Raw genomic sequence first — 72,089 nt, forward strand, 5'->3', positions numbered from 1 at the left:
CCTGACGGCACCTTTCTTTGACGAGGAGGTGCGAGCTACGGTGTTCCAAATGGAACATAACAAAACTCCAGGCCCCTGATGGTTTCCCCGTGGAGTTCTATCAGAACTTCTGGGATGTCATCAAGACTGACCTAATGGAGTTGTTCAATTTTTTCATGCCGGCCAACTAGACCTATCTAGGCTTAATTTTGGCGGGATTGTTTTGTTGCCAAAGACTAAGGAGGCTGAACAGATTCAATAGTTCAGACTGATCTGCCTCCTTAATGTCAACTTCAAAATCTTCACCAAAGTTGCGACTAATAGGCTCAACGCGGTCGCCGATCATGTTGTTCAGCCATCCCAAACAGCTTTCATGCAAGGACGAAATATACTTGATGGAGTAGTAATCCTTCACGAGACCGTCCACGAGATGCACCGAAAGAACATGAGTGGAGTAGTATTTAAAATCGACTTTGAAAAGGCATACGACAAAGTCAAATGGTCATTTCTCCAACAGACCCTAAGAATGAAAGGTTTCTCAGATAAATGGCGTGAATGGGTCCAAAATTTCGTTACTGGAGGTAGTGTGTCTATAAAAGTCAATGATGATGTAGGTCATTACTTCCAGATGAAAAAGGGATTACGGCAGGGTGACCCAATGTCTCCAATGTTATTTCACATTGTTGCTGGCATGTTGGCTACTTTGATCAAACGCGCCAAACAGGACGGTCAAATTGCAGTAGTGCCACATCTTCTGGATGGCGAACTCTCTATCTTGCAATATGCCGACGATATAATTCCTTTAATGAAACATGACCTAGATGAGGCTAAAATATGAAACTATTGCTTTCAGCTTTTGAGCAAATGTCAGGTCTGAAAATTAACTTTCATAAAAGTGAATTGTTCTGTTTCGGAGAAGCCAAGGAGGCGGCTGCACAATATGCTGACTTTTTCGGTTGTGCAGAAGGCCAATTCCCGATTAAATATTTGAGAATTCCGATTCATTATCGGTGTCTCACTAATGCAGAGTGGAAACATGTTGAAGAGCGATTGGAGAAACGGTTGAGCGGTTGGAAAGGCAAGTTGCTCACCGTTGGAGGGCGACTAGTTTTGATCAATTTTGTTCTCATAAATATGGTTCTCTACGTGCTCTCATTTTTCCAAATTCCCAAAGGGGTTCTGCAAAGACGAGATTACTTCAGATCCAGATTCTTTTGGCAAGGAGACAGTGAAAATAAAAAGTATAGGCTAACCAAATGGAATGTCGTTTGTCGACCAAAAGACCAGGGAGGTTTAGGTGTTCAGGACCTTCAGGTTAAAGAATGATGCCTTGCTCAATAAATGGATGTTCAAGCTACTTACCGAGGATGGTGTTTGGCAAACCCTATTGCGCAATAAGTATCTAGGCCAAAAAGCATTGTCCGAGGCATATTGGAAACATGATGACTCACATTTTTGGTCTGGTCTGATGGCGGTAAAGAAACATCTATTCTGCTTTGGATCATTCGCGATAAAGGACGGCTCCGAGATACGTTTCTGGGAGGACAGGTGGCTAGGAAACACCACTCTTCAGGAACAGTATCCAGCCTTGTACCGAATTGTACGCGATAAAAATTATACTCTTGCGCACGTGCTTAGCTCCTCCCCGCCGAATGTATCATTTAGGAGGGATTTGATTGGCCTCCGCCTTGCGTCATGGCAACATCTTCTATCTCGTTTGGATTCGGTTAACTTGACACAAAGGAGGGATGTGTTTCGCTGGAATCTCACTACATCTGGATCCTACACAATTGACTCTATGTACCATGCACTCTCGCACTCAGAGGTTCCATTGGAGAATAATAAACTAATATGGAAATCAAAGATGCCACTAAAAATAAGATTTTCATGTGGTGTCTTCGGAGAGGAGTTGCGCTAACAAAAGACAACCTCGCTCGACGCAACTGACAAGAAAGTAAGAAGTGTAGCTTTTGTACTCATGACGAGACAATTAAACACCTCTTCTTTCAGTGCAAGTTCGCGCGTTCTATATGGTCAGTCATCCAAATAGCGTCCAATTTGTATCCGCCAACAAGTGTTGCCAATATATATGGTCATTGGCTTGATGGAATACCAAATACATTTAGTACGCTAATACAGGTGGGAGCGTCTGCCTTATTATGGTCGTTTTGGCTACGTAGAAAAGATTATGTTTTTAATGGCAAAACCTCTTCTTTTATACAGGTTATTTACCGTTGTACGCACTGGCTTCGTATGTGGTCTATGCTACAGCGAGCGGAGTATCAATCGCTGTTCAAGGCGGTGTGCATGTGGTTGGAGCGGGTGGCCAGGGAGGTTTTTACCCAACATAGATGGCAACATAGTCTCCAGATCGGCCCACCTCCTCCGTCGACACTGGCAAAGTTTTGGACTCATGTGGCTTTACTGTTGCCAACTTGTCGTTTTTTTAATATATATATTTGCTAGACTCTTCGTTAAGACTATGTGCATCTTAGCTATGCAAAGGTCGGGTTCGCTCATTATGCTGTATCCACTTGATACTACATTATGAGTTAATAAAAGCGTCCTTTATCAAAAATACAGTACTCATTTCCCCCACACAAAAAAACAGTACTCATTTGGACAAACATTTCGACTGTACATAGTAGGAAAGCTTCTGCATCAAGTATTGTCATAATTGACAGTTTTTCCTATAAATTTGGTCTAAGTTTGCACCTTTTGACATCGCACAAAATTTTTACGCCTTATTTCGACCAGTGAGGGAGTAGTTGTGTACGTACCCCTTGACCAGGCCGGAAGGCGTCAGTCATGCTTAGCGTGTAGTGTAGTATACCACTCGGCTTCCCTGAGATTCTCCGGCGGCAGTGAGGCGGCGGGATGCCTTGCCGGGCATCAGCTGCTTGCTTCTCGGCAGGACGAGGTCGTCAACGGTAAGCTCCGTCGTGGTCGAGCTAATGATCTTCCTCGCCGTTATAGAACCCGTACTTCCACTGTCAGAACTCTACAAAACAAACCGACGGTTCCAAACACCAATTATATATGGGAAGTACAAACATTCCGAATTTGGTTAAAGAAATTGCAAACTTGTCACTAGCAATATATATTATGTACTTCCCTGCAAAATAAAGTGTATATATTACGCACTTCATATATAATAATTCTCTCAGTTTTGCTAAAGCACATCTAGATGTGCCATAAATATTGCACATGTAAGTCCTATGTTATTGATCTTACGCAATGATTCGTGTGGGTTTTTTCTTTTTTTTTCTTTTTTTTTACCCAGGCGGGGGTAGGCTGGTGGAGATAGACTAGAAAATGGCATCAGTTCCTGACCGGGAGGAGCAGCTGATAGCGCCATTGATTACCACATACTCCCTCCGTTTCTAAATATTTGTCTTTCTAGAAATTTCAAGTTGTCATCACATACGGATGTATATAGACATATTTTAGAGTGTAGAGAGTGTAGATTCACTCATTTTGCTTCGTATGTAGTCACCATTTGAAACCTCTAGAAAGACAAATATTTAGGAACGGAGGGAGTACCAGCGAGCTGTTTCCTGCATATACATTGCGTTGCATGCACAACGAGTGCTCACAAGGTGAAGCAAGGTCAATAAAACAAAGAGAAAAATTTGTTTTTCGTTCCTCAACTCTTGATGAAGTCTAAATTTAGTCTCTTAACTTCGAAACCAGACAAGTTGCATCCTAAACTTTTAAATCCGGACAAGTTTGGTCCTCCGAATAATCCAAGGCAGTATTTGGCGATGATGTGGCCTGGTTTTGATTTAATTGGATTGGATTAGCAAAGGGGCCCACGGTTCAGTGACTATCTAACAGGAGGGTTAAAACTTGCACTAATCCTAATGCTACGGGGCTGGGCCTAGACTAATCCTGTTGTGTCAGCCTCGCCAGATTTAGCCGCCGGTGACTAAAAACTGCAGCAGAGACACGCTGGGAGGCCACGGGAGCATGTGAGGAGGGTCTGGGAGGCTGCCCCTTGCTCTCTCGTGGCTAAGTGAGGCTACACCCAACCATATGGTCGCCAGAGCGACGGTGGCGAGCTCGTGCATTGGAGCAGCACGACGGCGCTGTGCGGGGAGGTAGCTACTGAGCTCGGGGAGGCACAGAAGGAGAGATAAAAGGACCGGGGAGGTAGCTACTGAGCTATGGGAATGGCATGGAGAAGGTGGGGCGCTCCAATGGCGGCGAATCAACGGCTGTGGTCCTTGGTCGGAGCCGAGTAAGATAGGGTTGAATACCTCAATTAGGGGCAGTTAGGTTCGATTACTGGCGCATAATTGCATCTATGGTGGAGGAGGAGCACCCAGACATGGTGGCTTGTCGGGGATAGGCCGATCGCCATGCGAACGACAGATGATGTGCTCTGGCTCGGCTTCGGGAGAGTAGGAACAGACCCGTGTGCGCGCATGGAACCATGTGCGCGGCTGCGTGAAGGTGCACGGGAGCAGCAGGTCACACGCGCGGCCTGGCCAGCCGGCGAGGCGCAGGGGTGGCGGAGGGGTGCTAAGCTCGGCGATGGCTTTGTGCTGCCAACGAGCTGTGACGGAGAGGGGAAGAGAGAGATGAGAGAAGAGATTTTTTTTAGTTGTGTAATTTGTCAAAACCATGCCATGTCATCACCGATACTGCTTTGAATGATTCGAAGGACGAAACCTGTCCGGTTTCAAAAGTTTAGGATGCAATTTGTCTGGTATCAGAGTTGAGGTACTAAATCTAGACTCCGCCAAAAATTGATGGACGAAAAGTATACTTTTTTCTAAAACAAAATAAGGTAGCTAAGAATGGGGAAATAAGCTATAGCTTCCAGTTGAAACAGAGCTAAACCTTAGTCGAGTTGCCACAGTTTTTTTTTTTTTTTGATAAGGAACGCCTTGCATTCCCAAATTACACTGGACCGACCAAATCGGTGGCCATAGCACGGGTTACATCAACAGGTGGCTCTGGATGCCACACAAGCTGGCTCCCTAGCTAAGCTTTCGAACCTACAGCAGCAAGCAAATGAGCCGGGAGATTACATGCCCTAGGACAGAACAAGACTTTGTGATCAATAAAGCCCAACTGCAGGAGGTACTTGGCTTCACGGAAGAGCACACCAAGAGCACTACGGTCCTGAGTTGTGGCATTCATGGCAAGCTCGAGAGTCTGGCAATCAGTCTCATAGTGCACACGTCCCATCCCAAATGATTCAGCAGTCTGGATGGCCTTCAATAGCGCTTCAGCCTCCCCATGGAGCGCGCTACTCAGGTTCAGAAGCTTGCCTTCCGTTGCCGAAATAAACTCTCCAGAGTTGTCCCGAGCTACTAGACCCCATCCACCCTCTCCTTTGTCAGGCTGGAACGCCGCATCTACGTTAATCTTAATGATATTCGGCGGGGGAGCGATCCATCTGGGAGATGGGATTGGGGTTGGGTCTTGTTTCTCCTTGCCGACCAAGAACTCCATCCACTCCTTCATCAGATATCCCACTCGAGCACTAAATCCCTCTGCGTCGAGGCGTCTCTTCTGATGGTTTGCATTATTACGCTCCGACCATCAGGACCATAGCAGGCAGATTGTACGCAACTTAATTTCCTCGGGAAGCTTGAAAACTGCCGCTAGCACTTCAGAAGGGGTGTCGCATAGTAGGAGCTGTTGCCTGGTGTACTCAAGACCACAGTAACGCCACCTGATCTTGACCTCCTTACAGCGCAGGAATAGATGACCCCCATCTTCTGCCTGACGGTGGCATAGTGGACACAGGACATCTAGCTCAACGCCAAGTCTTTCGAGTTGCCACAGTTTGGGTTTAGGGGATCTGCTAGTTGGCTGTTTTTGGCTCAAATATCACTTTTGCTCCTCAAATCTGAGGGATCTGCTACATACGCCCGTACTTGTCTTTGGAGAGAAAGATGGATCTGCAGTACATGAAAACAGGCAAAGAATCCAAGGCATATTATATCCATCTTGGAGGTGGGAGCAGAGGAGCAATGAGAGGGTCATAAACACCATGCCACTATTACACCACCAACAACATATTGTTAGCACTGGTGGAAAAAAGGCCTTTGGTCGCGGTTCGCAACTGCCATTAGTCGCGGTTGCGCAACCGCGACCAAATAGGCGCGACTAAAGCCCCCCACCTTTAGTCGCGGCTGCTTAAGAACCGCGACTAACGGCCCGTCCACGTGGGCGCCAGGCGGCCGTCGGGGCGGAGGACCTTTAGTCGCGGTTCTTCTGGCCAACCGCGACTAAAGGCCGCCACAGGTTTAGGGTTTTAGCCCCCCCCCCCTAAACCTGTTTTCTGTTTAATTTGTATTGTTTTATTTCTTTTGTGCTTTATTTTAATTTTGAAGGAGTTTCATATATTCTACGGTACTACATACATGCATATGAATGTACAATTTCAAATAAATTTGAAATTAGAACCAAAAAGAATTCAAGAGGAATATACAATATATATTCAATATCATCGGATGACCATATACAATTTTGAACAAGTTTCCATACATGATTTAATGCATATAAAGTTCTACGTCCTTGTAATAGTGTTCTCCTTTAGGATGGAGGACTTCCCTGCTGAACCATCCAGCTAGTTCCTCTTGAAGTGGTCGGAAGCGAGCTTCTGGACTAAGCATCCACCGGAGGTTATTCCTCTGAGCATTGGTATCACTCGGAACCCGCTCAGAGGTGTATCTCCGGATCATCTCACAGACATAGTATCCACATAGATTGGTCTCCGGTGGCTGAATATCCCCAGCATTCTTAGCCTTTAACATTTTGAATTCTAGCTCTTTTTTGAATTCACCGACCTTTGTATCTACGAACCGTCTCCAAACCCTAAACCCTACGAGGCAAAGAAAATTAAATGAACAAGAGAGTTATTAATTAGTTACTTGATATTAGGAAATGAACGAAATAGGCCGATCGATATAGAGCGCAAATGAATGAAAATAATTACTTCTGCAGCATTCTTCTCATGCCGCCCCAAAGCTTTGGATCCATATTCACAGAGTCGTGGGCGAGACATTCTGAGGTGTTAACTTTAATTACTAGCAGAATCCAGTGGAACCTGCGGACACGATACATGCACAGTACGTCATGCATAACTCATCGATTAGCCGGCCACATACCATGCATGGAGTAAACAAAAGAGAATGTGCTCAAGATAGAAACACTCACTCAAAATGGTAAGGAAATAGAATATCACTTTTGAGTTCCTGCTTTGTAAGAAAGTGCCACAGGTCTGCCTCCACCGACCTCCACGTCAAGGTTCAGATAAGAAGAGATATCATCTTCTTCTTCTCCGGTCGGCACATATAGAATATCGCCGTTTATGATGCCGAACATATGTGCTTCACCGTCCGGATCATAGTTGTCCATAATCGGGTCAGCTCTATCGTCCGCCATTATGTCAGTCCTGAAAACATGTAGTAAAAACAAATTAATTAAGTGAAGAAGGGGGGCGGTGGCGGTGGCGGTGGCGAAAGGGCGGTGGCAAAAGGAGGGGGCGAGGAAGGGGTGGGAGAGGGTGTCGCGGTAGAGCGCGAGACGGGGCGGCAGACGACGGCGTCACGGAGAGGGGAGGCGAGGACAACACATTTATAACCCTCGCCGTCCCCTCTCGATCCCTAAAAAAACACCGCGCGCATCGCCGCCCCCCTCGCCGCCCCTCTTCGTATATACGTTTTTTTTTTGTTAATTATCAAATTTTACGGTTTTTTTGTTAATTATCAAGTTTTAAGTTATTTACCGTTTTTGTTAAACTAAGTTATTTACCGTTTTTGTTAATTATCAAATTTTACCGTTTTTTTGTTAATTAACTAGTTAAAAAATTCTCTCTCTCTCTCTCTGCTCTCTCTCTCTCTCTCTCTGCTCTCTGCTCTCTCTCTCTCTGCTCTCTCTCTCTCTCTCTCGATCATCGCGCGCTCTTTCTCTCTGCTCTCTGCTCTCTCTCTCTCTCTGCTCTCTCTCTGCTCTCTCTCTCTCTCTCGATCAACGCCGGCGTTGAGGGCGGCGAGGCCGGCCGCCGGCGTTGAGGGCGCAGCGAGGCGGCGCGGTGGGCGAGGGAGGCCGGCGGCGGCGTACTAGGGCGAAAGGGGGCGGCGGGCGCCGTACGTGGGCGAGAGGGGGCGGCGGGCGACGGCGGGCGGCGTCGAGGGCGCAGGCGACGGCGGGCGGCGTCGAGGGCGAGGTCGACGGCGGGCGGCGTCGAGGGCGAGGGGCGGCAGGCCTTCGGCGCGGCAGAGAACGAGCGGAGAAATGGAGGCGACGGGTCGGGCGGTTGTATTTATAGCCCCCCCCCCCTTTAGTCGCGGTTGGGGAGGCGACCCGCGACTAAAGGGCCTTTAGTCGCGGTTGGGGAGGCGACCCGCGACTAAAGGGTAACCTTTAGTCGCGGTTAGGGAGGCGACCCGCGACTAAAGGACTTTTTTGGCGGGTTTTTCGTTCCCGCGCGCAACCACCTTTAGTCGCGGTTGGGCAGGCCAACCGCGACTAAAGGTATTTTCCAAATACTTTTTCTTTTTCAAAATCTTAAAAATACAAATAATATATCAAAAAATTCAGAAAAATAAAACTAATTCAATTCAAAATTCTAAAAATACAAATAATATATCAAAAAATTAAGAAAAGTAAAACTAATTCAATTCAATATGTTAAAAATACAAATAATATATCAAAAAATTAAGAAAAATAGAACTAATTCAATTCAATATGTTAAAAATACAAATAATATATCAAAAAATTCAGAAAAAAAAACTAATTCAATTCAAAATGTTAAAAATACAAATAATATATCAAAAAATTCAGAAAAATAAAACTAATTCAATTCAAAATTCTAAAAATACAAATAATATATCAAAAAATTCAGAAAAATAAAACTAATTCAATTCAAAATTCTAAAAATACAAATAATATATCAAAAAATTAAGAAAAATAAAACTAATTCAATTCAAAATGTTAAAAATACAAATAATATATCAAAAAATTAAGAAAAATAAAACTAATTCAATTCAATATGTTAAAAATACAAATAATATATCAAAAAATTAAGAAAAATAGAACTAATTCAATTCAATATGTTAAAAATACAAATAATATATCAAAAAATTCAGAAAAAAAACTAATTCAATTCAAAATGTTAAAAATACAAATAATATATCAAAAAATTCAGAAAAATAAAACTAATTCAATTCAAAATAATATACCAGAGGCCGGTCGTCGGCTATGGTGGTACGGCCGGACTCTGCAGAGCGTCATGTACTACATCACGGGTAATATAATTCACATGATCCATTCAACAAAGTTTGGTACAATAAATTATTACACATCATTTCTTCCCTTGTGTCCCTGCTTGCTTACGATTGTGCCGTATCCATGGAGCATCCTCATCATTTAACTTAATGCTTGGGTCGGTGTTCACTTTGAAGGGCGGAATTTCAGCAAACATATTATAATCTTCTGACATGTCTGTCTTGTCCTCCACTCCCACGATGTTTCTTTTCCCTGAAAGAACAATGTGGCGCTTTGGATCATCGCATGATGTACTGATCGTTTTCTTATCTTTCCGTTTCCTCGGTTTGCTACTCATGTCCTTCACATAGAAAACCTTAGCGACATCTTTCGCTAGGACGAATGGTTCGTCAAGGTAACCAAGATTGTTGAAATCCACCATTGTCATTCCGTATTGCTGGTCCACCTTTACCCCACCTCCTGTTAGCTTGAACCATTTGCACCGGAACAAAGGGACCTTAAAGGAGGGTCCTGATTACCTTCTGAGAGATTGCATTGAGGAATGCACATAGCTTCACAATGGCTACTCTAACATTTTCCGGCAGGAGCCCCCTCAAAGCAATCGGAAGCAATTGCGTCATAATCACGTGGCAGTCGTGAGACTTCAGGTTTTGGAACTTTTTCTCCGCCATGTTTATTATTCCCTTTATATTGGACGAGAATCCAGACGGGACCTTCATACTGCTCAGGCATTCAAAAAAGATGACCTTCTCTTCTTTGGTCAGAGCGTAGCTGGCACGACCTTGAAACCATTCCGGATGCCGGTCATCAGGGTCTTTCAAACGTTGCTGGTCCTGCCGTGCTTCCTTTGTATCATTTGTCTTCCCATACACGCCCAAGAAGCTTAGGAGGTTCACGCAAATATTCTTCGTAACGTGCATCACGTCGATTGCAGAGCGGACATCTAGGACTTTCCAATATTCTAGCTCCCAGAATATAGATTTCTTCTTCCACATGGCTGCGTGCCCGTCAGCTCCCTTCGGAACTGATTGTCCGCCAGGACCCTTTCCAAAGATGACTTTCAAATCCTTGACCATATCAAATACCTCAGCACCAGTGTGTTCCGCAGGCTTCGGCCGGTGATCTGCCTTGCCGTTGTAATGCTTGCCCTTCTTTCTTACTGGATGAATTTTCGGAAGAAATCGACGATGCCCAAGGTACACGTTCTTCTTACAATTTGGCAAATGTACACTTTCAGTCTCATGTAAGCAGTGCGTGCATGCATTGTATCCCTTATTTGACAGTCCCGAAAGGTTACTAAGAGCAGGCCAATCGTTGATGGTTACGAAAAGCAACGCCCGTAGGTCAAATTCCTCTTGTTTGTGCTCATCCCACACACGGACACCACCCCACAGATGTAAAAGTTCATCAACTAATGGCCTTAGGTACACATCGATGTCGTTGCCGGGTTGCTTCGGACCTTGGATGAGCACTGGCATCATAATGAACTTCCGCTTCATGCACAACCAAGGAGGAAGGTTGTAGATGCATAGTCACGGGCCAGGTGCTATGGCTGGAGCTCTGCTCGCCAAAAGGATTCATGCCATCCGTACTTAGAGAAAATCTTATGTTCCTTGCGTCAGCTGCAAAATCTTTGAACCATCTGTCGATCTTTCTCCATTGCGTTCCATCTGCGGTGTGTCTCAACTCCCCGTCCGACTTACGGTCCTCTTTGTGCCATCGCAACAACTTGGCATGCTCTTTGTTCCTGAACAGACGTTTCAACCGTGGTATTATAGGAGCATACCACATCACCTTGGCGGGAACCCTCTTCCTGGGTTTCTGGCCCTCAACATCGTCACCAGGGTCATCGCCTCTGATCTTATAACGCAATGCAGTGCATACCGGGCATTCATTCAAATTCTCGTATTCACCGTGGTAGAGGATGCAGTCGTTGATGCATGCATGTATCTTCAGAACCTCTAAACCTAGAGGGCAGACAACCTTCTTTGCTTCGTACGTACTGGCGGGCAACTCGTTATCCTTTGGAAACATATTCTTCAACATTTTCAGCAAGTTTTCAAATGCCGAGTCAGCTACACCTGCCTCTGCCTTCCATTTCAGCAAATCCAGTGTGCAGCCCAGCTTTTTCAGACCATCATCGCATCCGGGGTACAGCGCCTTTCTGTGATCCTCTAACATGCGATCCAAATTCTCCCTCTCCTTTTCAGTTTCGCAGCGTCTCCGTGCATCAGCAATGGTCCGACCAAGATCATCAACGGGATCATCACGTGCCTCTTCTTCACCTTCCCCTTCACCTTCAGCATCCTCCATGAAAGTATCACCGAAATGAGCAAGATAGCTTTCATCGATGAAATCATCCCCTTCTTCATCTTCTTCCATTATAACCCCTCTTTCTCCAGGCTTGGTCCAACAATTATAGCTTGGCATGAAACCGTGCCGAAGCAGATGCATGTGAACATCTCTTGAGGAAGAGTAACCCTTCTGATTCTTACAGATAACACATGGACAGATAACAAAACCCCCCTGCTTGTTCGCATTAGCCACTACGAGGAAATCTTTCAAACCCGTAGTGAACTCGCCGGAGAGTCGGTTACCGTACATCCATTGCCGATTCATCTGCATTATTATAATATAAAATATATAATTAACCATCATGCATTTGTTAAACTAACTAGCTACAAACAATATAAATTAAACAATGAACTGCACACATGCATATTTTATCAATGACACATCAAAGGTTCATCAAGTTGCTAACCGCGATCGAGGAGTGTGGCTCCAACACTTCATGTCATGTTTGTTTCATGCTCTTGGGGCATTTCATCAAACACCTTATGTGCATAAGAGGAACCAAAAGCAAACCTACACCCACTTGTGAAGAGAATGGCTCCAAATGGCTAAGTGTTGGCTGCTGGATGGGTATATATAGGGGAGGGGCTTTAGTTGCGGTTGGCCTGGCAAACCGTGACTAAAGGTGCCCGAAGGCCTTTAGTCGCGGTTGTCCTGGCCAACCGCGACTAAAGACCCTCACGTGCGCCAGCTGGCCACCGAGCGCCCTGGGCCCAGGCCTTTGGTCGCGGTTCACCTCCAGAACCGCGACTAAAGGTCCCATTAGTCGCGGTTCCTACAGCTTCGCGACTTATGGGGCTGGACGGAAGCCTGTTTTTCCACCAGTGTAGCTTTAATCTTGATTTGTGTATTTGCATATTTAGTTTGTTTTGAGTCTTGCACTTAGTTATGTGTTCATGTACGCAAGTCGTGAGCCGATGAAGCTTTAGTTGTACGTGTGAAGGAGGCGAGATGCCAAGTTGCCGTGCGATGCAGCGAGCCCGGTAAGATGCCAATGTTGTTGTGTAATTCAGCAACTCCGTGAGAAACAGCAAGACCGGATGAAGCTGGAGCGTGACGGCCTGCACGACCAGGAGGAGCTGGGTGATCTGGCAAGTTAGTTAGCTGGATGTGTGCATGTGCATGGCTGGGTAGTGTAGGTAGTTAGTGCATGCATTGAGTGGTTAGCTGCATGTATGTGTTAGTTGGTTAGCTAGCTACACGAGTGGCCATCTAGAACATGCTAGTTGAGGAGGTGGGCTTAGTGGTGCGAAGTGCCCATGGCATGGAGTAAAATGTATAAAACCACCGCTTTAGTGTCATAGCTCTTGGAAAACCATCAATTTACAAAACGTCTCGCTTTGCACCACACAAAAAAATAACAGTGGCAAAAAACACTAATGATAAATGCTAAGTTGTTTGATGATGTCACTAATCGTCCAGACCCACCTGTCAGGCTGAGTTGGCAAAAAAGGTGCCACAAAATGCAAAAAACATGCCACGTCTTCTTCCAGCTCTGCTCTCTGGGTAAAAAAAATCCTCTGCATCCCTTGCCTCTTCAGATTGGAGATATGGTGGTCTCCAGCAACTACCTTCCCCATCCCCCCCCCCCCCCCCGAGGTCAATCTTTGCCTATTAGGCAAGAGGATAGCAAGTTCTAAATTCTTTCTCCCCGCGAGCCGGCCCGCCTCCACTGGCATATACATGGAGTTGCTTGTGCTACTGCTGCGCTTGCTCGCACGCGGGGCAGGACGAAATGATCCGCCGCGGCGCCGGCCGGGTCCGGGGCCACGGGGCCCAACCTCAAGGCGACGTCGTGGGCGCTCTTCTCCTGCAATATCTTTAGCACCTGCACGCACCCGGCGTGAATGATGGGGTGAAGGGTGGTGGTGCTGGGTCGGCTAGGCCCTGCAGCGACGCGTCCGCGTCTCCGACACGGGTTGGGCAGACGCGGCTTTGGCGGTGCCGTCGTGGGTGTAGTGTGGGCGTATGCGGACGGCGTGAGGAGCTGATGACGTCTCTTCTCTCCCCCGATTCAAATCCGCAATGAGAGCCCGAGCTTCTCTTGGAGCACCACCTCGACCCGGCGTCGGCGAGGCAGGAGGCTAGCCGACGGGGAGGTAGCAGGGGCCGATGGGGAGGAGAGTAGGGGAGACGTGAGGCACCACGGGCAGCACGCAGAGGCCACGGTCATGGACGGCGGAAAGCTGTTGTCCAGATCCGAGAAAGTGAGGAAGGAGGAAGAAGAAGAAGACCAAGTCCAATTTGTCTATGTGGCATTTTTTTGCCAACTCAGCCTGACAGGTGGGTCCGGCTGATTAGGGACGTCATCAAACCACTTAGCATTTACCACTAGTGTTTTTGGCCACCGTCAATTTTTCGATTCGCTGCAAAGTGTCACATTTTGTAAAGTGGTGGTCTTCCGAAAGTTATGACGCTCAAGTGGTGATTTCATGCATTTTACTCCATGGCATGTGTGCCTAGGTCCTTGTGTATATATTATGTCGTATTGAGTAATGAGAAAATGGCCCTGAGGGCTGAAGGAAAACTGTAGCCTATGCGTCCTCATCGGAGAACAAGGCAAAGCTAGTTTTCTCCTGGTGAAGTTTTTCTCATGGTGTGTGTTGGAGAGAAGAAGAAGAGAGAAGAATAGGTGCCGCGAGATTGCAGCTCCAACACATATATACTCTCCTACTATTAAGGCATTTTATGAGAGACACAAAAACACCACCGTTGGTGAGCCACAAAGGGTGGTCCATATTAGCCCCAGCTAGCACCTCTTTGTTTCTATCGTAAACTGTCGTCTTATCTCAAAGTACACACACACACGTGAGGCCACACTACGTAAGTCTTGGATCTGTTTAGATTACACTAGCTGGTAGTACTGATTTCAGCACAGCAGTCAGCATGGGCATACGACGACACACACACTCGCCCAAGTCGAAAACGATGGATTTATCAGCATTTGCATCGATGAAAGATTCTTTTGCATCGTCATCAAGGAAAATGGCCTTTCCAAATCAGGGCATGTCTGCTGGCGCCTTGCTCTCGCCAGAAACGGTATGATTTGCTCTCGACAGAAATGGAATGCCTTGCTGTCAACAACGGGAAGAACGGCATTTTATAACCACCAGGTAAAAAATATATGAGATTCATGGGCACTAGCACCTAAGACGGTACCTTTTTTTAAGAAGAAGCTCACCCGATGTGATCATGAAAATTCGCCTTTGACAGGAGTTGAACTCTGGTCTGCAAGATGCGCCACAAGGATGTCCATGACCACCAGGTGAGAATCCCATGCACTGATGCACAGACAAGGAAGTGACAGTCTGGGTAACAGTAACACTCGTTTTCTGACGGTGACGCTTGAATGATCCATCAGAGGCGCAGACAAAATACCAATTAGTGGGGCAGGCGGTGGTGCTGGAGGACGGATCATCGCCGGTGACCACATGATGAGATAACTTTGACAGCCACAAGAAACAGGGCGGCTAGACACTCGTCAGGTACACGATGTCACTAACGTGGCCCCTCCCGCTCACCCCCCCCCCCCCCCCCCCCCCCCTCTCTCTCTCTCTCCCTCTCCTTCTCTACTGTGTACAGTAGAAATGTTTGTCCAAAGAAGTACTGTATACTCTGCTCAAGCACAGTAGAAATATTTTTATACTGTGTGTGCGCAGACCAATTGACAATTTGCCTTTGGAGAGGAAGTTGGAGCAGCTATATATGCAAATATGTATACGGGCCAAGAATCCAAGGCATGCATGTGTTGTATAGATAGATCTTGGAGCAGCCGGGCAAATGAATTGACAGGGACACAGACAGCAAAGCGCTCCTGCTTGCTGGTTACACCAACAGCAACATATACACTCTTACTTGGAAACACGAAAACACCATTTTTAGTAAGCCCCAGCAGTAAGAAAACCGTAGCCAGGCCACATCACCTCTTGTTTCCATCGTAAACTTTTCTCCTTCGTCTCTAAGTACAGTAAGTACACATACGTGAGGCCAGGCTCATAAGTCGTGGTTTTTTTTAGAATATTTCACTGATTTCAGCACAGCATGCATGTGAGGACTGAGGACACACTGCATAAAATTCCAATGAAAAACGACGGATCTGTAAGCAATAATATGCATCGATAATAATTGGGGTGTATGGTGGTGAGTCATCGAAGAAACGAGTCTGGTGGGAGGCAAAAGACAAATAGAGAATCACGATCCGGCTGGTACCGCTGTGTTTGCTCTCCACAGAAACGGAAAGCCTTGCTGTCAACAACAGAAATGGCTTTTTTACGACGTACGCCACCAAGTGACAGCGTGGGTAACAGTAACACTCGTTTTCCGACGATGATGCTAGTATTTCATGGACCACAACAACACTTGTCTTTTATACTACCAAAAATATGTGTTTATTTTCTTTCTTTCTTGTATTTTCTTTGAACGTACGTTGTAGGTAGGCGTAAGAAATCCATCAGAGAGCACGGACAAAAAAAAAAGTGGGACAGGCGGTGGTGCTGGAGGACGGATGGGGCCTTATCATCGCCGGAGCAACGACAAGTGAACTCAAGGTGAGATCAGGGGCTTATCACTGGTTGAATACGGCCTTTGTTTTGGATACTGGTCCTCCAAAATGTTGATAGCCAGATATTGGACAGACAATCAGAGAGAGAGAGAGAGAGAGAGAGAGAGAGAGATCCTCAATGACACTTGGGTCTATATAGGACATTTGGTGAGAAATTTCCTGTATGGTATTGGTACCACCTAGGATAAATTACGTCGCCAAAGTTCCATTACGACAACACCAGCTTAGCACAAAATTGGTATTGACCCTGGTTGACCACTTTCAGGAATCAAAATTACACAATATTGGAAGTTAGAGATGAAGCGTACACCAAAGGCAAACAAGGAAGGAAGTTACACCATGTCAATAGTTCTTCAAGGACCAAAAAATACACTTACCACTTTTTGTGGTAGCATACATATGCAAGTTTTCTTTTACCATGCCTAACATTTATATCTTCGACACACAAACCATTGGGTAATTTCATACAAACTATGGTTTTGTGAATTCCTAGTCGCTTGAGAATTTCTTAGTTGTTTGCTGAGGCCAAGCACCGCGGATTATATGGTGAGGTCTGTGTAGATTTCATATGTTTTTGGTCTCTAAAACAAAAACCTTTTTTATGGCACTAGATGAACGAATCATTTATACATAAGAGATTATGCCCGCTACCACTATTTTCTAAATATGCAGTCTGTCAACCTCATCAATTCGGTCACCTCACTAGCAACTACAGTTTGGTACAGGTCTCTTTGCTTCTATCTCTCCCTATAAAATTATTTTTCTTGCCTTCAGTTACCAACCATATCACTATGTGGCTCATCTTCTATTTAGTCCTGCAAGCACAAGAAGTCCATCTACATATTTGTAGTCTTACTCTTCTTCCTGAAATCAGCGGCCACTTAATCTCTCGCATAATCTCCTTGCAAAAAGGCAAACACAATCTCATGGTTGTTCGACTTCTCCACAAAAGAAATTGAGCAATAGTTTTGTCCCTTAAACACCTCATGGAGTTTTGCTAGGGAGCGAATTTGTCCCACCACATGGTTCATGTGGGACATTACATGGAGGGCTCGGCAGCCGCTACCACGTGCACCATCGTCAAGGTCGTGCACTTGGCACACTCAGGCTGCCTTCAACATCGACTGGTGATAGTAAGGCCAGCGCCGCAACTGGCCTTCCCTCACCTACCGTTGATGCCCCATGCATGTTGATGGGTCCTAATGGCCGAAGATGGCTTAGGTTATTCGCCTGAATGCCATGAGGTCCTAGCGTGTGTTGCGCATTCACTAGCTTGCAGAGCAACCCACGACGGCGGTGGCACATAGCTCCCCTTACCAATGCTTGACCCTCGTGCCGCTGGAACCTAACGTCATGGGACCCATGGCCTCCTTTGGATGCGTCTCTCATCATACTCCAACCGTGTCAGTTCCAATCAGGTCATCGCAGTCCGATTGAATCCTCTCTGGTCGACAGACTGTGGAGACAAATTGGTGACCGGCCTCGGCTTGGAATAGTAGGAAATTGATGCCTACTGTGACCAGATGAGATCAGATGAGCACTCTCATGGTCTTTCTAACAACCAACATTAACGATTCATTAACTTTTTACTTTCCTTTCTTGATCCCTTCTGCAGTCTCTCTACTATCCCTTACCATGATGTGAAGGTGGTATACTAACGTGATAAAAAAGTTCTACCACCAAGATTTTTTGTAACAGACAGCATGACGATCGGAAACCGTCACCATGCACTTTCGATGACGAAAATTGGTTTTCCATGACACAAGTGAACTGTCACTAAAAGCCATCCATTTTTAGTGATATCTAGGTCATCATAAAAATTATGACATAGAGATATCCACCACGCGCTAGTATACTCATTGGACCGATACAACAGTATTTATTATTTCCAACAAGTCCCTTGCCCGTCACGCATGGCGGGTGAACAGTGTCTTAGTCATTTTTTCCATTAGATAAGCCTCAAAATTGTCAAATTCAAAATCAAAGACTACAATACTCAATCATTACGGAGCTTCTTCATGTGTTTCTTTCAAATATGGCCAAGATGACACTGTAACAAAAATTTGGTTTTTGTCTCATCGATCTTTTGAAGACATTTAGCATCAACGTAAAGACGACATTAATGCATTCAAGATCTAATGAACAACCCATTCTTAATGGGTGCAAAACCATAAAACATATTCTTCAAATATATGGAATAACCGTTGTTATCTGTTCTAAAGTAATATCCATCACGTAACAAAAAAGATCCTGATATAATGTTTCCACATAATGTTGGAACCAAATAAAAATTATTCATCCCTAATATGAATTTTGAAGGAAGATGTAAGGGCATAATGCTGACGGCTTGAGCAACAACTTGAATACTGTTCCCAACACACATCTGCACCTCATTCATTGTCAGTCTTCGCGACTTGTATAGTATATAGCATTCAGCCCTACGATCATATCGAAGGTGCTAAAATTCTCAAAACTTTCTCCAGCTCTGGGTCAATACAAGTAAGAATTATACATTGTACCATGGTAACATCATGAATATCGGCCTAATCCACATTTCTGTCATCCTCCGTGGCTTCAGTGCCCGAAGCTTCTGGAAGATCTACTTCTAGACTATAATCTTTCTGAGCGCTGCTAAGGACAATTCTTGGGCTACAGTCTCAGTATGCATAGTTACTGCTAGATACAATTAACTTCTCTTTCTCAAGCATCCGAACTAAGTTAAAGGTGGTGTTGTGCGCCATCTTATCTAAATGAAACATGCAAATTCACTTGGACATTATTCATAATTAATTACACTTTAATTAGCAATTTAATTTTAGAGTGTGCTTCCACTAAAAGCAACACTCCTCATAATTGATTTTAAGTGATTCAAAACTTGTGGCTCAATTCTTTGTCATGATGTTATATCGCTCATGACGAAGAATTAGACCAGTGGGCCAACTTATCGATCACATCTCATGTGACACTTCTTCATCTTTTGATGGACAAGTTCTGAACTCAAGACCATCTTGTGTGCTCATTAAGACAAGCAAGTGCCTTATTGCGCAAACCGTCGGCACCCACTTCATACACAAGAAGTCTATCGTACCCGTGTTACATGGCACATGTCAAAAGGACATATATTCCAGACGGTGCTACACTTGGGAGGACACTAACTACTTGATATTTCTGTGTGAGGGATCCCCGTATAAAACATGACTATCACATATCAAGCATGGTGCATAAAAGGGATTAAAATCATATACAATTCAAAATACATGTGATGTGGCAACCGTTTTTGCTGCTATGGCATCAATTTCTAAAACTCTATCGTGGTAGCAGAAAACGTTGCCATGGCAACCCTTTTGTTGTCTAGCAGAACCTTTCTGCCAGCGCCTGTTTTTCATCTTTTCTTCACGGGGCACTCCTTCTACACATAAGGTTTTTTTTTTGCATCAAGGTCCATCGCTGCGAAAATTGTCACCACCATGTACTTGCACTATAATTGTTGCTATCTCCATCATGTCGTACAATCATATGGCTCCCACCATCATGTCGTACAATCAATTATGCAAGATTATATTCCTTTTTTACTTCTCATTAACCCTCATCATTATTCTCCTTTCCGCCTATACTCACGCTCACATATTAAACGGGTGTTATGTGGATAATGCAGAAAGATTGTGTGATTGTTGTGACTTGGTCGGCCTAGGGTTGGTTTATGATATGATTGCCATTAGATAACGAGAAAGATATTAGTAATGTTGAGTTCCCAATATAATATTGACATTCTTTCTGAACCTTTGGTAACTAGAGTGTTAATTTTAAAGCCTTGCTTCAGGAAAAGTAAGGGCATGTTTATGTTTATGTCCTAATGTTTCATGATTGCTATCAACTATAAATTATATACAATACTATAAACTATATACAATTGTTGAGCACCGCTATTCTAATGGGTTAACATACTATGAGACTCCATCACATAACCGTGTTCATGTTGAGGTAGGATTCACAATCGAAACTTATTTGTTTATCATCTAACTAGTCAAGGACAAGCAGGGACCAACCTTGGGGTGTTGATACGTCTCAAATATATCTATAACTTTTGCTATGATCATTCTAATTTTATATCATTATTGCATAATTTTGGCATGCTTCTAAAGAATATACTATACTAATCTATTAAACCATTGCCTAGTGCTAGTTATTTTCTACATGTTTTTAATTTTCATAAAACATTATTTCATGGATAGAAAAAATAAGACAAAATACTTCACGAAGTTTTGGATCAAGATGAAGCCAAAGCCCACAAGATCTAGAAGGGAAGGACCTTGTGAGCCCCACACAGCCCTGACTCGTGGCATATGGCTAGGGTGCGAGGTGGAGGCCCGTGGGTCCCACAGAGTGACTCTCCACTGCCTCTTTCTTTATCTCCATTTGTAATGCTTCAAAACCCCTATTTTTATTTATCAAGGACTTTTTTATACCGCCGTGACCTCCTTTTCTGTGACATTCCAACGTGGAGGACTTATTCGGTACTCCGCCAGACGGGGGAATCGTCGCCAGAGGTATGTTCATCAACCTTGCTTCCACCATGTCCATGTGTGAGTAGTCCTTCTTGGACTATGCATCCATAACAGTAGCTCGATGACATCTTCTCTCTCATGTTCTTCTATACAAAGATCACTTGAGCTACCTAACATGATTGTGATCCATCTTATGTAACTATTGGTGTATTTGTTGTGGTGTGATGTACTGTTACTTTATGATCATATCTATATATGATTTATAATGAATTCTTATGAGTGCTTTGTTGCATGTTTTATGGACACATATACTATCTAATTTACTAATCTAGCACCAGTCATGTTTAGATGAATTATGTCCAAGAGGGGCTTGCATATGTTAGTTGGGTTTAACCTTGCAACTAATCTACCCCACTGCCGAAAGTAGAAAAGGTCTTAGGATATAAAGATAGTTTCTCAGTTGTCTCGGTGATGAGCTAGAGGTAAAGAGAATAAATTCACTATAGTATCTCAGTTTGCTTTAATGAAAATGCTCTGGTTTACTTAATACTTGGATATGCATGATGGATAGTTGTCTCGGTGGAGTTTTAGATATAGATGTAATTGGATAAGAGTCTACGATACAAGGACGGAATGTCTGTCTGCAATAATTCCATATATAATCAATTACAAAAACTTCAATTTAATTGCACAATTGTAACTTGTTCACAACACCTATGCTATGTTTTCTAGAGAGATGCCACTACTGAAGTTATGGATCCCGGTCCTTTATTCCTCATAATCATAACCTCGATCAAACTCTTTTTTTTGTTTTTTTTGTTTTTACAATCTGAACCATTTTGTTTACTTTCTTTCAATCATCAATTCCAACCACACTATTTGTTAATCCTTGTAACTGGCAAGGCTAGTGAGACTCACAATCTCACTTTCTAAGTTTTGGACCAAGAAGAAGTTATCTAATTGTGTGTAGGTGACGTTCATGGACTGTAGACAAGTGCTCCATCAGATTGATAAGATTGGTTCTTCACTATAAGAAATACTTGTACCGCAAACCCTTGCCCTTCAAGGACCAACAACTGTGTCCACATGGCATAAAGATTAGCTGGGAATATAAGTACCAATGTCAGGTCATGTTGTTGATATTAATTATTTCAGCGGATGCATATAGCTTTCTGAAGCGCTTCAGTGATCATCCCAGGTGCAATGGCAGCAGAACCTACTGCAAGCTGCAATAATCCAACAATGATTGGTAAATAAAACAATAACATGGAGCCTTAATTAACACTGCATTATCTATATTATCGGACCAACCTTAGAAGTTGGTGCGATCGAGGCCTGCTGAGTAGCTCGTATCTTGAGATCAAGAAGACCTTCCGGTGTGGATGCATGCACAGAGACGATGTCCAGGCGGAGGCTCTTGATAGCGTCGAACACCCGTGTCATCAACAACTCCTTCCATCGGCACTGCACCTCCAAGAGCACCTCCTTGTCCATCACGGTCACATTAACAATGTTGCTTGGGCAATCATTGTCCTCCCTCTCCATCTCTAGCACCTTCCTCTTTGATCCAGTTGATAGCTTGATCTTCTTCCCGCCGACAACCTCATGGAGCCCCCGTCCCATTGCTTCATTTGGGTGCGATGACGGTGCCCTGCTAGTTTCTAGCTCTTCTACCCTTTGTTCTAGCTCTCTGAGATAGGTTATAGTTTCAGCTAGGATGGATGCTTTGTCCATCTGGAAACCAGAAAAAATAAAGCTATGAAAAACAATGTATGTAATTTGCTAACAAGAAATGGGTGTTAGATATTACTACCTTGTTAATGGACGGGACCATTGACTTGAGAACTAGGAACATATCATTGAGCTTCTCTCGGCGCCTCCTTTCCGACAGGACATGCGTCTTGATGTTACTTTCTTGAGGTCTCGCTGTCCATGCACCGCCGGATATAGCTTTCTTCAACAACTTTTGTGACTCCCCGGTGACCCGCGCAACCACGTCTTCACAGTCAGATGACCTCTTCCACACCGTAAAGCAGGATGGACGGGAGCCTTTAACAAAGCTACTTAAAGTGATGATGGCATCATCAATGCTCCGTGCGTCCATGTCTGGTGCCATTTCCAAGGAAGACGTGTACTCAAATGACCTTTCCATGACCCAGTTGTCCTCAAGAGAACGCACATCCAACTCCTCGATGAGGCCATAGAACTCATCCACCTCCTCGGTGACATGATCAAGGTTGACGTCGGACATGCACTCGACCTCCCCAAGCTCAGAGATCATCCCCTTGGCGACATTGTGATCAAGGTCTTCTAACACGACGATGTCTACCTCCCCGTTCCCTGCTTCGTCTGTTGATGGATTGGAGCTTGGCAGCTCAGACTCCGAGCATGCCAAAAAGGGTAGCTCCCATAAAGATGTGCCAATCTGGTTCACCTTGTTCGGATCCTCCAATACCTAGCAAATCCATTGATATATCTTTGTTAGTAGCACTTCATTAATGTGGATAAAGGGGGGAATTGTGTCCTACAATTGACGAGGTAGCTTTCTTAACCTTGTGCACAAAACACATAAATATTTTTTACACCGGTCATGACATGAAAAAAATGAACCTTAATAATACTCTACAAAGTAAAGTACCTGTGAAGGATAATTGTTGACAAGTGTCATGATATTTCAGAATAACATGTATCTCATATGCATGGGGAAAAACATGTACTCCCTAGAGTAGTGATCTAAACGGTCTTATATTTGTTTGCAGAGGAAGTAGTATGTTATAGGCAGGTGTTGATTTGTGTTTGCTGACGGGTAAAAACATCAATGTGCTTGATATATGGTAGTAAGATATATTGCATACGAGCTTTCAAACATCATCCACTTGAGGTATCATCATTGACAGGTGAAGTGAGTCACATACCTGTGATGACCCTGTCGCTCCTACAAAGCTAACAACAACCCTTCATTCGAGCCTAGTGTCCCGTCATATTCTAGTCTCAAACTGACACCCACATTGATGGAATCATCCAGATTTAGATAGTGTAATTTTTGACCCTCAACTAATCGTGTCATGTGCAAAATATATTTTTATATAGAGCAAGGCTACACTTACGAAGGAGTCTACATAAGTCTTGCGTGATTATGCAGATGGCAAATTGTGATTGGAGATGGAGGAAGAAGGAGCCCCCCCCCCCCCCACCTGAAATTCAGAGGAGGGGGGGGGGGACACGTTCTTAGCTGTTAGTAGATGTAGGATTTTGGGTTTATATAATACTATTTAATATTAATACTGTTAATGTTTTTCTCTATAAACTTGATTATAAAAAATTGATTTTGAAAGAAAAAACTATACAAGCTAATTTGGGAGGGGTGGGGAGTACTGGAAATTGAAACCGTCACTAATAAAAAAGTTTGCGTGCACCCGTCGGCAAAACTAAAGGAAATAATATGTTGATAGTTACTCAAAAAATAAAGTGAAAATATTCACACACAAAACTTAAAGCAGAAATGAAATGCCCTCACCAAATCCAATGTCCCGAGCTTGAGCACGCCACCCATGAAGGGAATGCAAACAACTGTCTGAAAAATGTGATCCAGCTGGAGATCAGAGATCTAGAAGGCACACACGTACTTAAGAAAAATGTATGACAGATGCATATATGGCGATCGAAGCATGTGAAGTAATAAAGAGGTAATGTGCTGACCTGAATAGGCGCGGTCTGATTTAACCGTCCGGTAGCGTGGACAAGCATCATGATGTTAGTTAACGGCCGAAAGATGTATACATAGCTTGAGATAAATATGTACGATACCTTTGCTAAGAGAGCGCGCTGGAAAGTTTTGGTGTCTGCGTATTGAGCGTTGTATAACCAAACATGTTGATTGCTCGCAAAGCTCTTGCCTGGCAACCTGAATGTAACTAAGTAAGTGCTCCCTCCGTTTCTAAATATAAGTCTTTTTACAGATTCCAATACGAACTACATGCGAAGCAAAATAAGTGACCTCTAAAATATGCCTATATACACAGTATATATTCCATATTGAAACATTTTCACTCTACAGTCAAAAGAAGTACAAGAGACTAGCTTGACTTGTTTAGAGTAATGTTTCGTCGGTTTTTCTTCCTGTTCTAGGCGGGTCCAAAATTTACAGCATGTCGGAGTAAAAGGAAGTTGTATCGTCGTGTTTTTATGTAGTTTCGTCAGGTTTCTTTTTAGTCTTATTAAGAGTGTACCGTAATGTTTCACCATGTATCTGCAAAACTGAATGCACGCATCTCCAATACAATTAAACTAGCTAGGGCGCGCGTATAGTAGAAAAAACTTTTCTCTTGTGCATATAGGAGTAGTTGCATACGTACGTACCCTTGACCAGGCCGGAAGGCATAAGTCATGCTTAGCGTGTAGTACCACTCGGCTTCCCCGAGATCCTCCGGCGACAGCGAGGCGGCGGGACGCTTGGCACGGTGGTCCGCCTTGCCGGACAAGAGCGACTGGTAGAGCTCCCTCAGTTGCTCGCTTCTCTGCAGGACGAGGTCGTCGGCGGTAAGCTCCGTCGTGGTGGAGCTAATGATCTTCCTAGTCTTTACCTCGCCGTTATAGAACCCGTTCTTCCATGTCAGAACTCTACAAAAACAAACCGACAGGTTTCGGACATGAAAAGTAGGAACTTTTCGAATTTGCTTCACGCAAGAAAGTACAAACTTGTGACCAGCTATGTATACATGAATGTACTCTGTATGGATGTGTATAAATAGGTACTATGTAGCTGGTTTATTACCCAGGTGGGCGCAGGCCGGTGGACATGGACCAGAAAATGGCGTAAGTCCAGTTGATGCTCCTCACAGCAGCGGCGAGCTGGTAGCTCAACTGCTTCCCTGACGGCGGTTCCTGCTGGCCGGGAGCAGCAGCCGATAGCGCCATTGATTACCACACTAGCTAGCTGTTTCCTGCATATGCATTGCATGCGCAGGCGAGCAAACAAAGTAAGGTAGCCTTCCAACTGAAACAGAATTACTAAGGACAACTTCTAATGCTTACTTGAGCTCTTGGTGTGTGTGCATGCAGACTGCAGAGCAAGAAGAGCCGTACGTTTGTGCTCCCGTTAGAGAGGAAGATATGGATCTGCTATATACGAAAACAGGCCAAGAATCCAAGGCAAGTTATATAGAATCTCGGAGCAGCGGGGCAATGACAGAGACACGGACAGCAGAGCACTCCTGGTTACGCCAACACCTAGCAACATACTCTTCCGGCAAAAAAAGAAAAAAGAAGAAGAAAAAAAAGCTACAACATACTCCATTTAAGGCATTTTATCAAAAACACAAAAATACCATGTTTAGTAAGCCGCGGCGGTGAGAAAACCGTAGCCACAGGGGATGGTCCATATTAGCCCCAGCCCCAGCCCCAGCCCCAGCTAGCACATCTTGTTTCCACTGTAAACTCTTCCCCTTTGTCTCTAAGCGCATAGCAACACATGTGATAAGTCCTCGATCATGCATGTCATTGTTAGATTATACATACCACTGATTTCAGCACAGCATGGAGCATGCATGAGCAGCCAAACGTGCCCAAATATAATTGCGAGGCCGTAGAAGCTAGCAAAGGAAATCAAAGATGAAAACTACAGATTTGTGCGTATGAGCAACACATTTGCATCGATGATAAGTGCTGGTATGGTGAGTCATAGAAATGAGTGGGTGGTGGGAGCAAAGGACAAAGGGAGCCTTGTAGCGCCCGGGACCTCTCCGCGTCACGCCCGTCAGCTAGCGCCTTTGCTCTCGCCAGATATGAGATATGATTTGCTCTCCACAGAAACCAACGGAAAGCCTTGCTGTCAACAACAGGAATGGCTTTTTTTTTACGACGTACGCCACCAGGTGAGAATCGCCATGCACAGGACATGGAGTGTGTACAGGTTATTTGTAGGCGGAAGTCACATGTTGACCGGTAAGATACACATGTAAAATAAATAAATATTTTTTACGGTACATCATACTACCCTTAAGATCAAGTAGTATTACCCTTAAGATCAAGTAGTATTAAATCATCGTAGCCGTTTATTAGATGGGTAGTTTTGTCATTTTCTAGGTTATTTGTAGCATCCCTCGTCATGACCAAACTCGCCGGACCACGACGTTGCCGTCGTCGGTCATGTGCGGCATCCGTCTATACAGTACGGTAGGACTCGTCCGTTATTTACTCCCTGCGTGCTCGCTCATTTGGCGTGGCCACCGTTGCCCGTCCTCTTCATTGCGGTCGCCGGTCGGGGTGCCGGCCGGCTGCCGCCACCGTTATCCATCTGTCCAGTGTTCCAACGATATTAGATTGGCATTGTGTGCGTGCAGCCACTGGTTTGTGTGTACGACACGTGATCGCCGGGAAGCAATCGGCTGCTCATGTATATCGATCAATCAAGGAGGCTAGCTTGGCTAGCTAGCTTTGTACATGGTGACCTCCTCGGCAGAAGGCACCGACCGGCAAGGAATCGCATCTTCACTGTATCTATTGGAAAGTACTCACGGATCGGGCATGCGCCAAAAGTCTTGGAATGGATGAACAGTGTCGACAAGAAAACACAAGCGCGTCTGATCGATTTTGCCTGTACTGATTTGGTATTTGTTTTGTTTGTCTTCCGATTTTACCCCTTAATCAAAAAATACTGCTCATCTTGTTCGGTAGTATTAATCGATCCAGTCCATTGAATGATCGAGAATGGACGGCTCATATTGTTTTGATGTACCGTAAAAGATCTCAAAAAGATACCGGCATATAAACTTACACCCATCCAATGCAGGAGCTGGAGGACGGACGGGGCCTTGTCATCGCCAAAGAAGCAAAGTGGCAGCCGGCGCCGCATCGACTTGCGACCGCACGCTGAGATCAGGCCCTTGTTTTAGATGCTGACCCCTCAAAAACTTTGACATCCACAGGAAACAACGTGGCTAAATATTTGACAGACACTGAGTACCATCTCTAGATTTTCACAAAAATGTATATTACATTGTCTCTTGACTATGCGAGCACGACATCGCTCGCTTCGTCCCTGCCTCTCCCTCTCCCTCAATGTGTGTGTATAACACCCCGGATGTAACTTATCATATTTGTACTTCAACTCTTGCCATTTTCGGCTTTAAGTTATGATATTCCCTCATGGTTGGGTTTTGTCTTTCTTTTGCTTTTTGTCCATACTTTGCATTTCATATTATGTCATCATGTGCATCACATTTGCATACGTGTTCGTCTCATGCATCCGAACATTTTCCCCATTGTCCGTTTTGCGATCTGACCCTCCTACGTCCTCCGGCGCCTCCTTTTGTTTTTTTTTCTTGTGTGGGTGTTAAACTTTCTCGGAATGGACCGAAATTTTTCAAGCGGACTTGGTACACCACCGGTAGACCGCCTGTCAAGTTTCGTGCCATTTGGAGTTCGTTTGATACTCCAACAGTTAACCGGAGAATCGTAAAGGTCTCGTGTGTGTTGCAGCCCAACACCCCTCCAAAGTGCCCCATAACCCATCCTAAACCCCTCCATCCTCTCGGCCATTCGATCACGATCGCGTGGCCGAAAACCGCACTCCATTTGAACTCTCATAGCTCCCTCTACCTATATATTTGTGCTCCTTTTGGATTTTTTCGCGCAATCTAACCCTAGACCTCCCTCTCCCTCCGCGCCGGACACGTCCGGACGGCGCCGGACGCGTCCGCCACCGCGCCCCCTCCACTCGCGCGCCGCCACCTGTCGCCTCCGCCGCCTCCCTCCACCGCGGCCCGCGGGGCCCGGAGCAGGCCCGCGCGAGCCCGCGGGATCGGCCGCCGCAGGCGCATCTGCGCCGCCTCCGCCGACGCGTCGCCGCCTCGCTCCGCTCCGGCGCGCCGCCGACTGCAACTCCGGCCGCCGCCCGCGCCTGCAACTCCGGCCGCCCGCGCCACCTCGCCGGACCGCGCCTCCCGGCCCGCGCCCGAGGCCGCCGCCGTCGTCCACCTCCTCCGCCGCTCAGCTCCGCCCGAGCGCCGGCGAGCTCCGCGCCGGCCACCGCCTTCCTCTACTCCGGCGAAGACCCCGGCCATCCTCGGTTCGCGCGCCAGATCCAGATCCAGATCGGGTCAAACCCTAGGTTGACCCCGTTTTTCCCTAAGTCCCTAACATTTTCAGCTCGTATTCATTGCATCATAACTCTGTCACCGTAGCTCCATTTTGGGCGTGCCTTATATCAAAATGTTCATCTGGATGTCCTTTTCATTTTGTTCCATTGCACCATGCGTTTTTGAGTCAATCTTGATGCCCAAATTGTTGATGCAAGAGTGTTATAAAATGTTAGTTCATGATTCTTATCAGATTATGAGCATTTGTCATTTTTGTCATGATTATTGTGTGCTGCATATGGTCATAAGCTCTACATGTGTTTTGGGCTATGCCATGTCATCTTTACAGAGGTGTGTGACATGTATTTTTGTGATCAATGTGGTGACTAGCACAAGCATGCAAAGTAGCTCTCGTGATATTACTGATTTCAGGGACTTAGAATTTCACTAAGTCATTTTCCTGCTGTTATTTTTATGCCTTGTATTCATATTGCTACAGAGTAATCCATACTTCTTTTGAGTATGTTCAATAAGGATGATTTGGACATATGGTTGTGCTCTATCCATCCATGCCCCTGTTTGCATTTATGGAGTGCCCTAGCATGACTCAATCTTACTCTACTTTTGCTATAAATGTTCCTGGCAGATTATTTACATGTTAATCAATTTAGCCAAGGTTGTTGTAGTTGATCCATGCATGCTATGAGATTGTTCTTGCTTTTCTTGGCTTCATGAACATGTCTTATTGCTGGTAGTATGCTTAGTTTATCATGCAAGGCCTTGTGTTGAGTGCATCAAGCTCGCAAAGAGGCCTTCGTAACTCTGTTTTTGCCATGTCCAGTTTTTCTGCCAAGTCTGAATCTGTTAACGAAACTTGCTATGTTTACATGGGTGCCATCATATTTTCTTTGCCCTTTTGGCTTATGGTCAGTAAGGGAATTTTGTTATATGCTTTGAGTAGATTCATGCCATGCCTTGTATTGCTATGTTCTGTTCCTTTAGCATGTTGTTATCTTGCTCTAAACATTGCTTCCTGATGTTAATTCCTGGCATGTTAGTATTTTTACTAAGTCTGTGATAATGTTATTTTTTGCACTTTTGCCATGCTTGTTTGAACCTGCTCTTGTGTGTTTTAGCTGTAGCTCAGTGTTCATCTTTTGTCAAGCATCTTGAGTAGATCACTTCCATGTGCTTTGTTGCTATGTTGGAGTGCAGTAGCTTAGTTTTTTGTTGCATTCTAGATGGCATCGTGTTGTTAATCGCAGAATTGTGCCATTCTTGTTTTGCTTGCCATTTGCAAACCGTGCATCCGATTCCGGTGATCTTTATATCGATTTCGACCGAAATCAACTCATCTTTCCAGCGGTGCACTTGGTTTGCCAAGTTGAGGCCTGGTTCAATCTTTTCCTTCTGGAGCTCGCATATGCATTGCATATTACATCCCGCATATCATGCCATGTTTTGCATCATGTTGCTTGCGCATTGCACCGTGGTTGATTGTGGTTTCCTTTGCTTGTGTTCTTGCCTTGGGTAGAGCCGGGAGACGAGTTCGTGATCGAGGAACCCGTTGAGTACGCTTACGAGGATCAAGCTTACGTCAACTCGGAGAACTTTGCAGGCAAGATGACCATACCCTCGAAATCACTTCTATCTTTGCTTGCTAGTTGCTCGCTCTTTTGCTAAGCCGCGATACCTACCACTTGCTATATCATGCCTCCCATATTGCCATGTCAAACCTCTAACCCACCTTGTCCTAGCAAACCGTTGTTTGGCTATATTACCGCTTTGCTCAGCCCCTCTTATAGCGTTGCTAGTTGCAGGTGAAGATAGAGTTTGTTCCTTGTTGGAACATGATTATTTTTGGGATATCATTATTATATGTTGTTTACTTTAATGCATCTATATACTTGGTAAATGGTGGAAGGCTCGGCCTTATGCCTGGTGTTTTGTTTCACTCTTGCCGCCCTAGTTTCCATCATACCGGTGTTATGTTCCTTGATTTTGCGTTCCTTACGCGGTGGGTTATAATGGGAACCCCTTGACAGTTCGCCTTGAATAAAACTCCTTCAGTAAGGCCCAACCTTGGTTTTACCATTTGCCACCTAAGCCTTTTTCGCTTGGGTTCCGCGGACTCAAGGGTCATCTTTATTTTAAACCCCCGGGCCAGTGCTCCTCTGAGTGTTGGTCCAACCTGCCAGCCGTCGGTGGCCACCAGGGGCAACTCTTGGTTGGCCTACCAGAAGTTTGGACAATCCGGTGTGCCCTGAGAACGAGATATGTGCAGCTCCTATCGGGATTTGTCGGCACATCCGGGTGACTTTGCTGGTCTTGTTTTGCCATTGTTGAAATGTCTTGTAACCGGGATTCCAAGTTTGATCGGGTCTTCCTGGGAGAAGGAATATCATTCGTTGACCGTGAGAGCTTGTGATGGGCTTGTTGGAGAACGTAGCAGAATTTTAAAATTTTCTACGCATCACCAAGATCAATCTATGGAGTCATCTAGCAACGAGGGAGAGAGGAGCGCATCTACATACCCTTGTAGATCACGAGCGGAAGCGTTCAAGAGAATGGGGTTGATGGAGTCGTACTCGTCGTGATCCAAATCACCGAAGATCCTAGCACCGAACGGACGGCACCTCCGCGTTCAACACACGTACGGAGCGAGGACGTCTCCCACGCCTTGATCCAGCAAGGAGGAGGGAGAGGTTGAGGAAGAGGGCTCCAACAGCAGCACGACGGCGTGGTGGTGGTGAAGCTGCAGTACTCCGGCAGGGCTTCGCCAAGCTCTTATGGAGGAGGAGAGGTGTTGGGGAGGGGAGGGGCTGCGCCTTGGATGTTGTTTGCAGCCCTCCCCTCACCCCTCTATTTATAGGGGAAGGGAGAAGGGGGCCGGCCCCCTCTAGATGAGATCTAGAGGGGGGGCGGCAGCCAAGGGGAGGGGGGCTTGCCCCCCAAGCAAGGGGGCGCCCCCCCTTAGGGTTTCCCCCCAACCCTAGGCGCATGGTCCCTAGGGGGGTGTGGCGCCCCAGCCCACTTGGGCTGGTTCCCTTCTCCATACAGCCCATAAGGCCCTTCGGAAGAGGTGGCCCCTCCCGGTGGACCCCCAGAACCCCTCCGGTGGCCCCGGTACAATACCGATATGCCCCCGAACCTTTCCGGCGACCGTATGACAACTTCCCATATATAAATCTTTACCTTCGGACCATTTCGGAACTCCTCGTGACGTCCGGGATCTCATCCGGGACTCCGAACAACATCCGGTAATCACATACAAGTCTTCCTAACAACCCTAGCATCACCGAACCTTAAGTGTGTAGACCCTACGGGTTCGGGAGACATGTAGACATGACCGAGATGACTCTCCGGTCAATAACCAACAGCGGGATCTGGATACCCATGTTGGCTCCCACATGCTCCACGATGATCTCATCGGATGAACCACGATGTCGAGGATTCAATCAATCCGTATACAATTCTCTTTGTCAATCGGTACGTTACTTGCCCGAGACTCGATCGTCGGTATCCCAATACCTGGTTTAGTCTTGTTACCGGCAAGTCACTTTACTCATACCGTAATGCATGATCCCGTGATCAACCACTTGATCACATTGAGCTCATTATAATGATGCATTACCGAGTGGGCCCAGAGATACCTCTCCGTCATATGGAGTGACAAATCCCAGTCTTGATTCATGCCAACCCAACAGACACTTTTGGAGATACATGTAATGTACCTTTATAGTCACCCAGTTATGTTGTGACGTTTGGCACACCCAAGGCACTCCTACGGTATCCGGGAGTTGCACAATCTCATGGTCTAAGGAAATGATACTTGACATTCAGAAAAGCTACAGCAAACGAACTACACGATCTTTGAGCTAAGCTTAGGATTGGGTCTTGTCCATCACATCATTCTCCTAATGATGTGATCCATTATCAATGACATCTAATGTCCATAGTCAGGAAACCATGACTATCTTTTGATCAACGAGCTAGTCAACTAGAGGCTCACTAGGGACGTGTTGTGGTCTATGTATTCACACATGTATTACGATTTTCGGATAACATAATTATAGCATGAACAATAGAAAATTATCATGAACAAAGAAATATAATAATAGCCATTTTATTATTGCCTCTAGGGCATATTTCCAATAGGGCTAAGTTGGGACACCCCTACAGGGTTTTGAACTTTCGAAAGTCGTGCCCGCGGTTATGGGCAGATAGGAATTTGTTAATATCCGGTTGTAGAAAACCTGACACTTAACTTAATTAAAATAAATCAACAACGTGTGTAACCATGATGGTCTCTTTTTGGTGGAGTCCGGGAAGAGAACACGGTCTCGTGTTATGCTCGAACGTAAGTAGTTTTAGGATCACTTCTTGATCTGTATAGCTTCTCGACCGTGATTTGCTTCTATTCTTGCTCTCATTTGCGTAAGATAGCCACCATATATGCTAGTGCTTGCTGCAGCTCCACCTCAATACCCCTTCCTACCCATAAGCTTAAATAGTCTTGATCGCGAGGGTGTGAGATTGCTGAGTCCCCGTGACTCACAGTTTACTTCCAAAACCAGATGCAGGTGCCGACAATGCCAGTGTAGGGGACGCGACCGAACTCAAGTGGGACTCCGACGAGGATTCAGGACGTTACTAACAAGCCTGCCATCGGCAGAGGCGAAACATGATCACGACCATCAGGAATGAAGACACAACCGCAAGCGACCATGATGAGATCGCAAATGAAGTGGATGACTACTACACAAATGTGTTTGTCGACGCACCTTTGAGGACTCACACCATTGATCTCAGCCTCTTGAACCTACTGACCATGAACATGGCGCATCTAGAGCAGCCTTTCACTATGGAGGAAGTGGAGAAGATTGTGAAGAACATGCCCATGGACAAGGCGCCAGGTCCGGACGGCTTTACGGGACGGTTCTTTGCATCCTGCTGGCATATCATCAAGGACGACCTAATGAGGGCACTCCAAGCATTCTACCAGGGCGACATGAGGGGCCTGCAAGCCATTAACAAGGCGATAGTGGCCCTCCTTCCCAAAAAGGACGGTGCAGTGGACATTCGAGATTTTAGGCCGGTGAGCCTGGTGCATAGTGCGATAAAGATTTTTGACAAGACACTATCTACACTGCTTGTAACAGATCTACGTTCCATAGTGGGGAAGCACCAGAGCGCCTTCGTAAGAGGACGATCCATCCACGATAATTTCATGCTTGTGCAATGCACGGCACAAAGACTACACGCCCTATGGGACCCAGCCATTATGCTCAAGCTTGATATGTCAAAGGCGTTTGACTCGGTGCAATGGCCTTTCCTACTCGAAGTCCTCCGTATGGTTGGGTTTGGGGAGCGCTGGATCAATGTGGATATGTGGGATGCTGGCGAGTACATCAACAAGGATCATGATCAACGGAATGCCGGGACGGCCAATATACAATACATGTGCTTCAGGCAAGGCGCCCCCCTCTCCCCAATGCTATGCATTCTGATCATGGAGCCCTTGCATCGCATGTTTGAGCTGGCAACCGCGAGAGGCCTGCTTGCTCCGCTTGCAAGAACAGGGCTGCAGCACCGTCTTTCGATGTTTGCCGACGATGTCATGATCTTCCTTAAGACAAATGAGCGAGATCTGAACACATGTGCATCACTACTTACTCTGTTTGGAGAAGCATCGGGCCTTCGCGTCAACCTTGCCAAAAGCGCAGCTTACCCAATAAGGTGCTCTGTCGAGATCATGGAAACTGTGGAACGAATTCTTGGCTGCCCGAGAGGTACTTTTCCGTGCAAATACCTAGGGTTGCCGCTCACCCTGAGGAAGCAATCCCATGTGTAGTTGTCAAGCCTTGTTGATCATCTTGCAGCAGCGCTGCCAAAGTGGAAGGCGGCCAAGATGCCGAAGAGTGGAAGAATGCTTCTAGTTCAATCCGTTCTATGTGCGATCCCATTGCACGCAATGATGGCACTCGACCTCCCGCGGAAGACAATTGCAACAATGAACAAAATTTGTCACAACTTCCTATGGTGCGCAGAGGCAAGCTCGTCCGGCGGTAACTGTGTCGTCGCCTAGGAGATATATGTGCCCCCAAGTGGGCGGGTGGTCTAGGTATTCCCAACCTAAGATGGATGAACACAGCCGTGCAGCCTTGGCCGCAACGATCAGACGCATCAAGACCATGGGCTGAATTTGACATTGTGGTGCTGCAAGCTTCAAGGCAAATCTTCAATGCGGTTGCTCACTGGATCATAGGTGATGGAAATGCAGCACTCTTTTGGGAGGATAGATGGCTTGAAGGGTATCAGATTGCGGAGATTGCACCTTTGACCTATGAGCGAGTTAGGAAGAGAATAAGAGGCACATGCACCGTATCCCAAGCATTGCAGGACGATCATTCGGTTGCTCAAGTGAGCCCCGAGGTAACAGCCGAATTACTGCACGAGTACTTGCAGTTGTGGAATATGATCCAAAGGGTGGAGCTTAAGCTAACACAGTGCGACAACATCACCTAGTCATGGGAAGCAAATGGATGCTACTCAACGAGGACAGCCTATGCCGCCAAGTTCTGGGGCAGACAGATCGTCCCCACGGCCGAATTCACTTGGAAATCAAAGGCACCATCGCCTTGTCGCTTCTTCACATGGCTCGCAATTCAAAACAGATGTTGGACGTCCGCTCGGTTGGCAAGAAGAGGACTCGATCACCAAGACAGTTACCCCACTGTTCAAGATATCTTCCGATATGCCGATAAATCGGCCGATTTATCGCTTACCGCTGTCAGGACGATAAGATAAATCGGCCGATAAATCAGCCGATATGGCGATAAATCGGCCGATATGTCGATAAACTGGCCGATTTACCCCTTATCATGGGTCGACCGATAAGTTCCCGATAAGAGATATCCCCAACATTGAGTTACCCAATGTGCAACCAAGCAGAGGAGAGCATTAACCACATCCTTTTACAATGTGTCGTTGCACGGGAGGTGTGGACCGTGATCTGCCGCCCCCTAGGCAAGCCATAGTGGATACCCACAGCGAACGACAATCTCACTGCATGGTGTCAAGACAAGGGAGGAAGAGGACAGACCAGGAGGGATGCATGCAAATGCAATCATCATCCTAGGCCTATGGAAACTATGGAAGCACCGCAACTCTATCATCTTCGACGGGGCCACACCTTCAAAGAATCGGGTTATCCACGCCATCGTCAGAGAGGGCCGCGTATGGAAACAAGCGGGCATACTAAAACGGGACATGGATGGTTTCTTCGCAGAAGTGAAAGGGTGGGCTGCAGAGAGTAGCTACACATAGGAGACGAAGATGGAGGGTGGGGTTAGTGTTCGGTGTGTATATACGTAATCTGTAACACTAACGTGGACGGGCTCTTTACCCTGGTTCCTTTTTTATAATATAATACACACAAGCTGATGAAAGGCTAGTGCATACGGCGTACACAATATGTATAGCCGTCATTACCAGGAGAACATCATTTTGGCTCGCGGGCTTAAGGGGGAGCTAGAATTTTAAAAATTCAAAAAGAATGTTTATCGGCTCTACACCAATTCAAATGGTTTCTATTTATTTTAAAATATAACAAATGGTATGTTGACTTGTAGGTTCCAACAAAAAAAGACAACTTTCTGATCCCATGACAACAAAAGTAATTATTATTTTTACGCGGCCATAAGAAAATACGTGCATATATTAGTCATCTGCATGTACAGTTTTCTTCAGAAGTCTTTGACATCCAAAGCCAGTGCTTTCGATTGGCTACCTGCCCTGTCGGCTGAGTTCTAAATCGTTATTTGGTCCCTAGATGCCCTTATCTTGCTCCGTTGCTTGTTGGCTGGCCACGTACGCTGCCTTTTATCCGATTCCGTCGGCTGATGCGAACCAGTGGCTCGTATGCATGCCAAACGTGTGATTTTCTGTAGGTAGATGAGATGTCCTTTTTTGCTGGCTAAAGTGTGATACATTTGTATGGACTTCTCTTAGATAATGAACTTGCATGAACAAGTGGTAAGAGCTTTCATACGAGAATTAGGAGCCAAGCCATATCCGACTTCGAAGACCATGCAGAACTGATGCGAGCTGCTTCTTCTTCTTCTTCTCTCCTCAAAAAAGCTGCTTCTCCTTTTACTACTGCTGCTTATATTTTCCTTTTAGACATTATTTATTTTGTATTTATTTATTCTAATGCATAGTGATAATCGTATTTTTATTCAAAGTTGCTTCTCCCTTTACTACTGCTTCTTATATTTCCCTTTTTAGACTTTATTGTTTTGGTTTTTATTCTAATGCGAAGTGATAATCTCGCCCTTGAACATTTTTTTTTATTTTGTCGTCTGTTTAACCATTTTTCCTCTATCATCGTGATCTTTTACATCCAAGTTACGAAGTAACGATGTTGCTAATTCTCATGGTAATAGAGAGAATTGGTTAAATAAACGATAAAATGAACAATAACTACTTCGAAGACGCATGTTCAATCAAAATTTAGGACTCGTGCAAGCGCAGAGGGCATGGGAAAATCTAGATCAAATGACGATGAGCAGTTGGAGTAATATCTTTTTCTTGAGGATTCCTCCTCCTTGTATGTGTTGCCACTTTGGTCGGCTACTACAAGTCTACAAGCAAGAGATCTCCACGGCTCCACGTTTAATGCCTGAAAAACGCATGGGCTCTTACATTCCTCGCTCGGCCTAGTCCTATCTTTCTTTAGCAAGCGGTCTTTGTCATCATTTGCGTGTTTACTTATTCCTAGTACGTGCATTTTTCCAGTCCAGTTTTTACCTGAATAGTTTTTCTTTAGTTTGTGAAGATTTTCCAGAATTTATGAATTTAAATTCATGAATATTTCCCAATACAAAAAATCAAATCATTGAATAGTTTTGAAAATTCAGTGAAATTTTCCAAAATTTGGGGAAATGATTAAATTTAAGAACATTTTTTAAAACCCCCAAATATTTTAAAAATTTATAAACAATTTTAGAAATTTTTGAATGAGCTTAAAATTCATTACATTTTCTCGAATTAACCATTTTTACATCCATGAACATTTTTCTATTTTCATGAGCATTTTTCAAATTTCTGGAAATTTTTAAATTTTCATATACAATTTTTATATTTCATGGACATTGTCAAAATTGGGGATTTTTGTAAATTCACAAACAATGTATAAGGTCATATGCATTTTTTAAATGTGCAAATATTATTTAAATCAGAAATAATTTCCTACCCATGGTGGTAGCTATGCACGGCCCCAACTTTTACCTCTAATTATTTTGGTAAATTATTTTGGACTATGAAAAATAACTCTATAACAAAAATATCGTGACTTTGGACCTGCCACGCAAGCAAACATGCAATTAACCAAATGAAAATATCGTGATTTTTTTAAATCATGAAGATTTTTATAATTTATGAGTTATTCTTAATCAGGCACATTTTTATGTTCATGTTCATAATAAAACAACATAATACATTTTTATTAACCAAATGGTAAAAACTAAGGAAAAACAAACACAATGAAAAAGAGAAAATACAAAAAGGAAGAAAGAAAAGAAAATAATATCAATAATAAAGTAAATAAATGAGAAAAACAAAAAAAGGGGAATTGAATGGAAAAAGTGGAGCAAGAAGGGTTGGCAACACACAAAATACAAAGGAAAAGCCTTGAAATTGGCCGACCGGCTCAATTTTACATCGCTCAATCGTGTGAGCGATCGCTTTCCACGTGGTCCCACGCGTAGTCGCGGCATCCGCAAAAATCCGTATCTCACTACCTAGCCTTATCTTCTCGAGACCAGACCAAAGCCATCCGCAAAAATCCCCATCGCCTCGCCTTGCTCTCTCCTTGGCTCATGATGGCAAAGTCAAGGGGAAATGCGTGATTGGGGTAGGCAGTGTCAAACATGTCCATCAGGAGTCTATACCGCATGTAAGAGAAGTAGAGACCTCCGGACCCGGGTACTGCAAAGCTCAACGTTGATGGGCGTATATGGTGAAGAATGGTTCTGCGAGCGCGGTATGATCCTTTGAGACCACTCAGGGGTTGTCATCTTTGCTACAATCCGGTCCGGGCGCTGCCCTCCTGCATTGGAGCCATCGAAGCCGAGCCTGCCGCAATCCAAGAGGGGATTCGTCTCGCTCTGAGTTGAACGGAGCTAGACTATGTTGTCGAGTCTGACTGCGCTGAGCCATCACAATGTTATCGTCACCAGAAAATGATTGATCTTGCTAGTGAATGAGATTAGAACTCTTATGTCTGAAGGAAGGAGGATAGAACTTGGTAAGCTTAGGTGGGATGTTAATCTTGCTAGTTATAGCATCGATTGCATGTGACGATCGCACCAACAAACTGCTTGTTGGTTGCATAGTACACCCGAGGAAATTACTAGTGTTCTAAATGAGCAGTTTTAACATGCTCCCTCTTATCCCCTCTTTTCACATTGGAGGTAAGAGTATATAATAAATCTGAGCCGTTAATCTCATCAATTAGTGGTCTGATTAACTCTTACCTTCTTACCTCGTATGAAAAAAGAAGGGGTAAAAGGGAGCATGTTAAAATTTGCCACCTTGTAACCTTATTCCTTGGTGAGGAGGAAGGTGGCCTTGGTCACGTACTGCATGTTGTTCCACTGCTTGGACGAAGAGCATTCCGCCGGCCGTGCGGTTGACGTTGCTGGCGTCGCCGTTCTTGTTGAGGCAGGCGCAGAGGTAGTGCTCCGCCTTGGCCTTGTACTTCTCCAGCGTCGCCTTGTGCTCCGGCTGCTTCCCTTCCAGCAGCACCTAAAATGACACGACACGGCTAAAAACACATTTTATCCTGAGTGATATTCGATGTACATCTATGCAGTTTAATTTTCTGAAGAAATATATGTGAAGAAAACATTTTCGATCGTGCATGCCATACCACCCAAAGAAACAATCGTGCAATATAAAAATTAATTAGAGAATAGGTAGTTAATTTGTTGAGCAGTCATGTACAGCTGATGCTCACCTTGGTGGCGAGGATCTGTAGGCCGGCGTAATTGACGTCCCAGCTGAACTCTGTGATGGCCCAGGTGGTGCCGCCGAACTCGTCGGCCATGTCGACGGCGTAGTCCAGGTAGCTCGCCTTCCCCATCGCCCGGTGCAGCCACAGCGCCGCCCAAAGCATCTCATCGCCGTACCCGCTCACCGACGCTTAGTAGCTATACGCCTCGCCGATGCTACTGTCGTACTTGCCACTGTATTTGTCCCCTAGCCGTCGCCATCAGAACTAAACTTTGACGCTAGATCATTCTCAATGTAGACAAGAAAGGAGACTCACTGAGGATAAACAAGAAATAGTTGCCCCTAATTAATTGTGGCTGCGGGTTGATTCTAAAGAAAGGCAGGGCGTTATTTGCAAAAACGCATGCTGACCGCTCGGGCCCGACGAGTCCACTTGTCACTCTGTGATTAGTCCAAGACCAAAGTTGCACATTTGGTGCAAGTTATTGGACTGGGTAGGATCATTTTGCAAGTTATAGGACCAAACCATCACATTCTCAGCAAGTTGTAGGACTCCCAGTGCTTTTAACTCATAAAATATCTAGGGTTGCCAACCTACATTGGGAAAGCAAGGGAAATGACCTTTGAGTATATGAAGGAGAAAGTGTGGAAAGGATACAAAGCTGGAAAGAGAAGATGCTGTCAAAAGCGGGAAATGAAATTCTAATTAAGGCAATAGCACAAGCAATACCAGCGTATACAATGGCATGCTTCATGCTTCGACATAACAAAGGCCATGTACGAGGAACTGAGCTCCACGATGGGGCGATATTGGTGGAGCCAAATGGATAAGCAAAACAAAATCCATTAGGTGTCATGGGAAAAAATGGTGAAACTGAAGAAAGGCGGCGGATTGGGCTTTAGAATTTTATACTCCTTTAGGCCTTCTTTGGTTCATAGGATAGGGAAATCATAGGAATAGAAAAGTTATAGGAAATAAAATGACATGCATCTTAAATCCTATGAGTAGGATAGAAAAGAAGATGTCCTTTGATTCACTTCGTAGGATTTTTTTCATTGAGTCTAGGCTAATGTTTATTTTCCTATGAAAGGTGGAGGATAGGAAGAATTCCTCCATAGGAATAGGATTCCATTCCTACAAACCAAAGGACTCTAAAAGAATTTTTCTTGTAGAAATCCTATCCTATGAAAATCCTACAAAATTCCTCCAAACCAAAGGAGGCCTTAATCTTGCTATGCTAGCTAGGCAGGCTTAGAGAATACTGCATAATCCTTCATCATTGTGTACCAGGGTCCTAAGTGCGACATACTACCCAGGAAAATCACTGTTAGAAGCCACCCCAATGGTGGTATATCTTATGCTTGGAGGAGTATCCTTAAGGGGATTCAACTTTTGAAGAGGGGCATTATCTGGAGGGTAGGTAATGGAGAAAATATTGAGATTTGGGAGGACCCTTGGATCCCAAGAGGAGTTACAAGAAGAGTGTTCACGCAAAAAGGAAAGAATCTGATAACAAGAGTGGATGAATTAATCTATCTCAACACAAATACACGGGATACTCAATTTTCCTGACAAACCTTTCTATCTCAACACAAATACACGGGATTCAACTTTGGGCCTATCATTTTGACAAAAAAGGTATTTTCTCTATGAAATCCGCTTATAGAGTAGCACTGGCCACTAGAGATCGAGAATCTTCGCTTGGATTAACATATTCCTCGAATGCAGTTGATGAAAGGAGTGATTCTAAATGGAGAAATTTATAGGCACTACCACTTCCAAATAAAGCCATACACTTTCCGTGGCTGGTGACAAACTACATCCTACCATTGCGCAAAAAACTGCATCATAGAGGTATGCAAGTTGATACCATCTGTCATGTGTGTCATAGATATGATGAGGGTGAAGGCCACTGCTTTCTAAAGTGCAAAAGAGTGAGAGCCATTTGGAGACAAGTTCAACTCGAACGTGTCAGGCTCTGTTAGAATAAATCCGAGGCATACCGTCAATCATCCAAGGACCAAGCAATCACACGAGTACGACACCGAGATTTGTTAACGAGGTTCACTGATATGGCTACATCACCGGGGCTTGACTACGGGCGCTCCTCCCCGTGACACCGCTACAATACCGCACCCAGTCGCCCTGGACTCCGGCACATGCCGCCGGCTTCCCCTGCGTTCCGATGCTATTATGTTGGCATAGGTTACATCGTGTATCTATCCCCACCATATATGAGAGGCCTAGGATACAAGTGTCCTACTAGGACACGACTCCATATCCTATCTAAACACAATACAACTACAAGTCCAACTGTAACCTACCTTATACACTATATTCGGCACAACTCCAACAGGCTCCAATTATTACATTTTCAAATTCGTTTAATTAATTTCATGGAGGACATTCTTGATCTCAATAAGGAAGAAAAGCTAAACACAGCAACTCGTCTTGGTTGTGAGGGGTGATGTTATATGGGGACTTGTGAAATCTGGCTTGGCCAATTTCCAAATTTTGTATCAGACGCTGTAACTGTTGACTTGTCCAGCCGTGTTATATAATGGATGGATGGAATTTCTATCAAAAAGAATCTGTTTAAAAAATAAATAAAAAAGTTGCAGCTTCCGTTGGATGGGTTTGGCCAGGGTAGAGATATGAGCCCGTAGCCTAGGGCAGGGCAGTTGTACCGTGCCAGGCGCCACGGCAGAGGAGCTGCCGCCGGCGGCGGCTCGGAGCTGCCGCCGGCCACACCTTGGTCGTCTCAACGTTGCCGAACATCGCCCGGCTGGTTTTGCCGCTAGAATAGAATTGGGGCGGCAGTGGTTGAGGGGCTGTTTGGTTTGAGACTAAGTTTGCCAAAGCTTGGCACACCTAAGGTTAGGTAAGTTTGACCAATTTAGGTGTGTGTTTGGTTCAGGCCACATCTTAGGCAAGCCACACTATGGTCTTACATCATATACACACAAAAAGTGTGGCAAGATTCCCTTAGGCTTGTCAACTTGTGGCTCTCATTTTGAAGAACTAACCTTAGGCAAGTTTGGCAAACATTATATGGCAAAGTATGTCACTCCTAGGCCTAGAACCAAACAGCCCCTGAATTTGGATGCGTCTCGGTCTAGGGATGGCAATGGGTCGGGTTTGGGGCAGGTGGAGCTGGTCCAAATCCAAGCCATGACCCATGTTCCTACCCTCTGCCCATCCACCAAATTATCCATGGGCATAACTTGTGCCCATGCCCAAACCCGCTGGATACCCACATACCCATGGAGCTCCATGGGCATAGAAAAGTCAGCATGAAGCCTTCCCAAATATCAAATCAACTCATCATCATTCACTCACAAATGACAACATAAGCTACAAGCATAAGTAGGTAACAAGTAATACGATGAGTCCTTAAGTGTGACATACCAGAGGTTGATTCTGTAGCATATAGCTCATGGCACAAGTTGCATATTTCCTGTCATTTCCCATTGATTCGTTCTTTCTACTGTCACTAGCATATGACCCCACATGTCATACGAGTATCCATTGGATATCCATGGAGCACAAACTATAATCATGCCCAACCCGGCTGTTCGTGGGTATCCATATCCACGGACCCATGGGCAGAAATGTGCTCCATACCCTTGCCCAACCGGGTCGGGTATCCATGGGTATCCAGATCCATGGATAAAATTGCCATCCCTATCTCGGTCCATCTCTCGCGTGTCTGCTGCTTCGTTCGTCACCAGATCCGTCCTCCACTCGCCTATACATACGGTATGCTACCAACGCCTCTCTCCTTATTACTACCTACGAACGTACTATTATTGCTCTCCCGAAACATCGATCGAATTCCAACTAAGAATCATACTCCTATTGATTCACAAATCTAGGACATCATTCAGATTCAGATTCTAAAAGTCTAGCAAGAAAACCAAGACTTTTTTATGAAGATCTGCATCAGACTATGATGATGAAACCAAAGAGAAAGGGGCTTCAATATATATATATATATATATATATATATATATATATATATCAACTTGCCAACTTATTATTAGAATCTTATTAAGTATATCAACTTGCTGTCCTCCTCCTACTTTTGCTTCACAATGCACAACAACTTAGTTTGCTTATCAATGTGCAACTATCTGAATGCCTTTGCTGTAGGACATTCTCTGCAGCATCCTGTCACGGTTGCCTATAAAGGAAGCCGTGCGGACGAGCATACTGTCGGAACACTGGAAACATCTTTGGCGCTGCCACTCAAATCTAGAATTCACTCTTAGATCAATGTTGCCGCTTCCTCCTCGTACCAATGGACCCAACGATGTTAGGCTGTGGAAACAAGAGTTTATTCACAGGGTTGATGCAGTCCTGCAGCAACACAGTGGTGCAGGGGTTGACAACATTCAGTTTAAGGCTCCATGTGACGATGAGCATGGGGATCGGATAGAGGGATGGGTCCGCTTTGCCATAGCTTCCAAGGCAAAGCAACTTATTCTCGATTTCTCAGCTACACACCAACATCCATATAAAATCGATTTGCGGCTTCTCGATGACAGTAAAAGCTTACACCTGCAATCTATAAAACTCTGTTCCGTTTCTCTAAAGGTGCCTGCGGATTTCAAGGGTTTTCGGAACCTTAAACGGATTTTCCTAGCAGACACGAATATTACCGACGGCGACCTTCAACATTTGGTGTCCAACTGCACTAGTGTTTTGGAGTTCCTGGGAATCGCTGGTTGTGGGATGCTCACAAGGTTACAAATATCTCATCTTTCAAACAAGCTTAAGCATCTGCAAGTATATGACTGCCGTTTGCTTCAAGCAATGGAGTTAAACTTTGGTCTGGCAAAACTGGAGTACAGAGGCCCATCTATAATATCGTTATCGCCTCCTGGAACTTTACTTACTTCTAGCAGATATATGCATCAAGCTGGAGGGTATCTGTACTAATTCTCTAGAGTACATGTTCACAAAACTTTGTCATAATGTGCCCCGTGTCGAGATTCTGACTCTAAGATGCCGTGAGGGGAAGGTTCTTGATTTCTGCCTTTTGTATTATATTAGGCACAATTCTCATTGCCGATTTTATTGTTTTCTTTCTTACCTGTCTATTTATTTGTGTGATGATTCAGATGGCTACATCGCCAGGAAAGCTGCACGAGTTTGTTCATTTGAAGCACCTGACACTGGACTTGACTTTTGTGTGTGGGACAAGGACAAGTGATATTCTTGAATTTGCCTGCCTTCTGGTTGCTGCTCCTTTCTTGGAAAAGCTGGAATTTCACGTAAGTTTGGCCTTTCAACTTTCATTCTACTGTAGTAACCATTAGAAAATCGATTATTGTTTCTAGCCGACCCCACTTGTGCTTTTGAAATAAATATGACATTTATTATCTAGTAATCAGAATCCTGTTCAACATAGTTTGACTTTTAGGGCACATCTGGGTGTGTCCCTATCGTCTATTGCACATCAAGTGAGTGAATCAAGAATAAATAGAAAAAGAAAGAAGAAAAAGAAAATATTCACACGAATCTTGACGTAAGTTTAATGACATAGGACCTAGATGTGCAATACTTATGGCACATCTAGATGTATGCAAGGCAGTTTCGTTTGCTAAAGCACATCTAGGTCCTATGTCATTAAACTTTAGTAAAACTGTTTCTTTTAACACAGATTGATGAGCTACTTGAGACTGCTAAACACAAAGTAGTCACATCCTTCACTTAATTTATGTACAGATGTGGCTGCGCTGCCAGCATGCACGGTACAGTGTCGATAAAGGGCATCTCCGGAGCCTTCCCTCCCAACCACACTTCCATCTCAGGTCGGTCGACATCACGGGGTTCTACGGCGAGAAGGACCAGCTGGAGCTGGCGCTACACATCCTCAGAGACGCCGTCGTGCTGGAGTCGATGAAGATAGACCCAGAACCTGCGGCCGCCCCCGCTGGTCTTACCCGACTGGCGCGCACAGAGGCTCCTCATTTTGTGGACGGCTACCAAGTCGCCCGGGAGTTCCTTCTCAGCAGAGACTGCCGCGATGTTGTCCACGTCGCAAAGCCTCTCGCCTGTCTGAGGCCGCCGCTCACGCTTGGCGCCAGCACGCGTATTGATGCAGCCCAACGTGCATATTTCTTCGCAGCTCTGCGTACAAGAGACGCGGAGAATGCGGAGTAATGGTCGGGGCCTTCCTCCGACCGGCTTTCTGAAGCTATACTGGTAGCATTCATTCAGAGTCAAAACTCTTTCTGTTGAACTCCATCCATTTCCATTTGGTAGCATTCATTCATTCAGAGTGACAACTCTTTCTGTTGAACTCCATCCATTTCCATTTGGTAACATTCATTCAGAGTCAAAACTCTTTTGTTCGATCATGGAAAAGAAAAGAGCTCTTTCTGTTCAGAGGTTGGCTTGCTAGCATGTATGTACTCCTCCCTTGGCCAGTTTAGTTTGTGCTCATTTGGGGCAACTCATTCAGGAAACTTGAAGGGGGGTTTGCTTGACGATTCGAAAAGGATTTGTGTAAGTAATTTGAGTGGGCTCTCTTCCTTGTCTTTGGGTTGATCTCCCCCTGATTTGATTTGCTCCGGTCCATTGCTTCTCTCGGTTAGTTTTGTTTCGTTTCGTGTTGCCAGCAGTGGTTTGCTGTTTAATGTCAAAGAATCCTGGTGTGTGATTGAGCAACAGAGAAGTAGAAGGTGATCGATGTGATTCAGTGATTGCGCATGTTCAGTTGATTGGTCAAGCTCTCCATCTCCATGAATGCTTTTCAAAATTCATGCACTTTTTTCAAATTTTTTTCTTCGGAATATTTAAATATTATCTCTATTTTTCTTTTTCCAGTTTTATTCCTTCTCTTCTCTTTTCTGTTGCTGGTCTGAAGCCTTACTTTTTTGATTTGCATATAGGCAGCAGCACAGTGCAACTTTCTTGTGTTTTTGTATGTGACAGTCTAATCATTAGACGTCTGACTTACTTTCTCGAAAAAAAAAATTAGACGTCTGATTTTCATTTCAGTTAAGGTCGCATTATTTATTGTCCAATGTCTGGTTGACACGTGTGTATGTTTTTTTTTCTAGTTCATTCTGTGTCCCAGGAAACATTCATCTGATTTTTATACGGGGTTGTGGTAGTATTCTCTCTTGGACTCTGTTTCCGACGTCCCACTGCCAGGTTTTCGAACCCATTCCGAACCGGCGCCGTGAGCTACAACTTCATTAAGCTCAACAACAATTAAACTCCATTAACCTGTGCATTGTTGCACAATTGCTTCAGTTTTTGGAATGAGAAAAGACTATACAACTGTCCTTTTCACATGGTCTGCTTCACGTGAGAAAAAAATTCAGGATTTATTTTGTTTTTTTTTTTGCATTTTTTATATTCCTTTTCTTTCTTATTTTACGGTGTGCCCATCTGTGTGGCGGGACGGCCCCTGTTTTTTTATTTCGTTTTTTTTCAATTCCTTTTTTCTCTTGACAATAATGCAGGATTTAAAAACATTGCAAATTTTCAAAAAAGATTCAAGGAATCATAAAATGTTTGTGAATTCAAAAAATGTTCATGATTTTTAACAATGTTCGCGGATTAAAAAAAATCGTGATTGGAGCCGGCCCAGCGAAGGACGGGCATTGGTTTTTCTCCTTCATCATTTTTATTTTTTATTTCCTTTAGTTAAGTTTCTAAAATGGAAATTTTATTTAAATTTTAAAAATTGTTCACTGCGTATTAGAATTTTTTTAAAAGCAGTGTAAAAATTGTGTTCAAAAAACTTTTAAATAAGTGTTTATCTCTTTTTAAGTAGCGTTTCTTTTTCTGCTAGGCAGAACTCTTCGTCAACCGTTTCGCCCCTCCCACAACGGGTTCCTCCATTGATTTTTCTTTTCATTTAGCCGGGTTTTTTCCACCACACCATATTTGGCTGCATATTCCAAGTACGCCGCTAAATCACATTCATTTACTTATCTTTTGTAGAACTACATCAACTCCACCTTAATTAACTTACTTTTTGCAATAACGTGGAATTACACCACTCAATTTCACGTCATATTTCATCGCACCTTCTGGTATGCCTCTTAATCACATTAAATTACTTACATGCATGAGCCAACATGGCAACGCACGGGCACGTATCTAGTAGTATTTAAAATATTGTTTGTCAGATTTAAAAAATGTTTGTATGTTTCAAAAAATATTTGTGCATGAGCCAGACAACTCAAAAAACTTCGCACCTTTCAAAAAATGTACATGTCATTTAAGAAAAATATTCACATGTTTCAAAAAATATTTGTGACATTTTTCTAATAATGTTTGTGCAATATAACAAGATGGTTTGTGTTGCTTATGAAAATGTTTTGTACCATTCGAGAAAATGTTCGACACGTATTTGTATTTTCTCAATGTGTATTCAAAATATAATGTGAAACAGATATATGAAAAAAATGAATTTTTTTATTTGAAAAATATTTAATGTGAAATGAAAATAATGTTCTAGAAGTATAAAAAAAGTATAGGGTGTATGAAAACAAAATAGGCATGTATTGTTAAGAAAGGAAAAGACAAAGAAGAAAAAAACCACTGAATACTGACACATAAAGCGGCTGAAAACCGATGTAGAAAAGAAAAGGAAAAATAGAAGAGACCCGGAAAAATGGATAAAAGACACACAGAAAACAAAAAATAACACATCAAAAAATTCTAAACCGGTCCAACAGATCTATAGAACATTCTCAAAACAGTTTTAATAGGTTGGCCCGCTAAAAGGAAAAGGCCCGGGGACACAAGGCGGAAGGAATTTCTTGACGGACGCTCATTGCGTCAAGTTGTCGCTGTTTCAAGACGGGCCGGCGCAACTACGAGATAGCGCACGCGCTACAGTGCCGGTTTTGGGTACTTTCTGGAAGATTCCTGCCGGTTTTGGGAACCTTCCAGAAGGTTCTTGAACCGGTTTTTCAATGGGTTTTTCCTGTTTATTTTTTCATTTTTCTTTTCTGTTTCTTTTTTTCTTTCTTTTTTCCTGTTTTTCAATGTTCACGTTTTAATTTTTGTTCGGGAGTTTTAAAAGATGTGCGCAAATTAAAAAATTATTCATGTTTGGAAATTTTGTTCGGGAGTTTCAAAAAATGTTCCCAATTTTATAAAATGTTCTTGTATCCAAATATTGATTTGAAATTTGAAAAATGTTCTTGCTTTCTATTTTGGAGGTATTTAAAAAATGTTCAGATTTTTCAAAATTTGCTTGCATCCACCGAAATATTTGAGTTTTTTTAATTTTATTCAAAATTTCGAAAAGTGTTCGCTGTTTCAGACGGCCTTCACTTTTTTTTCTCAAAAGAACTGTTTGCGCACAATTTTTTTGAAACGTTCGGATATGTGCTGAGTTTGGTTCTTAAGACTTTGCGTGGCATTATCAACCAGGTGGGTCTGTGGCTCAACTGGCTAGCCATGCTTGTTTGAAGCATGTGGTCTTAGGCTCGAACCTCGCTCGACATTCTGCCGCAGAGAGCGGCAGATAGGACCTCTCAAGGCAGAATACGCCTCAGTGTATGCTAGATGTAGCTCCCGCTCTAATATAAGGAATTCCTTGTTCTTCGCTCCTCTTGCCATGGATAATCTCTATAATGCCCACGGTTGAGCGACATGGGCCCGCCCACACGCTCAGCGGCCCCTGGTTTTGGGAGATTTTTTTTATAATTTTCCTCTTTTGTGCAGGTTTGATGGTTTTTCTTTGTCTTTTTCTTTTTAGTTTTTTTTTCTTATTTCAAATCCATGAACAGCTTTTAGAGTTAGGAGCATACTTTTATAAAGAAAATTGAACATTAAAAATTAAATGTATTCAAACTACACAGGGAAGTAAATGCTTTTTGTAAGGTGAACCCCATGTCATTCGTTCAATAATAGGAGTACATACCCACATGTAACCACGATCTAGAGGCAACTAGAAGCACAATTGGCACAAGACTTTTGCTAAAATAACCCGGTAAAAAACAAGGAAGTCCACGGGGCCTAAAAGTTAAAGAACCAAAAGCCACTGGCATAAATGAGACGTTGCCAGACATATATAGGAGATACACCACCATCTCGTGCAGGAGGGAAGAAGCGCTATAGCAAGCAGAGTTGCATCGTGAGTCGATGTAGTAGGTCGTCGTGTGGCCTGAGACTTTGTGGCTTCTCGGGCGGAGATCTTTCCCACGCTCCCAGGTCCGCGACTTCTCCATCTGACCCGACACGGTTGGAAATTAGACCTGTAGTCACCTTCCTGCAACCGCCAAACACATGCCAAGCCGGTAATCTTCCAGATCAAGTCACTACCATCGCGCTTGAAGAAGACAACACCTGCGTCCGAAACAAGGCCAGCGGTCCAAACAAATAGCACCAGAGCAAACACATTGGAACGGTGTAGTCGAAGCACAACGAGACTTCACAAAGTAGTCGCCATAGCCGCATGAACCATGCTTGACCAACAAACCTACCAGATCGACCACAGAGGCACTTAATTTACCCCTGTGGTCGCCACCACTAGAGATGAAGCCATGGCCAGCCGAAACCTAATAAGCAAGCTAGTCCTAAAACTACCGCTAATACACCCCTCACACGCGGGGTTCGTTGAACGGGAAGGAGAGAGCCACGGGAGACAACGCCGGCAAATGGAGGCGCCAATGGGTTTTGCTTGTTTCCATCGGCACCGGAGGAGCGAGGTGGGTGGTTTGAGAAGGAACAATGCAATGTAGTGTATGTATGAATTGTGCAAACATAAAATGGGTGTTTTTTTTTGAAGTTAACATAAAATGGGTGTTGATGCCACCAGCTTTTTTTCTTGGGTATATATATATATGGTATATGAGGAGCGAGAGTACGTACTCCCAGAAATACACAACCATTTTCCTATATATATATACTGCTGCCGGTGCCATGTGTCCCACCTTTTAGTAAGTTGGGCAAGAACTTATAGAGGACGACCCAAGGAAGGATTGGCCTCGATCGCAACATATAATAGGCTACTAATTACTGCTTGCAATAATAATATATAGGTTATTTTTGGAAGGAATTAATTCGCCCATAAACAGATCAACATGAAAGGTCTCCCTCATCTCATCATCCCCTTGTTGTGATTGATCAACACGAGATGAGAGGCCGAACTTGGATTTGCTAGCCAAGTAATCTCGATCGGTTGGTGTCAGATCACGGCAGCCTCCCTCTCCGGCCCCTAGTAATCTCGATCGACCCATCTCCAAACTAAGCAATCCAATGGCGTGCGGGTACAAGGCGGCGGCGGCGCGCGACGTCCCCGGCGTGCTCCTCCTCCTCCTCGTGGCCTCTCTCGCCACGGTTACCAGTAAGTAAAACCTTGGCGGCGGCGGCGGCGGGCATGTTGATTGATGATGATGATGCATGCTTCTGTATTTTCTTGCATTGACCATTTTTTTTGCTTAATAAAATTATTAGGGTGTGCGTGGGTGGGTGACTACGCGTCGGACCACGGGTGCGGCAAGACGTTCGTGGAGGCGCTGTGCGACCCGGCGGACGCGGCCCAGAACCGCGCCTGCAGCGACGCCTGCCACTACAACGGCTGCGGCGGCGGCCGCTGCGTCTACGTCGCCACCGCCAGGGGATGCTACTGCAAGCCATAGCCCTAGCAATCGCTCCATCCTCCAAGTCGATGATGTATGTGTTCCCTCGTTGAATTGATTGGTGAATTGAATAAATTGAAGAAATTGCTGCTGGGAACACAGAGCATGTTGATGTTGGTTTTTCAACATGCATGATTTATTTGATCGCGATCGAGGGAGAAAAAAATGATTTACAACAATGCAGTAAATCTTTTCCTTAAAGCCTGCGGATCGCGATCGATCAATATTCGGTGCCTGCCATGTGATGTATGGGACACACACTCGATGCTCTTCTTTTCTTCTTCTTCTTTTTTATTTATTAGGAACCAACGTTGTATGCTTGACAGGAAATCAATTCTATCCATTAGTTTTTTTCTTTTTTCTTTTTCAGAATTGTCGCCATCTTTTTTCATCCAAAACAAAGGTCATATATAGGTCCAAGGTTTGGGTCATGAATATTGCCCAACCAAACATGTCTACCTACGCCTGGGTTACAAGTAAACTTGATGAGATTATGAGTCTCAAAATTAAAGTTGATAAAAGAACAAGAAATAAAACTATTACAATGATTCATCATCTCATATTTTATCCATTTGTTGCATGGAACGCACGAGGAATACATACATTACTTGGCGCTCATTACTTTCAGGGTAGCACAGCCCAGCCCGGCCCAGCTCAGCCCAGGTGGAACAGCCGAAAGAAGCCGCAATTCCCCATGGGCTGGGACACCATATCGTCCGTCCGCAGCTATGGACCTGGCCTTGGGAGATCCTATTTGCCGCAAATAGCCCCCAGTTCGCACAGACCTCGCCCGATTGGGCCGGCCATTGGGTTCAAACCCTTACCGTATGGTCGGGCGCAAAAACTCTGAGAAAAATAAGTGCGAGCCGGATTCGGTCCGGAGAGCTGCTGTAGAGGACGGAGAATCCTGCCAGTCGAGCTGACTGACTGGTAACAAAAGAGAAGCAACGCAACTCAACATTACTCAAAAGAAATTAAGAAACAGATAAAATTTATTAAATTCCAATTTCTTTCGAAAATGCGAGTAATTTTTTGAAACCACGAAACAATATTTAAAAAAATGGGAACAAAATTTGAAAAACGAGAAAAAAAATTGAAATTCTGAAAAAAATTTGAAAATTCGAACAAATTTCAGGAAAACATATGAATTTTAAACCTCCAAACTTTTTTTTAAAACACAAACAAATTTATAAATTCAAAACTTTGTTTCGAAAATAAACAAAATATGAAATAATTTTTTTTGCACAATAAAAACAAAATTTAAAATTCACAACATTTTTTATGAAAATGTGAACACTTTTTGAAAATACGAACAAAATTTTGAAACTCCAACATTTTTCGACATGATTTTCTTTGGAAATTCCGAATATATTTTTAACATTGCGAACAATTTTCGAAAAGATGAACAAAATTATAAAATTTCGAACATTCTTTAGAACATGAACAAAACTCCATTTTTTTTTGAAGATATGAACAGATTTTACATTTCCAAACATTTTTGGAAATTGTGAAGAACATTTTGAAAACGTGAACAAAATTTAGAATTTTTCAAATTTTAACAAAAAATGTGAAAACAGGAACGTTTTTTGAAATTGTGAACAAAATTTTGAAAATGTGAACATTATTTCAAAAATTGAACAAATTTTGACCACAAGAACATTTTTCAAAATTCTGAATAATATTTGAACTTTTCAAAAAGCTTAAAAAGAAAAAGTAAAGTAATATCAATAAAGAAAATAAAAATAAATAAAACGAGAAAAAAGAAAGAACAGAAAAGGACAGTGAAGAAAACCCGAAAAAACTAGCAGAAGGAACAAATATTTTTTTGGGAATTCTGCAAACTGGTTTTAAGTTTTGTCTCCGCTGTTTGTTCTTTAGCTTTAGCGTTGTTATTCCGCAAACTTGTTTTAAGTCGTGGTGCCTGGCGTGACCTGTACGTCTATAGGAGGTGGTGCAAAACTGGTTTTAAGGTTTGCGGTTTTTTATCTCGCGAAACGAAACTACCGTAAATGAGTTGGCCCAGGATAAGCCGCGCTCCGTGCGAAGCCGCGGCTACTTGCCGCAGTAAGCGGCGTACAGAGAATTCCCCTGGCCTTAGCCTTTCTGTCCATTCTTTCTGTTGCATTGCATTATGGCCCAGTCCAGTTTTTCCTCTCTGATCTCTACAGAAGTGGTTGGGAGCTCCTTTTTTTTGAGAATTAGTGGTTGGGAGCTCCTGTTCGGTGCTTTCGGCGCTACTTATCGCAACTGGCGCTCGCAGCAGGATTCGATCCCTACCTGCTAACTTCACACCTTTTAGGCAATAACCACTAGGACGCCTACTCTTTCTTGTCCACTATGAGGAAAATACTCTATTTGACTTCTCTTAATACAACATTAGCATGTAGGAGCAATATATACCCAGTTTGTTATGCATATTATTTTATGATATAAATAAAAAAAGCATACAAAATAAAAAAATGAACTTGAAGAAAGTTCATAAATTTCAAAACATTCGTACAAAGTGAAAAAGGTTCGTCAATTTGAGAAAAGTTCACGAATTTGAGAAAACTTCACGAATTCTGAAAAAAAACGTCATTGTTTTTTTAAAAGTTAATCTATTCTGAAAATATTTCATAGATTCTCAAAAAGTTCACAAAATTTATAAAAAAGTACATCAATTTCGGAAAAATTTCGTCCAATTTGGGAAAATGTTCGCGAATTTTGGAAAATAGTTCATCAATTTTTAAAAAAGTTCACCAGTTTTGCAAAAAAAAACTTCCATTTTGAAAAAAGTTCATCGGTTTTGAAAAAAGTTCATCAAATTTGGCAAAAGTTCATCGAATTTTAAGAAAGTTCATCAAATTTTAAGAAAGTTCATCAATTTTAAAAACGTTCATCCAATTCTAAAAAAATAGTTCATGAAATTCAAAAAGAGTTCATCGATTTTGAGAAAAAGTTCACCAAATTTGAAAATAGTTCACTGAATTTTGGAAAAGGTCATCGAATTTTAAAAAGGTTCATCAACTTTTCAAAAAAAATCATCGGATTTGAAATGGAGTTCATCCAATTTGAAAAAAAAAATCATCAATTTTGAAAAAACATTCATCAGATTGTAAAGAAAAGTGCATCAAAGTTGAAAAGAGTTCTTCAAATTTGAAAAAGTTGATCAAATCTGAAAAGAGTTCATGTATTTGAAACAGTTTATCAATTTCGAAAAAAAGTTCACGAATTATTAAAAAAGAAGTAAATACACTGCAAGTCATATAACTTGCACATGACGGTCAGTTTAGTGCATAAACTTGCAAAATACGTGTTTCTGGTCAACTAACTTGTCCTCTCATTCATATACGGTGCTCTCTATCATATCCGGCCGTATCCTTACGCGTGCCAACGTGGCGGGGCCCATTGTCAATGGCTGAGGTGGTGGTCATCCGCGCATACTGTTTTTTTCTTCAGATATTACCCTTGCATTTTATTTATTTACACAGAAAAATTCTCAAATAAAACTAAAAACGTTGTTGCGCGCGGTGGGATTCGAACCACGACTGGCCGCGGTTCGCCCCGCATAGATAGCCACCACTGAAGTTTGTTTCAGCCAAAAAAATAGCTTTATGGACCAGACCATCAAATTAAAGTCAAATCAAAACGTAGAAAAGGTAATCCCTGCTTCGAACCGGCAACCCGTTCCAATAAAGCGGGCGTTCTAACCAACGTAACTGATGTTACTTCATGTTTATTTGAGGCTACTAAGGTATATCCAAGTGAAAAAGTACAAATTCTGAACTATATTTTCTTTAGTGTAAAAAAAAACTATATTTTCTTTTATCAAGATTTTTAAATTTAAAATTATTTGAATTCAAACAAAATTTACATTGATTTGTCCAAAGTTTTTCATTACTAAAACCGAAGTTAGTAGGACTACTATTATGGAAGAAAAAAATCAGACCTCAGGCTTGAGGGCGCACTCCAAAGGAAATTTGGATACATTCATTCTGAAGTATATTTTCCTTTATCTACATAATTCACATTCAAACAAAAATTTCATTGATTTGTCCTAAAAAATAGACACATTTATTTTGACCTATACTTTTCTTTATCTTGATTTTCAAATTTTAAATTATGTACATTCATTCTGCACTATGTTTCCTTTTATATAAATATTTAAATTTTAAATTATTCGTATTCAAACAAAAGTTTTGTTGATTTTCCCAAAAAAATTTACATACATTCATTGTATACTATATTTCCTTTTATCTAGATTTTAAATTTAAAATTATTAAAATTCAAATCAAAATTTTGTTGGTTTGTCCAAAATAATTTACGTTCATTCATTCTGCACTATTTTTTCAGGAATATATGTTTAAAGTTAGGTACTATGTGCAAAAAGATCTATATGTGCAAAACAAAATTATACATAATTTGCTGGCATTGGGATGCATAAATTTGAAACTATATAGTACAAAAGATAAATTTTGTTTATGTTGTCAAGTGTCATTATGGCCAGATGGTCGGCACTTGTACATGAGGCGAGCTTTTAAGATCATATTTTCGAACCGTGGCTTCCCCTTTTGAGCACACCCTTCCATGCGTTGGCGCACGTATGGATATGACCGGATAGAGTGGGAAGCATTGTATATGAACGAGACGACAAGTTAGATGACCAGAAACACGTATTTTACAAGTTTATGCACCAAACTGACCGTCCGATGCAAGTTCTATGACTTCTGGTATATTTACCTCATAAAAAAGCGCGCATTAAAGAAAACAAAAAGAAGAAACAGAAAAGGATAAAAAAATAGAAGGAAAAAATAACAAACCGAACTAAATAGTCATGTCTCTTATCTCATCTGGCACTTCGAACAACATTCAGTCACCAAATTATATAACTCATATAATACTAAATAGTCATCGAACGTTAAGCATGCGGACCCTACGGGTTCGAGAACTATGTAGACATGACCGAGACACCTCTCCGGTCAATAACCAATAACGGAACCTGGATGCTCATATTGGCTCCTACATATTCTACGAAGATCTTTATCGGTCGAACCGTAATGACAATATACGTTATGCCCTTTGTCATCGGTATGTTACTTGCCCGAGATTCGATTGTCGCTTTCTACTTACCTAGTTCAATCTCGTTACCGGAAAGTCTCTTTACTCATTCCGTAATACATCATCCTGTAACTAACTCATTAGTCACTTAGCTTGCAAGGCTTCTTATGATGTACATTACCGAGAGGGCCCAGAGATACCTCTCCAATACTCGGAGTGACAAATCCTAATCTCGATGTATATCAACCCAACAAACACCTACGGAGATAGCTGTAGAGCATCTTTATAATCACCCAGTTATGTTGTGACGTTTGATAGCACAAAAGGCATTCCTCTGGTATCCGGGAGTTACATAATCACATAGTTGAAGGAATATGTATTTGACATGAAGAAAACAATAGCAATAAAACTGAATGATCAATATGCTAAGCTAACGATGGGTCATGTCCATCACATCATTCTCCTAATGATGTGACTCCATTATCAAATGACAACTCATGTCCATGGTTAGGAAACCTTAACCATTTTTGATCAACGAGCTAGTCAAGTAGAGGCTCACTAGGGACTCAGTGTTTTGTCTATGTATTCACACATGTATTAAGGTTTCCGGTCAATACAATTCTAGCATGAATAATAAAAATTTATCATGAATAAGGAAATATAAAATAACAACTTTATTATTGCCTCTAGGGCATATTTCCTTCAGTCTCCCACTTGCACTAGAGTCAATAATCTAGATTACATTGTAATGATTCTAACACCCATGGAGTCTTGGTGCTGATCATGTTTTGCTCGTGGAAGAGGCTTCGTCAACGGGTCTGCAACATTCAGATCTGCATGTATTTTGCAAATCTCTATGTCTTCCTCCTTGACTTGATCACGGATAGAGTTGAAGCGTCTCTTGATGTGTTTGGTTCTTTTGTGAAATCGAGATTCCTTCGCCAAGGCAATTGCTCCAGTATTGTCACAAAAGATTTTCATTGGACCCCATGCACTAGGTATTACACCTAGATCGGATATGAACTCCTTTATCCAGACTTTTTCATTTGCTGCTCCCGAAGCGACTATGTACTCCGCTTCACACGTAGATCCTGCCACGACGCTCTGCTTGGAACTGCACCAACTAACATCTCCACCATTCAATATAAATACGTATCCGGTTTGTGACTTAGAGTCATCCGGATCAGTATCAAAGCTAGCATCGATGTAACCATTTACGACGAGCTCTTTGTCACCTCCATAAATGAGAAACATATCCTTGGTCCATTTTAGGTACTTCAGGATGTTCTTGACCGCTATCAAGTGATCCACTTCTGAATTACTTTGGTACCTCCCTGCCAGACTTATAGCAAGGCACACATCAGGTCTGGTACATAGCATAGCATACATGATAGAACCTATGGCTGAGGCATAGGGAATGACTTTTATTTTCTCTCTATCTTCTGAAGTGGTCGGACATTGAGTTTGACTCAATTTCACACCTTGTAACACAGGCAAGAATCCTTTCTTTGAGTGATCCATTTTGAACTTCTTCAAAACTTTATCAAGGTATGTGCTTTGTGAAAGTCCTATTAAGTGTCTTGATCTATCTCTATAGATCTTGATGCCTGATATATAAGCAGCTTCACCGAGGTCTTTCATTGAAAAACTCTTATTCAAGTACCCTTTTATGCTATATCATTTCCAATCAACAATATGTCATCTACATATAATATTAGAAATGCTACAGAGCTCCCACTCAGTTTCTTGTAATACGAGATTGAACGAGGTATTGGGATACCGACAATCGAATCTCGGGCAAGTAACGTACCGATTGACAAAGGGAATTGTATACGAGATTGATTGAATCCTCGACATTGTGGTTTCATCCAATGAGATCATCGTGGAACATGTGGGAGCCAACATGGGTATCCAGATCCCATTGTTGGTTATTGGCCGGAGAGATGTCTCGGTCATGTCTACATGGTTCCCGAACCCGTAGGGTCTACACACTTAAGGTTCGGTGACGCTATAGTTGTTATGGGAATTAGTATGCGGTTACCGAATGTTGTTTGGAGTCCCGGATGAGATCCCGGACGTCACGAGGAGTTCCGGAATGGTCTGGAGATAAAGATTTATATATGGGAAGTCCTTATTCGGTCGCCGGAAGTGTTCGGGAGTTTATCGGTATTGTATCGAGACCACCGAAAGGGTTTTGGGGGTCCACCGGAAGGGTCCACCTACCCCGGAGGGCCCTATGGGCTGAATATGGAGGGGAACTAGCCCCTAGGTAGGCTGGGCGCCAAACCCCCTAGGGCCCATGCGCCTAGGGTTTAGGGGAAACCCTAAAGAGGGCGCCCCCCTTGGCTTGGGGGGCAAGCCACCTCCCCTTGGCCGCTGCCCCCCTCTAGATCCATTTGGTGGGGGCCGGCCCCCCTCTCCCTTGCCCCTATAAATAGAGGGGAGGCGGGAGGGCTGCCGCACCCTTCCCCTGGCGCAGCCCTCTCCCTCCCCAACACCTCCGTAGTAGTAGTAGTTCTTGGCGAAGCCCTGCCGGAGAACTGCAAGCTCCACCACCACGCCGTCGTGTTGCCGGAGTTCTTCCTCAACTTCTCCTCTCCCCTTGCTGGATCAAGAAGGAGAAGACGTCCCCGGGTTGTACGTGTGTTGAACGCGGAGGCGCCGTTGTTCGGCGCTTAGATCGGAATCAACCGTGATCTAAATCGCTGTGAGTACGACTCCTTCATCCGCGTTCTTGTAACGCTTCCGTTTCACGATCTTCAAGGGTATGAAGATACACTCCCCTCTCTCTCGTTGCTAGTCTCTCCATAGATTGATCTTGGTGATGCATAGAAAAAAATTAATTTCTGCAACGATCCCCAACAAAAGATTAATCTTGATTGATTCTTTCAAATGAAGACATTACTAAATATCTTTTGTTCGTATGGAAAGTTTAGATCCATTGAGGATTTTTTCCCTTTGTGTGGTAGGCAAGGAAAAAAAACAGTCAAACATGGGTGCTTTATTGAGAGGGAGAAAACCATCGTGGAGGGATGGATGGACGAAAAAAACCCGGACGAAAGTGGTGGGACGAAAAAAACTGAACGCAATCCCACCAACTGCTTCATTAGAAGTAGAAATTAGTGTTAGCGACAGTGCTTCCCTAAAAAATGTTTGCGGCAGTGTTAGCTAGTTCACATGTGCATGCCTATTTTTCTTAAAAAATGCTACCCTAACGGAAGCTTTCTACTGATTGTTTTCATGGAAGACAACTCCACCAATCTCCCCCCCCCCCCCCCCCGATTTTCGCTGGTGGCCCCGCTTCCCCTTCTAATCTCCAACCATAAAACTACACTTCAGCCTGAAAAATAACAATTATACAATTTGCACACAATGTACATAGAAATTGCACTTTTTTTGCAATATATGCAATAATAAGCATATACTTCCTCCATTATAGAATATAAGGTGTCGATATAAGGAACAAATTTGTGTATGTTTCATCAAGATTATAGAATTAAAATATCGACATTTGCGATGCAAAATAAATCCCTGCACATGTTTGACTTTTGAAAAAAACTAATGCACCCTATACTTTAGAACAGAGGGACTATAGTGTAATTTTCGCAAAAAAGTTGTTTCCTCGCAAGGATTGGATTACTGTCATTGGTATTATCCTTCACGGAGAAGAAAATAAAACAAAATTAAAATAATGAAGTTTCTAAGAAAGAATGAATTAGGGCATTGGTTTTACCCTTCCAGAAGGAAGAATAAAACAAATAATGACAAAATTTGCACATAATATACACAGAAATTGTGTTTTTTTATAATATGTAAGAATAAACATATAATATTGTGATTTTTGCAAAAAAGGAGTTTCCTCGCAAAGAATGAATTAGTGACATTGGTGTTAGCCTTAAAGAAGAAAGAAAACCAAATAAAAACTAAAAAGAAACCAAAATAATTAAGCTTTCTAAGAAGGAATGAATTAGTGGCATTGGTATTACCCTTCCAGAAGAAAAAAATTTAAACAAATAAGGAAATAATTTGCACATAATTTACCTATAAGTTGCAATTTCTTATATTATGCAAGAATAAGCATATAGTGGAATTTTCAAAAAAATTAAGAAGTAATTAATGAGTGGTATTGCTATGAAATAAAATGAATAAAAATCTGTAAAAAAATGATGAGAAAACTTGCACACAATTTGTTCTGAAACTGCATATTTTTATAGATGCAAAAATAGGCATATAATAGGGAAATTTTTTGCACTTTAAAGTAATTTACACACATATTGTATAACACTTTTGTGTACATTTACACACACCTAATATTTACACAATACACATAAATAAAATGGAAAATCGACTAAAAACAACTTGGTAAAGAATAATAAAGACTAAAACTAGTACGAAGCTAAAAGGACAAAAAAGAATATTTTTCTAAGGCCGAATGAATTAGAGCACGGTTTTACCCTAGAAAATAAAGAAAATGAAAAACAATTGAAACAAATGATGATAAAAAAAATTGCACACAATTTACACAAGAATTGCACTGTTGCACAATAAGAAAAATAAGTATACCGTAGAGGCTTTTTTGGATAAAGATATGTTTTGCACATAAGTTGCATGAAACTGAATTGCATATATTATGTTTTATATATGCTTAAATTAATGATTAGTTGTACCTTAACACGTAAAAATAAAATGTATCTCATATCGATGGTGTCATCGTCTGCACACTCGCGCATGCACACACACACACACACACACTCCCACCCGGACGTGAGCACACACATGCACATGCACACAGTAGACATGTATGCGACAAACACATATGCACGCACACAAAAGCTGACACTAAAAAAAGGAAAAACATACTAATTACTGTACAAGGAAAAAAGCGACTTACCCAAATATAAATTTCAGTCAACTTACATATAGCAAAAGTGTTGAACTATAAAGGCGGCGCTAGTGCAACAGAGTTTGGTCCAAAACTGTTTTCGTACTACTTGCAGGAAACCTGCGCAATTGTAAACTTCGTCGGACCAGAGTCATTATAAATGCCAGAGGCCCAACTGATGATACTGTGTTTGTGTTAAGCCCAAAAACCAGGCCCAACTTCAACTCTTTTCTGAATTCTTTAGCACAATAATTAAGAAGTTAAATTCAAAGACCATATGCTAAGGCCACAATGATGAGTTACTCTCTATATAATCCAAAACCAACACACACCATTATAATATTTATTAAAAAACTAGATTGTACATACATCATGTAATATCTTCCGGTGAAGTTAGATCAAATCTTGAGAACTAGCTAGCCAATGGAGGCACACATGTAGTTGGTCTCTCCAAAATCTATTACGGATCTCAATGAACGTTGGGTTCTAGTAGATGTGTTTGTATGCTCCTTCGGTCCAAGCAAGTTTTGAAGCAGGCAGCGGCAGTACGGGCGCTTCTGAAGGTCCCGAGTTATTAAGTGACGAAGCGACTGATCCATCGGCGACCTCACGTCTGCCGGGAGCAATGAATCTCATCAGTTGGAACTGCCGGGGCGGGGGGAACTCTCGGACTGTTCGAGAAATTGTGACGCTCTCCCAGTCACACTCCCCCATGCTGGTTTTCCTTTGCGAGACCAGACAGAAAGCAACAAAAATGAGAATAATTCGTGGACGCCTCGGATTGAAAGGTTTTGACGGGGTGGACAGTAATGGTTTGAGTGGTGGCCTAGCTCTTTTTCTGGCATGAGTCTTTTGTGGTTGAAATCCTGGACAAGGAGGAACGGTATATCGATGCTCTGGTGAAGGTACATGCGGATGCAGAACATTGGAGAGTCACCTTTGTTTATGGTGAACCACGAGTCGAGAATCGCCACCCCATGTGGGCCAAATTACAGGGTCTAACGAGTGTGTGTGATAGGCCTTGGCTTGTTATTGGTGATTTTAATGAAGCTCTTTGGGATTTCGAACACCTGTTGGCTACCCCTAGACCGGAACAACAAATGATAGCCTTCCGATATACTCTGGAAATTTGCAGCCTGATTGATCTTGGGTTCTCAGGGATTCCGTTTACTTATGATAACATGCGTGTCGGAGTGAGTAATGTGAAGGTTCGTCTTGATAGAGCTACTGCAAGAAATGAATGGCGCAATCTTTTTCCGTTTTATACAGTACAACATGTGGTGTCACCATGCTCGGATCATGTGGCGCTGGTTTTGAAGGGCGCTCCGGACACGGGCCAGCAAGTCCCCAAACCTAGACGCTATGAAGTTTTTTGGGAAAGAGACTCATCTCTACCGGCTGTTGTTAAGGAGGCATGGGAATCTGTTGGCAATGTGGACAATTTGGAGAAGCTCCAAACAGCGCTAAGGAAGACCTTGGCTACACTCAGTACTTGGGGCAGCAAGAAATTCAGCAATATAACAAGGGAACTAGCCAAGTCAAGAACACAACTGGAGGAACTTATGACCATGAATGCAGATAGACAAGAAATTAGAAACATCACTGATAAGATGACGAGCTTTTGTACCAGGAGGAAATGATGTGGCTACAACGCTCAAGAATTACGTGGTTGAAGGAAGGCCACCGCAACACTAAATATTTTCAGAGTAAGGCTGTTTGGCGCGCTCGCAAAAATAAAATACGCGAGCTAACCGACAGTATTGGTGTGGTTCATTCAAACTTTGAGGAAATGGCTAGTATGGCAAATGAGTATTTTCAAGGGATTTTTCCTTCAGACCAGGCGTTGGATGCAACATGGGTTCTTGATTTGCTTGAAGCAAAAGTCACTGAGCAGGACAATGCGCGCTTGTGTGCTCCCTGTAGCGATAAGGAGATCTCTGATGCCCTGTTTCAGATTGGACCATTGAAGGCCCCAGGTCCAGATGGTCTACCCGCGAGGTTCTTTCAACGGAATTGGGACGTGCTACAAAATAGTGTGATTGCAGTGGTCAGGGGATTTTTTGCTTCTGGGATTATGCCGGAAGGGATAAATTCTACCTCCATAGTTCTTATTCCTAAAATTGCTAACCCTTCCAGCTTGTCTCACTACAGGCCGATTAGTCTATGTAATGTCATATACAAGGTCATCTCAAAGTGCATGGTGAATCATTTAAGGCCATTATTGGATGGCATTGTTTCTCCAGAGCAAAGTGCCTTTATCCCAGGGTGTTTGATTACTGATAATGCTCTTGTGGCTTTTGAATGTATCCACCACATTAAGCAAGAAAAGGATCCTACAAAAAGCTTTTGTGCTTACAAACTCGATCTCTCAAAAGCATATGATAGGGTGGATTGGAAGTTCTTGAAGCAGGTGATGCAAAAGTTGGGTTTCTCTCAACGATGGGTGGACTGGATAATGTCTTGTGTCACATCGGTGAGATACTCTGTCAAACTTAATGGGACCCTCTTGGATTCATTTGCACCGTCGCGTGGGCTTCGGCAGGGCGATCCGCTATCCCCCTTCTTGTTCCTTTTTGTGGCTGATGGACTTTCTGCAATTCTGAAGCAGTATGTGTCTAGTGGTGATATTACACCTGTCAAGGTATGTAGAAGAGCTCCAGGGATCTCACACCTATTGTTTGCTGATGGTACTATGTTATTTTTTGAAGCAAACCGTGCTCAGGCCGAAACAATAAAGCTAGCATTGGATCAATATGGAAATGCAACGGGTCAAAGTTTGAATTTTGACAAGTGCTCTATTCTTTTTGGCGAGGCTTGCCCTTATGGCAGACAGGAGGAAATCAGAGGAGTTCTCAATGTCACTAGTTAGGTTTTTGAGGAGAAGTACCTTGGACTCCCCACGCCTGATGGTCACATGTCTAAGGGAAGATTTCAGAATCTTCAGATGAGTTTAACTAAAAGATTGCTCTAGTGGGGAGATGGTCACCTTGCTCAACCAGGGAGGGAGACACTCATTAAGTCTGTTGCTCAGGCCCTTCCCACTTATATGATGGGGGTCTTTAAATTACCCTTTTCAGTGTGTGATGAACTTACTAGAATGGTAAGAGCCTTTTACTGGGGAGCTGAGAAGGGGAAGAGGAAAGTGCACTGGCGGGCATGGGATAATCTGATGCAACCAAAGAGTAAAGGAGGTGTTGGTTTTAGAGATTTCAGAATTTTTAACCAAGCACTATTAGCTAGGCAAGCATGGAGATTAATTACAAAGCCTGACAGTCTGTGCACACTAGTGTTAAAAGCAAGATACTATCCAGATGGTAAACTTGAGGATACTGTTTTCGCCGGAAATGCTTCTTCTTCTTGGCAAGCTATTAGCTACGGTCTTGAACTCTTGAAGAAGGGTCTGATTTGGAGAGTTGGAAACGGAAGAAATATACGTGTTTGGCGTGACAATTGGATACCCAGACCCTTCTCTTATAAACCTTTCACTTCACAAGGGAGGTGCAGAATTCGCTTCATCTCAGATTTGCTGAATGAGAACGGCTCATGGAAGGTTGGCTTGTTACAGAAATTCTTTATGCCAGCGGATGTTGTGGAGATTTTGAAAATCAGGGCGTCGCCGAGACAGGAGGATGATACGTTGACGTAGGGCCCTGGCAAGTTTGGCGCCTTTTCAGTGAGGAGTGCGTACCAGTTCGGCTTTGAGGAAGCTCACAGAAGCACTTCGACGGGCTCCAGCTCACGTCCAGATGGGCGTCGGGACTGCTGGAAATTTATATGGTCGACTGATGTTCTTCCTTCGGTTCGTAATTTCACATGGTGGGTCGCTACAAACTCTCTGCCTACATGGAGTAACAAGCATACAAGAGGGTTGGAAACTAGTGATTTGTGCCCTGTGTGTTCGATAGAGTCCGAGGACTGCTTCCATGCACTATGTCGCTGCACCCTTTCGAGAGTTCTCTGGGATGCTATGGCAGAAGTATGGACTCTTCCAAATATTACTACCGTGCAGAATACAAGTGCCGAGTGGCTGCTGCACGCTCTTGCTCCTCTGCCGGATATTGAGCGTCCGATGCTTCTCATGACATTGTGGAGGGCATGGCACATACGCAATGAGATTGTCCATAATAAATCCCCGCCACCCATGGAGGCTTCTCGAAGGTTCTTGATGAGCTACTTGGATTCTCTAATTGGCATTAAAACTAATCTAATTGCCGATCCTAGCAAAGGGAAGTCAATCATAACATATACTTCAGTTCGGCCACATGCGGTAATGGTCGTAGCAGACCCCAAGTGGACTGCTCCTAAGCCCGGCTGGGTTAAGTTGTGTACTGATGGTTCATTTGTTGTTGATGGATCGGCCGATGCTGGAATGGTGTTAAGAGACGACAAGGGAGCCATCATCTTCTCTTCCTGTATGTAGGCAGTTATTTTCTTGCCGGGATGCACTTGAAGCTGAATTATGTGCATGCATGGAAGGTTTATCTTTCTCCATCCATAGAAGTGAGCTACCGGTGCAGATCGACATGGATTCTATAATTGCAGTGAAATTGATCCAGGCTTCAGAGGTTGACAAATCGGTATATTCGTCCATCATCAAGGAGATTAGATATCTTATGTCTCTACGTGAAAATTGTATTACTCATGTAAGTCGTAACCAAAATAAAGTTAGTGATAGCTTAGCTAAATTTGCTCGTAGTGAGGGTAGAACCATGACTTGGTTAGGTTTTCGTCCTCCTGAGGGTTTGGAACTAGCTGCGATTCATTGTAAGGACTTTGGTGGATGAGTAATACAAATTTCTACCCGCAAAAAAAAAACAAAGACCATATGCTAAGGCCACAATGATGAGTTACTCTCTATATAATCCAAAACCAACACACACCATTATAATATTTATTAAAAAAACTAGATTGTACATACATCATGTAATATCTTCCGGTGAAGTTAGATCAAATCTTGAGAACTAGCTAGCCAATGGAGGCACACATGTAGCTGATGATGCAAGTTTCATCGCCAACCCTACGGAGCACCTTGCAGCAGTCCTTGGTGATGCACACTTCGCCGAAGATTAGAGCCTGGAGGCCCGCGCACTTCCATGGTGTCTCTGTCACAGACCTGTAGCAATTGGCTTTTGGAGGTGGGGGGAATCTAAAGGGGGCTCCACATCTATGGAAGAAACGGCTACAAGGAGGAGGCAGAGTGAGAGGAAGAAGAACCAATGGCTTGCCATTGTAGCAGACTGGTAACTCAAGATAAGAATGGATGGATGTTGTTGTACCATAGCGTCATTGCTACTATTTATAGTGAGAGTGCGTTTTTTGGGGGGTTCTGGTTCAACGGGTACTCAATTTATTGGCATTGATGACACGGTCCAGAGGATTTAATCACATGCCCCTTATTACATAGGGCGTTATTGTTACTATGCCTTATTTTTCTCTGTCTACTTGATTACATTCCATTTTTCTGTCTGATGGATGCATATTGTTAGTAGTCTGATGCCTAGTGGTTCCCTATAGGCGATGAACACCTATACAAGCAACATTAAACATTCTTGCGTGAATGATCCACATATATGAAGGTACTAGACAAAACCATCATATTTGAGGCTATGGTAACATGATGTCACAACATTCAGGGGAAATCACACTGAACCACCAAATTTGGGGGCCACAAATAATTAATCGTTTGCGAAAAAGCCAAATTGATTCATGGGTCCTGCCTGTCGAGCCAACGTGGCATGCCTAGGTGTACAATTTGCCGAGTTGGAGAACGAACATGCAAAAGCTTTCTGCATAGATATCTTTCTGAATTCTGATGACATGTGAGTTTATTAAGGTAACGTGTCATCATATTGTGCCAGAGAAACCAATGCGGCATGACAACCATATCACATTGATACTAAGAAATATCACATTTGCTAGCCAATAATCATGACATTGTTTTTAAGAAGAACTCGTGGAAATGAAAATAAGTTACGAGAACGTACTGTTTGCATTGATACAGCCCAAGACGTAACATAATCGATCTTAGTTTGAGAAGCTTAGAGCAAGGACATGGTACAGAACAACTCACCAATGTGTATTCATGCATAAGTTGTTTACTTCTATTAAGGGCACCCCGCTGATTGTGGTAACGGCAACGCTAGCTTTTAGAGCTAAACTAACGAACTACAACTATTTATAGTCATTGGCGTCCTTGTCATCGAGTTTGTTAGTCTGTGAAAACCACCCATGAGAAATATCCCAACAGAATAGGCTGACATACGTGGCTTGTGGAATAATCCATGGCGTTGCATGGAGAAGGCTATCCATGGAAGCAAAAGAAGACATATGGCAAAGAACAGGACACGCGTATCTATATATTAGTTGTTTCCCATAGAGGCATGATATTATATTTCTTTTTCGTATGTAATCGAGTGACACATCGCATCTTTCCACAAGCTCAAGCAGGGGCGGACCCAGAACAAAAATCACCCGGTGTCCACGTGTACACCAAACTCAACAATCTAAAATATTCGATGACAAAAAATCTTTGCCAAAATGAAGCGTTTCATTTGAAATTTTAGTAGATTATGTATAGTTGAAATATAAAACACAAGAAACCCAAATAATAAAAACAAATATGATGAATGACCAACTCAAAAAAAAAAGTTCAACGAGGGCAACATGAATTCCCCTAATAATTTGCCGCTTATTATATTATCACAACTGCACAATTGAGTTACATTATTTGTCTCATTATATTTATCACAAATCCCCCCTAAAAATGTGTCTTACTGGTGTCACATACGGTCGAAAAGTCCAGAATTGCAAATAGATGTGAATCACCAAGACAAAAATATCAGATAGCGGTCTCATTATCACTTGTCACACTCTTAAATTTGAAAACTCTAACCATATATTTAGGCAACAAGAATTTGAGATATGAACACATTCTTGATTGAGCCATACATATTTTCATCGATTATTTAGTGGTCTGCGTCGGCCAACAGGCGAGGGCAGGGGCAGGTTGATGGTGTCATTCTCCAGCCGACCGCGGGCTGGTGACTGGCGACGGTGCGACCCAGTGGAGGCGAGCATGCTGCAGCAGAATCGGCGCAAGTTAGGCACGTACATACAGAGCATGTTAGACATTAGAGCCATCTCATGTTAGGCACGTACGTACAGAGTATATAAGACCAAAACAGACGACCTGATCCATCGATAGCGCCACTCCTACTAGACGGGTGTGCATGCGGCTGCGCGAATACTCGCCGGGTATTTCTCTCTATGTCTTTGTCTCGTTTCAGCCGGTGTCCAACTTTAATTTTTAACGGTGTCCAGGCACAACATACGTACTATATATAACTTAAGCTGGATTTCTACCCGGTGTCCAGTGACACCGGCTGGACCAACGTAGATCCGCCCCTGAACTCAAGGGTTCAATTTGACAAATACAATGTTTTTACTAGGAGGGGGTGGGGGGCTATTTTTGAGGCAATTAACGAACCTGACAATGAGTACTAGGGGTACGAACTAAGGGCAGAGCTTAGCTATGGCGCACGTGTATCACTTGAATTTAGCAAGTTTAGACCTCTCTCAGAAAGGTCACAACCCTACGTCTCGTGCCCGGGGGCTTGTGTTTTCTCTTCGGGGTGTATGATTACAATGGATGTTGAACACTTGTCATGGAGCTGAGGGGAGGCTTAAACATAGTGCAGCTCGGCCCATTAATGCCACGTTACAAGGGGTTTAATGAGCATAACTACATCAGTTATTGGTAACAACAGCTATAACTACACTTGAAGTCTGAGATTAAGGCACCCGACCGTTGGGAATCCCACACCGCCTCCATGCCTCCACTGTGCGAGTGATACTGGCGAGGCCGACTGGCGGGAAGACGTTCGAGTGATGTTGGAATATTCAGGTGGACTTCTAGGGGTGCGCATCCGAATGCGCCTGTGGTCCAGGGACCTTCCAATGATGGTGTGGGACTCTAGGTGGGCCTTAGATGTCAAGACCTTGACCTTATCAGTAATAGGTGACCCCGTCAATTATAGCTATGACCATCCGCATGCCTATAGTCTAGTATCATGAGCGACAAGAATGTTACAAGGCTGGTTGTATGGTACACGTGGCCCATCAAGGATCAAACCTATGGTACTTGACCCTTTGGTGTCGCATTAGTATAGATTATTCTTTCAATGGGGGTCACATTACCATTGATGGATGACGCGCATAATGATTTAGTCAATCATGAAGCTCCATAACTCTGACATGATACCCCCATTACCATTGATGGATGACGCGCATAATGATTTAGTCAATCATGAAGCTCCATAACTATGACATGATCTTCAGTACACGATGTCTGAGTGTGCATGTGTATGCTTACATTATAATCGGTGTTTAAAAAGAAGTACCCTGATGGTCATTGCGCCCGCGTTTACCGCCACTGCAACATGGTTACAGCCATTTATTACATTTTATATCTGACTAATATAGGTGATGAGCACCCACAAGCAAGATTAAATCGTGTTGCATGAATGATCGACAATAATGAAGGTAATTGTTGGAAATGTTAGCACCTTTTTGATTAATCTAACCCACAAGCACATGATAAAGTTGGCAGTCACAACATGCACTTCATACTGATACCTAAGCATGTGAGCATGTACAGTACATAGAACCGTAACATCCATGAGCACAACATATACGGCTAGCACATGAATGAGTAAATAGAGGATGAACGAATCATACCCTCTGGTTGGCGAGGGAAATGCGGCGGCGGCGGCAACAGCCTGAGCATCCTCCACGGTCATGGAGTCGATGCAAGGGAAGTAGTCAAAGCAGAGGCCGATGATGATGAGAATGAATCAGGAGCAATTGCGCCAAGACGCTGCCCAAAAATCTTATCGCCATTCTCTTGAGCAGGATCTGAAATGACGGGGTTCCGGAGGCAGCTGCTCTCCCAATCAACTGTGCACGTGGTCGTTGGGATGGGATCGCTGGAAGCAGCACAATGAGAGAAACAATAGATGACAACTAGGGTCATGCAGGAGGGAATGAGTGAGTTAGGGCTCACTCCACATGCCAAAGCCTCCTTATATAGGCCGTCAACAAGATGGGACTGGGCTTAGGCCCACAATCGAGTCCAGTAATAGCCCACAGTCCAACGTCTCGGAGAGTGGCACTTCTGTTTGTGACTTGTTAGCTAATCCATAATTAATTAACCATTCCTGACCGACAAAACTAAGACTGGGCTCATTCCCGCAACCCGCAGCGAGCGTGGTTGAGGGAGTCCTGGACTAAGGGGTCCTCCGGCGTCCGGCCTGTTATCCGATGGGCCGGACTGATGGGCTATGAAGACATGAAGACTGAAGACTATACCCGTGTTCGGATTGGACTCTACTTGGCGTGGAAGGCAAGCTAGGCGACCGATTATGAAGATTCCCTCTTATGTAACCGACCTCGTGTAACCCTAGATCTCTCCGGTGTTTATATAAACTGGAGAGCATAGTCCGAATAGGACAGATTCATTACCATATACTCATAGGCTAGACTTCTAGGGTTTAGCCATTACGATCTCGTGGTAGATCAACTCTTGTAATACTCATGTTCATCAAGATCAATCAAGCAGGAAGTAGGGTATTACCTCCATAGAGAGGGCCCGAACCTGGGTAAACATCGTGTCCCCCGTCTCCTGTTACCATCTATCCTAGACGCACAGTTCGGGACCCCCTACCCGAGATCTGCCGGTTTTGACACCGACAGTGGTCGCTAGGCGGACGGCGGAGGAGGAGGAGCGCGCATGTAACACTCTACTTCCCAAGCTCCCAATGGAAAGTTGTAGAGGAGCCCTTATAAAGGGGTCACCCTCTCCTCCCTCCCTCTCTCTCTCTCTCTCTAACCGTCCATGGAGAGGATGGCAGGTGCACGAGAGGGAGTAGTGGTGCGGGCCACACAAGAGCTTGATGGTTGGTCATGGCAGCTACCGAGCGATGGTAGGCCGAGAGATGAAGAATGAGGTGTCGCTGGAGGAAATATAAAGATCCCATCCTCGAGGATAAGATCACTTCTGCAACCGCCTTGTTGCGCTCTTTCCTTCCCCTCAGACTAGCTCTCCCCCCTTCCTTCCTCATCCACCTTCTACCTCGATGTCAGAGCATGCCAGTTGATGTGGTTTTTGTAGGGGAACATAGTAATTTCAAAAAAATCCTATGCACACGCAAGATCATGGTGATGCATAGCAACGAGAGGGAGAGTGTTGTCTACGTACCCTCGTAGACCGTAAGCGGAAGCGTTATGACAACGCGGTTGATGTAGTCGTACGTCTTCATGATCGACCGATCCTAGCACCGAAAGTACGGCACCTCTGTGATCTGCACACGTCCGGCTCGGTGACGTCCCACGAACTCACGATCCAGCAGAGTGTCGAGGGAGAGCTTCGTCAGCACGACGGCGTGATGACGGTGATGATGAAGCTACCGGCGCAGGGCTTTGCCTAAGCACTATGACAATATGACTGAGGTGGATTATGGTGGAGGGGGGCACCACACATGGCTAAGAGATCAATGATCAACTTGTGTGTCTATGGGGTGCCCCCTGGCCACGTATATAAAGGATGGAGGGAGGAGGAGGCTAGCCCTCATAGGGCGCGCCCAAAGTGTGGAGTCCTACTAGGACTCCCTAGTCCTAGTAGGATTCCACCTCCCACATGGAATAGGAAAAAGGGAAGGGAGAAGGAGAAGGAAGGAAGGGGGCGCCCCCTTTCCCTAGTCCAATTCGGACCAGTCCATGGGGAAGGGGCGCGGCCACCCTTGAGGCCTTTCTCT

General features: G+C 43.6%; 1 protein-coding gene and 1 pseudogene across 2 annotated transcripts; one reads left to right on the plus strand and one right to left on the minus strand.

Moving 5' to 3' along the window:
• Nucleotides 1-21,397: 21,397 nt before the first annotated feature.
• On the minus strand, nucleotides 21,398-25,868 carry LOC123108266 (anthocyanin regulatory R-S protein-like). Of its 2 annotated transcripts, XM_044530089.1 has the most exons (9): nucleotides 25,681-25,862; nucleotides 25,421-25,589; nucleotides 25,006-25,266; nucleotides 24,454-24,550; nucleotides 24,346-24,360; nucleotides 24,164-24,220; nucleotides 22,460-23,101; nucleotides 21,958-22,380; nucleotides 21,398-21,872 (listed from the first exon to the last, which is right to left on the minus strand). In XM_044530089.1, exons 2-9 carry the CDS (start codon nucleotides 25,561-25,563, stop codon nucleotides 21,798-21,800), a joined length of 1,713 nt encoding a protein of 570 aa, XP_044386024.1. In that variant the 5' UTR covers nucleotides 25,564-25,589; nucleotides 25,681-25,862; the 3' UTR covers nucleotides 21,398-21,797. The 2 variants fall into 2 exon arrangements, with proteins under 2 accessions (XP_044386024.1, XP_044386023.1); XM_044530088.1 differs by having other exon boundaries at nucleotides 24,346-24,550; nucleotides 25,681-25,868.
• An 18,148-nt stretch (nucleotides 25,869-44,016) lies between these two features.
• LOC123101750 (uncharacterized) lies at nucleotides 44,017-45,909 on the plus strand (annotated as a pseudogene).
• The last annotated feature ends 26,180 nt before the right edge of the window (nucleotides 45,910-72,089 follow it).

This window comes from Triticum aestivum, chromosome 5A (assembly GCF_018294505.1).
Source record: "Triticum aestivum cultivar Chinese Spring chromosome 5A, IWGSC CS RefSeq v2.1, whole genome shotgun sequence".
In the NCBI taxonomy this organism is placed as follows: Eukaryota; Viridiplantae; Streptophyta; class Magnoliopsida; order Poales; family Poaceae; genus Triticum; species Triticum aestivum.

Bases quoted from the DNA above. Each gene is read 5' to 3' on its own strand.
- LOC123108266 (XM_044530088.1), bottom strand. From the start codon at position 25,563: ATGGCGCTATCGGCTGCTGCTCCCGGCCAGCAGGAACCGCCGTCAGGG. The intron at 22,381-22,459 runs GTAGTAATATCT...TCTGGTTTCCAG, and splicing joins TGGTCCCGTCCATTAACAAG to ATGGACAAAGCATCCATCCT. The intron at 21,873-21,957 runs GTTGGTCCGATA...GGATTATTGCAG, and splicing joins CGATCGCACCAACTTCTAAG to CTTGCAGTAGGTTCTGCTGC.